This window comes from Heteronotia binoei, chromosome 2 (genome assembly GCF_032191835.1).
Source record: "Heteronotia binoei isolate CCM8104 ecotype False Entrance Well chromosome 2, APGP_CSIRO_Hbin_v1, whole genome shotgun sequence".
Taxonomy (NCBI): domain Eukaryota; kingdom Metazoa; phylum Chordata; class Lepidosauria; order Squamata; family Gekkonidae; genus Heteronotia; species Heteronotia binoei.
In genome coordinates, this window is record NC_083224.1 from 190085745 (window position 1) to 190146692 (window position 60948).

General features: G+C 47.1%; 1 protein-coding gene across 1 annotated transcript; it reads left to right on the forward strand.

Moving 5' to 3' along the window:
• Positions 1 to 12282: 12282 nt before the first annotated feature.
• PLPP2 (phospholipid phosphatase 2) lies at positions 12283 to 49156 on the forward strand. The gene is made up of 6 exons (XM_060232721.1): positions 12283 to 12449; positions 31489 to 31640; positions 39285 to 39562; positions 42227 to 42284; positions 42436 to 42612; positions 48242 to 49156. Exons 1-6 carry the CDS (start codon positions 12395 to 12397, stop codon positions 48383 to 48385), a joined length of 864 nt encoding a protein of 287 aa, XP_060088704.1. The 5' UTR covers positions 12283 to 12394; the 3' UTR covers positions 48386 to 49156.
• Positions 49157 to 60948: the final 11792 nt, after the last annotated feature.

Genomic DNA, 60948 nt, shown 5'->3' on the forward strand with positions numbered 1-60948 from the left:
ACTTTCTGATGCCACCGAATTGCAAAACTATCCAAGGCAGATATTGTAATGGTCTTATCTTTGACTGCAAAACATCTTGCTCACTAGACAGAAGCCACCAAATTAGAACAATGGAATCATAGAGTTGAAAGGGACCTCCAGGGTCATCTAGTCCAACCCCCTGCACAATGCAGGAAACTCACAAACACCTCCAAACAGGATCTTCATTGCTGTCAGATGGCCATCTAGCCTCTGTTTAAACACCTCCAAGGAAGGAGAGCCCACCACCTCCCGAGGAGGAAGCCTGTTCCACTGAGAAATCGCTAACAGTCAGGAAATTCTTCCTGATGTTGAGCCGAAACCACTTTTGATTCAATCTCAACCAGTTCTGGTTCTGGTCCTACCTTCCGGGGCCACAGAAAACAATTCCACACCATCTTCCATATGACAGCCTTTCAAGTACTTGAAGATGGTGATCATATCACCTCTCAGCCACCTCCTCTCCAGGCTAAACATGCCCAGCTCCTTCAACCTTTCTTCATAGGACTTTTCATTAATAATTATTTTCATTAATAATGAAAAGCTGTCATCTGTCTTACATTAATTCAACTGTAAATGGTTTAAGGGGGACAGTTTGTCGTTTAGGGGTGAGTTTGTCTTGTACTCATTAACGTAGGTGCAATCACAACTGTTTATGGTCAACAGATTTTTTTAATGTTGTTCAGCCGCACAGTCGAGTCCGACTCTTTGCGACCGACCTCATGGACAAAGTCAATCCAGGCCCTCCAGTCTTCCACCATCTTCCGAAGTCTGCTCAAATTCGTGTTTGTTACATCAGTAACACTGTCCAGCCATCTCATCTTTTGCCATCCCCTTCTTCTTTGGCCTTCTGTCTTTCCCAGCATCAGGGTCTTCTCCAGGGAGTGCTCCCTTCTCATTTGGTGGCCAAAGGATTTGAGTTTCAGCTTCAGCATCTGACCTTCCAGGGAACAGTCTGGGTTGATTTCCCTTAGGACTGACTGACTGGATCTTCTTGTAGTCCAAGGGACTCTCAAGAGTCTTCCTTAATACAGCCTTCTAAAGCAGGAGTCTCCAAACTAGTGATGCCTATAGGTGCCATGGTGCCCAGGAGCACCTTTCCTGGTAACAGTGGAGTGTTTTTTTTTTTTAATCAGGTGGCAAACTGTGCCCAGCTTGGCTTCTGATTGGTTGTTGTACATTTGATTGACTGTGTGGATTTTGCTAGATGTCGCTTTGGCAGCAGCTGCCTCCAACAGTACAAGGATATTCTCTGTGCAACTGAAGGTAAAACGTGGCATCCATTCTTTTGCTGGCTTTGCCCATGCAGCAGTTGTTTTGTGGCAGCAGTTTTATTGGTTGCAGCCACCATGCTGTGTCATGATGCCAAAGATACAGAAAGGCTTAGGGAAGTCGCACACCCTTGTTCTACATGCTGTACTCTTGGCTCGCCAGGCCATGCAAACCAGTATGGTGTAGTGGTTGGAATATTACATTAGGATCTAGTAAACCTAGGTTCAAATCCTGACTGCCATGGAGGCTTGCTGTGTGACCTCAGGACAGTCATGCACTCTCCGCCTAACCCACCTTGCAGGGTTTCTGTGAGCATAAAAGTGGAGGACAGGAGAATGATGTCAGCCCCTTTGCTTTCATTGGGGAGAAAAGTGATACATACACGAAGCCAGCAAACAAAGGTAGTTTTGGAGACTAATGGAATGAGATGCAAAAGGAGAATCCATCCATGAGTCCTCCCATATACATGTGGAATGTGGGGTGTGGCTGGGCCTTTTCCCTCATCAAATTGGAGAGCATATGACAGAGGACAGAAGTGTTGTCATACATATGTTATATGTGTCTTGATGGGACACCTTGAGAGTGAAACAGGGTCAGTGGCAAAGGGTTGACTTTTTTCCATACATCACTTACCTGCTCAGAATTAAAACTTATTGGGTGTTTTCGCACTCACGTTTTACTGGCGCCACGACCCTCCTGACGCCGGCGAATCTGCATGGATTTCGCAACAGAAGCGCCGGCGCTCCCAGAAGCGCCGGCGCTTTCCGTCGCTAAGCCAGCGCAAACGTTTTCCTGCATCTTTGCGATTTCCGTTTGCGCTGGCTTAGCGACGGAAGTAGCCGGCGCTTCTGGGAGCGCCGGAGCTTCTGGTGCGAAAGCCATGCAGATTCGCCGGCGTCAGGATGGTCGTGGCGCCAGTAAAACGTGAGTGCGAAAACGGCCATTGAGTCTTCTTTTAATTACAATAAAAACATAGCGACTTTGCATAATCTGTGGTTTTCCCATGAAAGAGCAAGCTGTGCACTCTGCCTTCTATGCCTGAGGGCAAAAGAGCTTCATAGGTTGGTTTCTGAAACGAGACTAGGGATTTCAAGGCCTGCTCTGTTGTGTGATATTCTGATGAATCCATCTCTCTCCCATTAGCTGAACCAGGATTGGATGATGTTACCGAATCACCATACTTTTCCTTACAGATATTCAGACTGGAGTACAGCTACCTATTCTTTGATTTAGTGCTTTTCGGAAGTGTGCAGAAATGACAGCTGCTCTTGCATGAGCTCTCTGGATGTAAGTGGGGGCAGAAAATAAGGATCATGCTAAAGTTACATAAAAACAGTTTTGTGGATGGCTGGCCTATTTATAGTTCCTATTTACAGTTCTGGGTTTTATTTTTGAAGTCTCAAACAACTGCAGGATTTTTTTCTGAACCTAGTTGCATATTCATTATAGCATGGGGGAGACTTATCTTTGCAGTACTATGTATGAAACCAATCTAGGGGGCTTTGTGGACCACACACTGAACATGTCAGCTGTGTGATGTGGCGGCCAAAAAGGCAAACACAATTTTGGGCTGTATCACCAAAAATCAAGTGTCCACATCATGTTCAGTGATTGTGTCACTTTACTCAGCTGTGGTTAGGACCCTACTAGACTGCTGCATTCAGTTTGGGGCACCACAGGTTAATAAGGAAATATGGCCAGAGGAGGGCAATGGAGATTGTGGAGAAATGCCATCTTAGTTAATGTTGGTGCTTCATTGGAAGGGAACATTAAACTACTAAAGCAGGCTTTGGCCTAGCCTCACTTCATCCCCTCCTGCCTTCCAGAGTTAAACCAGCACCTCTAAGGGGAAAGCCTCCTAGAGGGGCAGGAAGTTCTTTAGTCTTCCCCTCATTGCCTCCCCCCTTCTGGAGTTAAACCAGCAACTCAGAGAGGCCTGAGAGGAACAGAACAGAGCAGAGCAGCTCTGATAAGCTGAGACAGCTGGAGAAGTTGCTAAGAATTTCTGCGTTTTGAAAGACTTCATTCTGAGGCTTGGGTGACTGCTGAAAAGGCTGAGTTGTGATAGCTGGGGAACTGCTGTACGTTTGGGTGAGTGGGCTAAAGGTGAAAGTGATTGATTGATTGATTGAGAGTAATTGTTGATGATTGCTTAGGAGTGGTCTGCTCCACCCTCTTTGCATTTTAAGCTGCGCCTTGCCAAAGGCTGAGCACATCTCAGAGAGGCCTGAGAGGAACAGAACAGAGCAGAGCAGCTCTGATAAGCTGAGACAGCTGGAGAAGTTGCTAAGAATTTCTGCGTTTTGAAAGACTTCATTCTGAGGCTTGGGTGACTGCTGAAAAGGCTGAGTTGTGATAGCTGGGGAACTGCTGTACGTTTGGGTGAGTGGGCTAAAGGTGAAAGTGATTGATTGATTGATTGAGAGTAATTGTTGATGATTGCTTAGGAGTGGTCTGCTCCACCCTCTTTGCATTTTAAGCTGCGCCTTGCCAAAGGCGCGAGCCGAAGGGCGAGAGCTAAAGGGCTCTTGGCCTGTGGCTCTTTGCCTGGGGGCTTCCTAAGGACCAGGAACCCAGATCCCTGATTTCCTTGTTCTCCCAATAAGGTAAGTTGACCTTCCAGAAGGGGAGCCACGTAAACAACAGCATTTAAAGAGGACTGTATATTTAATATATATATCATGAAGGTAGAATGCCAGCAGGGGGGTGGGGGCTTTCCAGTGTTTTGCACTGAGTGTCACATGTATGACTATCTGCCCACAGGACAGAAGTCTTGGGTGTGTGCTCGATGCAAGGAGCTCCTGGTCCTCAGGGAACGAGTTCGTACCCTTGAGGCCGAGGTGACTGCCCTGGAGAAGCAGAGACGGTCAGTTAGGCAATTGGGGAAGACTCTTGGGGGCGTATTAGATGAGCCCCACTCTGAATGTGGCAGCCCCGTTGCTGCCAGAGAGCGTGAGGGTCTAGAGGGAACAGGGCACCTTGCTGAGGATAAGGGGAATGCGCCCTCAGAAGGGACCTCTTCTTCGGTTGGTGAGCGGGTATCCTTTCGCGCCAAGGAACCATCCCTGGGCAGGGGGAGAGGGGGGGTCTTGGTAGTTGGTGATTCGATCCTTAGGCAAGTAGACAGCTGGGTGGCGAAACCGCGTATTGACCGTATGGTGACTTGCCTGCCTGGTGCGAAGGTAGCAGACATTACGCGTGTAGTAGATAGGCTGATAGACAGTGCTGGGGAGGAGCCTGTGGTCATGGTGCATGTTGGCACCAACGATGTGGGGAAATGCAGTCGTGAGGTCCTGGAGGAGAAATTTAGGCTGCTAGGTGGGAGACTTAAGGCCAGGACCTCCAAGGTGGCCTTCTCGGAAGTGCTACCTGTTCCACGTGCAGGGCAGGAGAGACAGGCGCAAATTAGAAGTCTCAATGTGTGGATGAGACGATGGTGTAAGGAGGAAGGGTTTAAGTTTGTTAGGCACTGGGATGCTTTCTGGAACAAGCCGGAGCTGTACAAAAGAGACGGTCTCCACTTGTCTCCGGATGGAACCAGGCTGCTGGCGCTTAAAATCAAAAAGGTGGCAGAGCAGTTTTTAAACTAAATCTTGGGGGAAAGCCGACAGGAGATGGAATGTCTCTGGTTCGGGAGGACTCGTCTCAAAGAGATGAAGGGTTGGCTTCTATTTTTCTACCGAGTAACGGATCAGAGTTGTCCACTGTGATGGTGACAAACAGTATGGACTGTCTGCTAGAGTCTCGAGGCGGCAGGAGAGAGGTGGCGGGCCTAGCTTGCTTGGGAAATTATAAATGTTTGTATGCAAATGCTAGAAGTGTCCGAAGTAAAATTGGTGAATTGGAATGTTTAGTGTTGGGAGAAAACATAGACATTGTGGGAATTTCAGAAACTTGGTGGAATGAGGAGAATCAGTGGGACACGGTGATTCCTGGATATAAGTTATATCGGAAGGATAGGGAGGGAAGGGTTGGAGGTGGGGTGGCTCTGTATGTCAGAGAGGATATACGGTCCAGTAAGACTGAGGTCAGAGAATTAGATTCCCTTTTAGAAATGCTTTGGGTTGAAATAGAGGGCCCAAAAGGAAATTTAACTATGGGAGTTTGTTATCGCCCACCAAATCAAAAGAGAGAGGACGATTATAATATGATGGAGGGATTAAAGATAGCGGCTAAACGTAAAAACTGTGTCGTAATAGGTGATTTTAACTACCCGCAGATTGATTGGGTCAATATGTGTTCTGGTCGAGAGAAAGAGATTGAGTTTCTTGATGCTCTCAATGACTGTGCTATGGAGCAGATGGTCTCAGAACCTACCAGGGGTGGGGCGATCCTGGATCTGGTCCTAAGTAATGCCCAAGACTTGGTGAGAGACGTAAAAGTGATTGCGCCGCTTGGGAACAGTGACCATAATGTTATTGATTTCACCATTTGTATAAATAGGGAGTTGCCCAAAAAGACCGCCACAACCACATTTAACTTTAAAAGGGGTAAATTCTCTGAGATGAGGAGGCATGTGAGGAGGAAACTGAAAGGAAAGGTAAATACGGTCAAAACCCTTGGGGAAGCTTGGAGACTATTTAAAACTATAATCCTAGAAGCTCAGATAAAATACATACCACAAGTTAGGAAAGGCACAAACAGGTATAAGAAGAGGCCAGCATGGTTAACAAACAAAGTAATGGAAGCTGTAAAAGGTAAGAAGGACTCCTTTAAGCGGTGGAAAACCAGTCCAAGTGAGATTAATAAAAGGGAACACAGGCAGTGGCAAATCAAATGCAAGACTGTGATCAGGCAGGCAAAAAGGGACTATGAGGAGCATATTGCAAAAAACATAAAGACCAACAATAAAAATTTCTTCAAATATATTAGAAGTAGGAAACCAGCCAGGGAAGCAGTGGGGCCCTTGGATGACCATGGGGTAAAAGGATTACTGAAGGAGGATGGGGAAATGGCTGAGAAGCTGAATGCATTTTTTGCCTCCGTCTTCACCGTGGAAGATGAGAAGTGTTTGCCCGCCCCAGAACCACTAATATTGGAAGGGGTGTTGAAAGACCTGAGTCAGATTGAGGTGACAAAAGAGGAGGTCCTACAACTGATAGACAAATTAAAAACTAATAAGTCACCGGGTCCGGATGGCATACATCCGAGAGTTCTGAAAGAACTCAAAGTTGAACTTGTGGATCTTCTAACAAAAATCTGTAATCTTTCATTGAAATCTGCCTCCGTTCCTGAGGACTGGAAGGTAGCAAATGCCACCCCCATCTTTAAAAAGGGTTCCAGAGGAGATCCGGGAAATTACAGGCCAGTCAGTCTGACTTCAATACCGGGAAAGTTGGTAGAAACCATTATCAAGGACAGAATGAGTAGGCACATTGATGAACACGGGTTATTGAGGAAGACTCAGCATGGGTTCTGCAAGGGAAGATCTTGCCTCACTAACCTGTTACATTTCTTTGAGGGGGTGAACAAACATGTGGACAAAGGAGACCCGATAGATGTTGTTTACCTTGACTTCCAGAAAGCTTTTGATAAAGTTCCTCATCAAAGGCTCCTTAGAAAGCTTGAGAGTCATGGAGTAAAAGGACAGGTCCTCTTGTGGATCAAAAACTGGCTGAGTAATAGGAAGCAGAGAGTGAGTATAAATGGGCAGTCTTCGCAGTGGAGGACAGTAAGCAGTGGGGTGCCGCAGGGCTCGGTTCTGGGTCCCATCCTCTTTAACTTGTTCATAAATGATTTAGAGTTGGGAGTGAGCAGTGAAGTGGCCAAATTTGCGGATGACACTAAATTGTTCAGGGTGGTGAGAACCAGAGAGGATTGTGAGGAACTCCAAAGGGATCTGTTGAGGCTGGGTGAGTGGGCGTCAACGTGGCAGATGCGGTTCAATGTGGCCAAGTGCAAAGTAATGCACATTGGGGCCAAGAATCCCAGCTACAAATACAAGTTGATGGGGTGTGAACTGGCAGAGACAGACCAAGAGAGAGATCTTGGGGTCATGGTAGATAATTCACTGAAAATGTCAAGACAGTGTGCGTTTGCAATAAAAAAGGCCAACGCCATGCTGGGAATTATTAGGAAGGGAATTGAAAACAAATCAGCCAGTATCATAATGCCTCTGTATAAATCGATGGTGCGGTCTCATTTGGAGTATTGTGTGCAGTTCTGGTCGCCGCACCTCAAAAAGGATATTATAGCATTGGAGAAAGTTCAGAAAAGGGCAACTAAAATGATTAAAGGGCTGGAACACCTTCCCTATGAAGAAAGGTTGAAACGCTTAGGGCTCTTTAGCTTGGAGAAACGTCGACTGAGGGGTGACATGATAGAAGTTTACAAGATAATGCATGGGATGGAGAAAGTAGAGAAAGAAGTACTTTTCTCCCTTTCTCACAATACAAGAACTCGTGGGCATTCGATGAAATTGCTGAGCAGACAGGTTAAAACGGATAAAAGGAAGTACTTCTTCACCCAAAGGGTGATTAACATGTGGAATTCACTGCCACAGGAGGTGGTGGCGTCCACAAGCATAGCCACCTTCAAGAAGGGGTTAGATAAAAATATGGAGCAGAGGTCCATCAGTGGCTATTAGCCACAGTGTGTGTGTGTGTATATATATATATATATATATATATATATATATATATATATATATATATTTGGCCGCTGTGTGACACAGAATGTTGGACTGGATGGGCCATTGGCCTGATCTAACATGGCTTCTCTTATGTTCTTATGTTCTTAACTCTAGGGGGAAAGCCTTCTAGAGGGGCAGGAAGTTCTTTTGTTTTATTTATTTGAGTTAGGCGGGAAAATGCCAGTTTTTCAGCTGGCGCTGAAGGAGAGAGGTTGCTAGTCTGGGCTTCTGCCTGTGGGAGTGGCCCCAAGGCAGTCATTCACAAGGTAGGGCCAGTTTACACCAGGGATGAGAGGATGCGTTTAAATCCACCTTTATTTGTCCTCTGGTTGCTATTCAGGTGCTGTGCTAAACTTTTCCATGTAACTGTTTTTGTTTTTTTTATTTTCTTTCTCTTCTTATTAAACATTTTTTCTGTTTTGAATGCTGGCAGTCAAACTCTGTACCACATAGATCCCCAACCGCTTTAGATCACGCTGCTTTATGAAGGGGGCCCCGGGGAAGGGGGAAGGCATGCAGTTGGATAAGGTGCCAATCCTCCAGGGGTTCCCCGAAGAAGTGCTGTGGTCTCTGTGATACCCAAGTACAGGGTGGCAGAGGACCTTGAGGCCTGGCCTCAGAGCTGGAGAGGGGGATTGGGAGTCCTGTTCCTCTCAATCTGAACCCCTAGACTGAACAGGTGGTGGCAGCGAGCGCAAGTGGCCGGAGGAGAAATAGCTCCCTCCAGGAGTTGGTGACTCAATAGGGAGTTGACGGGACCGGGTCTGAAGGCAGAATCAGGCCGGTTTCGCCACAGAAATGATGAGGGACATGGAGACCAAGTCCTATGAGGAAAGATTGAAGGAGCTAGGTCTGTTTAGCTTGGAGAGGAGACAACTGAGAGGTGATTTGATCACCATCTTCAAGTACTTGAAGGGCTGTCATATAGCAGATGGTGTGGAATTGTTTTCTGTGGCCCCAGAAGGTGGGACCAGAACCAATGGGTTGAAATTAAATGAAAAGAGTTTCCAGCTCAACATGAGGAAGAACTTCCTGACCGTTAGAGTGGTTCCTCAGTGGAACAGGCTTCCTCGGGAGGTGGTGGGATCTCCTTCCCTGGAGGTTTTTCAACAGAGGCTAGATGGGCATATGACAGCAATGAAGATCCTGTGAATTTTGGGGAAGGTGTTTGTGAGTTTCCTGCATTGTGCAGGGAGTTGGACTAGATGACCCTGGAGGTCCCTTCCAACTCTATGATTCTATACAATTCTATGATTTTAGTGTAGAACAGGGGTGGCCAACAGTAGCTCTCCAGAAGTTTTTTGCCTACAACTCCCATCAGCCCAGCAAGCATGGCTGATGGCTGGGGCTGATGGGAGTTGTAGGCAAAAAACTTCTGGAGAGCTATCGTTGGCCACCCCTGGTGTAGAATGTCAATTTGGGGACACTGCTAAACCAGGAATAAAGGTCTACTGTGAAATTGTTTTCCAAGACTCCTATCTTCTCATAAGAGGACCCATGAGGATCCGTGCCTCAAAATCATGTTCTGGATCCATGGTGCTGCCATGAAGCCATGGATCCATTATATCTGTGGAGCAAGCTCTTTCCATGGACGCAACATGAGATTGGATGGTGAGCTTGGGATGAGCCAATACAGATATCATGAGGATCCATGAGGATATGTGCTTCAAAGCCATGTTTTCGCTCCATGATGTTGCCACAATGCCAAGGATCCATGATTTCCGGGGTGTAAACTCATGAGGATCCATGGTGGAAAACCAAGTTCTTCTTCCATGGTGCTGCCACGAAGCCCTGGATCCATGATTCTTGTGGTGGAAGCTCTGCCCATGGACATGATATGCGATTGGATGGTGAGGTTGGGGGGATCCAAGGCAAAATTCATGAGGATTCATGAGGATCCGTGGTCCAATACCAAGTGTTTGGTCTCTGGCGCTGCCACGAAGCTGTGTATCTATGATTTCTGTGGTGCAAGCTTTACCCATGGACATGATATGTGATTGGATAGTGAGCTTGGGGTGGCCCAAAGTAAAAATCATGAGGATTCATGAGGATCCGTGGTCCAAAAGCAAGTTTTTGGTCCCTGGCGCTGCCATGAAGGTGTGAATCCACAATTTCTGTGCTGCAAACTCTGTCCATGGACATGATATGTGACTGGATGGAGGGCTTGGGGGGATCCAAAGCAAAAATCATGTGGATCCATGAGGATCCGTGGTCCAAAACCAAGTTTTTGCTCTTTGGCGCTTCCACGAAGCCGTGGATCCACGATTTCTGGGGTGCAAACTCTGCCCATGGACATGATATGTGACTGGATGATCTTGGGGGGATCCAAGGCAAAAATCATGTGGATCCATGAGGATCTGTGGTCCAAAACCAGGTTTTTGGTCTTTGGCGCTGCCACGAAGCCGTGGATCCACGATTTTTGTGGTGCGGACTCTGCCCATGGACATGATATGTGATTGGATTGTGGACTTGGGGGGATCCGAAGCAGAAATCATGTGGATCCATGAGGATCCGTGGTCCAAAAGCAAGTTTTTGGTCCCTGGCACTGCCATGAAATAGTGGATCCATGATTTCTGTGGTGGAAACTCTGCCCATGGACATGACATGTGGCTGTATGGAGGGCTTGGGGGGATCCGAAGCAGAAATCATGTGGATCCATGAGGATCCGTGGTCCAAAATCAAGTTTTTGGTCCCTGGCGCTGCCATGAAGCTGTGGATCCACATTTTCTGTGGCGCAAACACTGCCTATGGACATGAAAAGTGACTGGATGGAGGGTTTGGGGGGATCTGAAGCAGAAATCATGTGGATCCATGAGGATCCGTGGTCCAAAAGCAAGTTTTTGGGCCCTGGCGCTGCCACGAAGCCGTGGATCCACGATTTCTATGGTGCAAACTCTGCCCATGGACATGATATGTGATTGGATGTAAAGCTTGGGGGGATCCGAAGCAGAAATCACGTGGATCCATGAGGATCCGTGGTTCATAACCAAGTTTTTGATTTCTGGCGCTGCCATGAAATCGTGGATCCATGATTTCTGTGGTGGAAACTCTGTCCATGGACATGATATGTGACTGGATGGAGGGCTTGGGGGGATCCGAAGCAAAAATCACATAGATCCATGAGGATCCGTGGTCCAAAAGCAAGTTTTTGGTCCCTGGCACTGCCACGAAGCTGTGGATCCACGATTTCTGTGGCGCAAACACTGCCCAAGGACATGATAAGTGACTGGATGGAGGGCTTGGAAGGATCCGAAGCAGAAATCATGTGGATCCATGAGGATCCGTGGTCCAAAATCAAGTTTTTGGTCCCTAGTGCTGCCACGAAACCGTGGATCCATGATTTCTGTGGTGTAAACTGTGCCCATGGACATTATATGTGACTGGAGGGATCCGAAGCAAAAATCACGTGGATCCATGAGGATCCGTGGTCCAAAAGCAAGTTTTTGGTCCCTGGCGCTGCCACGAAGCCATGGATCCACGATTTCTGTGGTGGAAATTCTGCCCATGGACATGATATGTGACTGGATGGAAGGCTTGGGGGGATCCAAGGCAATAATCATGTGTATCCATGAGGATCCATGGTCCAAAAGCAAGTTTTTGGTCCCTGGCGCTGCCACGAAGCCGTGGATCCACGATTTCTGTGGTGCAACATCTGCCCATGGACATGATATGTGATTGGCTGGTTATCGTGGGGTGGCCCAAAGCAAAAATCATGAGGATCCACGAGGATCCGTGGTTTGGAAACATGTTTTTTCAGTGCTGTGGCGCCACAAATTCGTGGAGGCATGATTTTCTGGTGCAGCCTATAGTCTAAGAGAGGATCTACAACATGATGGTGGTTTGATTTCATTTCACCATAAAAATCGTATGAATTCATGAGGATCCGTGCTTTGGAACCCAGTTTTTGCACTGCTGAGGTGCCACGAATTCGTGGAGGCATGATTTTTGTGGTCCTGGCCTATAGAATTACAGCTGTTTGATTTCATTTCAATGTAAAAAGCATATGAATTCATGAAGATCCGTGTAGATCCGACTTTTACCCAGACCCCTTTTTGTCCATCCATTGAAAGGAACGGAGTCCTCCTACTCGCGGAGCGCTCCTGCTTGGCTGGTTCCACAGGGCGCGGGTTCTCTGTGCATGCTCAGCAGCTCTTTGCCTCGGCTCTGCAATCTTCTTTGAAGGCTTTGCGGGCGGCTTTTCTCCCGCGGACCGCTGCCCTTTGGGCGGGACGCTTCCGGAGACGAGGCACTCTGCGTGCGCTCAGAGGCCCTTGGCGGCCGGTCTTTCCCCCTCTTCTGCGGGCGGCCACCGCCCTCTGCACATGCTCGAGGGCGTCTCCCGGGCCGGCCTCTCTCTCTCTCTCTCTCGCCGCGCTTCCCTCCCTTCCCAGCTCTGCGGCCCCGCCTTCCCGCTTCCTGCCCGGCCTTTAAGCGGCAGCTCGACGGCGCCGGGGGCTGAGATGAGCCGGCCCTATGGAGCGCGCCCCCCGCCTCTTCGTGGCCCTCGACGTCCTCTGCCTGCTGCTCGGTGAGCCGGGAGGGGAGGGGAAGGGAAGGGAGGAGGGTCTCGCTCCCTCGCACGGATCCCGGCTGCTGTCCCGGACTCCGCCCGCCCTGCTGGGGAAAGTTCTTGGGGCTGCCGGGGCCGCCGCCGCCTGGGTGTTTCGGGGGTGGGTCCTGGGGCACCTCTTCCCCGCCCGCCCGCCGCAGCCTGCGGTGCCCCGTCTGGATCCCAAGCGAGGAGCAGCAGCAGGGTGCCCTTCCCCCACTCACCCCCTCCAGCCTTGGGCTGGGCCCTCCCGGCCGGCCGCTGCAGGCGAGCCGTCCCAACCCAAGGGCTTCTGGCTCGGCTTGTGTCTCCCGCCTTCCAGGCTCTGCCCAGCCCGGATCAGGCAGGCTTGCGCATCACATCAGCTCCTCTGGTTTCCGTGGGGCAGGGCTCCGGAGAGCAGAGGGGGTAGGAACGGTTCCTTAACTTTCTCAGTAGGCAAAGCATTTGGCAGGCACTCATTTGGCCAACAGTCCTTTAGGGTAGGCTAGTTCTTCGCCCCCACTCCCGCCCCGTGTGCTGTTGGTGAGGGTCTGAGCCTGAGAGGAAAAGCAACTTTCCTAAAAGAGTTAGCAGCTGGGGTGGCCTTCAAACCAAGGGCTTCCTGCTGCTCATTCCAAGGCTGCAACAGTTAATTGGCATAGAAATAGAGGCTGTGAGCCTTGGAGAGGCAGGAAGGGTTTGTGGGATTTTTAAAGGAATGTGTGTTTATGGGCAAGGCCTCCATAGTCAGTCCCTAGAGCTGTCCAGAATCCCCCAGGAGACCTTGGTGGCCTGGAGGTTCCACTGGTCGCCACAGGCAATGTCCGGTACCTTCCACCCAAGGCCTGCTGTACCTCTGATAGGGTTGCTGGGACAGATTTGAGGCTGCAAACTCTTTGTTTTTTTTTCGTGTTATTATTGATATGTTTTCCACGAGAGGCTGGGGCACCATGGAGTTTCCATTTTGAATGCCAGAATGTCTTAAGCAGCTCCTGTCTTTTACCTCTGCCATAATTTCTATCTGTAGATGAATATAATTGTTATAGACTTTGAGAGGGAGGCAGGGACTTGCCCCTTGTGACTGCTGTGAGTGTTGAACCTGCCCCCCCTCCCTTATCATACAGACGATTTGGGATGCCGTCCGTATCACTCATTGCGGTATGGTGAAAGGGCTGTATGAGGTCAGTATTGTCATTTGGTCTCTTGGCAGCTGGATGGGATACCTCAGGATTATTCCCACTATACAGATGTTGAGGAGTCTGGAAGAAAGTGCCAAATGGTGCTAGCCGTGGCATCAGAGCACATGTACTGGACTGCTGGTTGTTGAAAGCCACGCTCTTGCCACAATGGGAGAGAGAAATCCAAAGGCATTTCTGCAAAATGGGATGTATGGCAGCTATTGGCAAAGCTTTTTTCGTAATAGTTTGGATTTCTCTGCAGAATTCTTGCGTTCACTTAAAGTGAGCTCTTAGCAGTATTAAAGCGTGTCTTCTTCCCTGTGTCCAAATTACTCTCCTGCCTCTCACAGGGGTCTAGCAAAGCTTCTGTGTGTTTTTTGCTTCTCCTTCCAAATGCGAATAGTCACTGAATGCACATAAACAGAAAATACTTGAGACTACACCCCCTTTGTTAATTCCCACCCACACATATGATGATCAAGGGCGCATAACTCTGAGAGCTGAGACAGCCACTGAGACACTGGACCACCAAGAATTTTGTCCAATCTTTAGAAATCTATCCGAGAGACTTTCTGCTGCATCTTGAGTTTCATAAGCGAATGAGGCACTGGGTTTTGGTCGAACACCAATGCAGAAAATTGGCTCTGGGAGGACCAAGTCCATGCCACAGACTTTGAGGCTAGCAAATAAGCTGTTTGTTGACCCAGCAAATTCTAAAGAATACAGGTGCAGGCTAGAAGGAGGAGAGCTGTTGCATGACTTTGCCCTCCAGAGAAGTGGCTGGCAACTGCCAGTCTCCCCACACCCTTACAATTCTTGCAGATCGCCCAAGTAGTATTTAAAAACCTGAGGACTTCCCTATGAATAAAGTGTAACGTGTTTGTGTTTATTCTGGCCTCCTTTCCCAAAATGTCTCCGGATACTCAGTTGTTGGTCTGCAGAACCACAACTGGGTGCCATAGGTATGGCACACTTGGTTTTAGAATGAGTAGAAGGGTTGCAGGGCAGGGGGAGTGGGTTGCACAGTTTTCTTCTTAGCTTCTAGTTTCAGGTGGATAGCTGTGTTGGTCTGAAGCAATAGAACAAAGTTTGAATCCTGGAGCACCTTTAAGATGAACAAAGTTTCCATCTTAAAGCTTTTGTGTGCTTGCGCACTTCTTCAGAAAGCTTATCCTCAGAATTAAACATTGTTGATCTTAAAGATGCCGCTGGAGTCAAACTTCATTCTTAGCTTCTAGATCAGGCAGATTTTGGGAAAAGATTAGACATATTCCTTGGTGGGGGCCAGGGTGTGGGTGTCAATGGAAGGGAAATAGCCACAGTAGCTCAGTGGAGCTTCCCTGTTCAGGAACAGTATGCCTTCTTCCTGTGTCAAACAGCAGGGAAATGCTTGGGCAGTGAGCTTCCCCAAATAATCTGGCTGGTTGCGTTGGGAAGCAGGAGGCCGGATTTGACGGACTCTTGGTCTGATCCTGCAGGGTGCTCCTTAGGCAAAATAAGATCTTATGCCAAATAAAGACTGCTGTGGGAGGAGATAGAAGTGTGTTTAGCGCTATAAATATGCAAGAGCTGCATGGGTTGGTGGTGCTTGGCTACCCAAAATAAAACTCCACCAATCAAAGAAGTGTCAATTGTTTTTGTTCTGTAGCAACCTGTGTGCTTTATCTGGAACCTGATAATTGAGGGGTTTTTTCTGGCTTGATGTGCCTGGCAGCAAAAGAGACTAATTTACAGAGTGAGACTTAAGGCATGAAATTCTCTTTCAGTTGTACAGATTTTTCATAATTTTTTTTTTTGCACAACTTATTCTGTCATCTCTCCCTTCTTGTAATTTGCATGGAATCATTCTTACCTTCCCATGAGGAGTGGAAGTCGGCCTTGTAGTTTAATTTTAAAGCCATTTTGTAAATGAGAACTGAGATGCTTGGTATGTGAAATGTTGTGTGCTGCCAGGATGTGTCCTCCACAAACACCAGCACAAAAGCTACCATCAGCTGTTTGTCCTGTGTCAAAAAGAGCTAAAGCACAATGTAGAAATGTATTCAATACTCATACACTGTATTTATGAAATTGTTAACAAGAAATTGAGTGGTGTATTTCTCAATGCTGTGACATAAATGAGAAGGAAAATATACAGAAACCTAACAAATAGACTAAAAAAATTATTTAAACAGATTAGCACAACATGAGCTCTATATATTTTCTATGAACTCAGTGCAGGAACATAAATTCACAACTCAAGTGTAAATGAGAAAGAAAATACACAAAAAGGCTAGGAAAAAGTGTATCATACAAAGTTTCATAGAACTCTGGGACAAACTGAGGCTTGAAAAGCTACGGGGACCATTAAGAAATCCTGTTTCACAAAAGTCTTCTTCAGGTCTTAGAGCAGGGGTCCTCAAACTTTTTAAATAGGGGGCCAGTTCACTGTCCCTCAGACTGTTGGAGGGCCAGACTGCCGTTACTGTACAAGGCCGTGGGCTGTCAGTTCTCCGTCTTCTGCATCTCTCTCCCTTCCCCACACCACACACCCCAGCCTGGGAACTCACCTCACCTCGGTATCACCTCACACTCTGTCTCCGCCGCCTCAGCTCAGTGCCGGAAGTGTGCGTTGCTAACACAAGTTTAGGTCGAACGTCACTTCCGGTCTGATTTTGCCATAATCCGGCGGGCCGCATAAACGTCCTCAGCGGGCTGCATCTGGCCCGCGGGCCGTAGTTTGAGGACCCCTGTCTTAGAGTAACATACATTTTTTATTTCAATTATGGAAGTTTACCATAATCATAACCCATAAATTCAAAATCAAGGTTAACTGTGAGGCAGTTGTAGATTCTATACATTGCCTGTGTACTTACCTGCTCCTTTTGCTGGTTATAGAATGATGCAGAACATTGAAAATTGCTAGCTCCAAATTGTAACACGAAATTTACATCTGTAATATATAAAAACAATTCACAGTAGAGAAGGAAAAACTAGATCCTGAAACCAAGAACCATCCTCTCTATATGATCTAGTAATACGTACTGTTTCAATAGTGAGGAAATCACCAATCAAAAACCGTATACATGGTACTCAATTTCTTAGAATTTCTTTATTCTTCATTGTTAACAATTTCATAAATATATAGTGTATTATCACTGAACGCATTTATACACAGTGCTTTAGCTCTTTTTGTTATTCACTTACGCTGTGGTCCTTTGGTATTATTTGTTCTATGTCAGCCTGACCTACCTTACAAGGTTGAACTTAACTGTGGAGGAAAGTGTTTGCTTTTTGAGTTTTTGAGAAGACCCTCAATACGATTAATAGCAATGATGATGGAATTTTTATTGTTTGTGTATTTTATTTAAGTTACTTATAGTCTGCCTTTCCCACAAAGACTCAGGAGGGCTACATAGAATGAGTCGATATAATCGACAGGACATTTGATAACCAGTGCATTAGGATTGTCGAAGTGGTGCAAAAAGAACTGGAGCAGAGCATCAGTATTCACATGACCCATTAAGTGGTACAGAAATTAAATAGACAGGATCCCACTTAAAGTATGCTTTACACAGACAGTCCCAATCACTTATCCAAGTAGGTCTGTGAACTGTTTTGTCCAGGGCAATCTTGTTATCTGCCTACTATCTGCCAGTTTGGTGTAGTGGTTAAGTGTGCAGACTCTTATCTGGGAGAACCGGGTTTGATTCCCCACGCCTCCACTTGCACCTGCTGGAATGACCTTGGGTCAGCCATAGCTTCTTGCAAGAGTTCTCCTTGAAAGGGCAGCTTCTGTGAGAGCCCTCTCAGCCCCACCCACCTCACAGGGTGTCTGTTGTGGGGGGAGAAGATATAGGAGATTGTAAGCCACTCTGAGTCTCAGATTCAGAGATAAGGGTGGGGTATAAATCTGCAGTCGTCTTCTTCTACATGGCAGCCATTTTGATGGTCGGTTGGAGGTGTTTTGTAATTGTATTCCACACACAAACAAACCCCTTTTCCCATCCATGAGGGCAGGTAGCAGGGAACGGTATCCCATCCCATCCTGACCCTCTGGACCTGTCATTTATATTAAGATTCAGATAGGAAAAACAAATTATCCAATTTAAGCTGTGTGCTGAAAAGAAACCATTGTTGGCTTGGGCTGGCCTGGAATGAAGCGTGTCCACCTGGACTGGGCAACAGGTCTTTCTAGCTCCTTCCCTTGATCTGTTGTGTGACTGAAAGAATGAGGGGGTGGAGGGGACTGGCATGGCTTCCTCAGATAATCTTACCCAGTCTGTGTGCAAGAATTTGGTATCTCTGAGCTCCTGGTTGAGCCAGGCTACCTGGCAGGGGCTTGCCTCTTTCGCTCTTTGCTCTTACCTCTGGAAAACATCATGGCCTCCAAGAAAATGGACTTTGGCATACTTATTTTCTGCACACTAACTAAACAGTTGTTAGAATTGCTAGTCTAATTTTTTTTTTAAATCTACCCTCAGTGCCACCTGTGAGAGGGAGTAGCCGCATTCCCATTTTATGGATCAGCTGAGTCTGACAGGCCCAAGTAGGCAGCCATGTTGGTCTGAGGTAGCAGACCAACATGGTCTGACAAAATAGGAGTCGATTGCACCTTTAAGACCAACTTAGTTTTATTCAGAATGTAAGCTTTTGTGTGCTCTCTTCAGGTCCAGTTCTCCATCTTGTTTTGTCGGAGCAGATTCATTATCTTGGAGCTAGGCTCATTTAGAGACAAAGTTGCATCCCTTTGGGCAACATCCCAGGAGAAGAAGATGATGAAGAAGAGGATTTATATCCCGCCCTCCACTCCAAATCTCAGAGACTCAGAGTGGGTCACAATCTCATTTATCTTCCTCCCTCACAACAGACACCCTGTGAGGTGGGTGGGGCTGAGAGGACTCTCACGGCAGCTGCCCTTTCAAGGACAACTCCTGCAACAGCTATTGCTGACCCAAGGCCATTCCAGCAGCTGTAAGTGAAGGAGTGGGGAATCAAACCCGGTTCTCCCAGATAAGAGTCTGCGCCTGCGCGCTTAACCACTACACTAAACTGGCTCTGAGCAAGCAAGTGATGTCAAAATGGAGCCTCCTTGTAAAGAGGCTGTCTATGTCAGAGGCCAGCAACAGGGGGAAGACATTGCCTTCATGCCCAGCTGGGGGGGTGGTGGTCCCCAACTGTTGGAAATTGATGCTTGAGTCCTTCTGGAGAAAGGCAGGCTAGAAATATCATAGGCAATAAGATGCTGGAGCTTGGCATCATCCTACAAAGGCAAAGCTTATGATCTTTCTCCATAGCATAAGTGTCAAGCATCGGTATTTCAAATAAACAAGCAGTTGTTTGATACAAAGACTCGTTTTATTGATAATCCATTGTTGTCTCAAGGTAGGATACCTTGAGAGTGATACAGAGTTTCACACAGCATAGTGTTTTAAGGGATACTTCAACGGCAATAGAAAAGATAGCTTCAAGTCATAACATACCTATGTGAATTGCTACAGATATTCAAAAATACTACCAGCTGCTACCATGAGGTTACAACTTCCCTGGTTCTCATACATTCCTGCCTCTCTTGATAAGCGGTCTGAATGGGAACGATTCGGGAGAGGCGCCTCCTTTCTTTCTATCATCAACGTTACTTGCATTCCTACATTTTCTACCCAAAAGTATGAAAGGAAAAGAGAGGCGAGAAAAAGTGAGGGGGTGGGGAAATTGCTCTGAAATGCAACTCTGGGAAATAAGAGATTTTAGAATAGAGAAAGAGGAATTGGATCCCAATTACGGTATTGATTTAATACACAGAAATAGCATGCTTGACAATAAGATTGAGATGTGAATGCAGCTGCAGAGCTGATACCGAGTGGGAGACGAGTGCAGCATCATCAGCAAACAGTAGCTCTCGAATAAGTTTTTCCATTGTCTTGGAGTGGGCCTTTAGTCGCCTCAGGTTGAACAGGCTGCTATCGGTGCGATAGCGGATGTAGTCACCATCGTCATCATCTAAATCTACTGTGGCTCTTTGAAGCATCATGCTAAAGAAGATCGTAAAGAGAGTTGGCGCGAGAACACAGCCTTGCTTTACACCTGTGCCATTTGGGAAGGGCTCCAAGAGATCGTTGCAGTGTCTGACTTGGCCTCGCTGGTCTTCATGTAGCTGGATGATCATGCTGAGGAACCTTGGGGGACATCCTAAACGTTCCAAGATTTGCCACAGGCCTTTCCTGCTAACGGTAACGAAAGCTTTGGTAAGCTCGACAAAAGTCACATATAGACCCTTGTTCTGTTCCCTGCATTTCTCTTGGAGCTGCCTGAGAACAAATACCATGTCGGTGGTGCTCCTGTTAGCTCTGAAGCCACACTGGCTCTCTGGGAGGAGTTCTTCTGCAATGGTGGGCACCAGTCTGTTCAGGAGTATTCTAGCAAGGATTTTGCCTGCGATGGAGAGCAGGGTTATCCCCCGGTAGTTGGAGCAGTCTGACTTTTCCCCTTTGTTCTTGTGTAGAGTAATGATGATTGCATCGCGAAAGTCCTGTGGTAGTTTGCCTTGTTCCCAGCAGGTGACACGTACTTTGTGAAGTGTGCTATGTAGTACTATGCCCCCATGCTTCCAGATCTCTGGTGGGATTCCATCAACTCCCGCTGCCTTGCCACTTTTCAGTTGCTTGATGGCTTTAACAGTCTCTTCTAGGGTGGGGATCTCATCCAACTCTGTTTTCACTGGTTGAAGTGGGGTGAGGTGAATTGCTGAATCTTGAACTACGCGATTGGCACTGAAGAGAACCTGAAAATACTCCAACCACCGGTTCAGTATGGATGCCTTGTCTGTGAGGAGCACTTGGCTGTCTGCACTACGCAAGGGACCCTGAGCCTGATATGATGGACCATATACTGCCTTCAGGGCTTCGTAGAACCCTCTTAAATCACCAGTGTCTGCACACAGCTGGGTTCTCTCTGCAAGCTTGGTCCACCACTCGTTCTGAATGTCTCGAAGCTTGCGCTGGAGGTTGCTACATGCAGCGCGAAAGGTTGCTTTTTTCCCGGGACAGGAGGGCTGAGCAAGATGTGCTTGGTAGGCAGATCTCTTTTTCGCCAGTAATTCTTGGATCTCTTGATTGTTCTCGTCAAACCAGTCCTTGTTCTTCCTTGTGGAGAACCCGAGGACTTCTTCAGAGGTCAACAGGATGGTAGTTTTTAGGTGTTCCCAGATTGCTTCTGGAGAAGGGTCTGTGGGGCAACAGGGGTCCTCAATTCTTGTCTGGAGTTTTGCCTGGAAGGCAGCTTTAACTTCGGCTGACTGAAGGCTGCCAACCTGAAACTTTCTCCAGGGGATACCGCCTCTCCTGGGTGTAGATTTAAAGTGAAGACAGAGATTGCAGCGTACAAGACGATGATCCATATGACATTCTGCACTGGGCATTCTGCACTCGGGTGTGTAAGACATCTCGAAGGTCTCTCTGGCACACCAGAATGTAGTCAATAAGGTGCCAATGCTTGGACCGTGGGTGCATCCAGGTTGTCTTCAGACTGTTCTTCTGCTGGAAGATAGTGTTTGTGATGGTGAGCTGATGCTCCGTGCAGAATTCTAGCAGGAGGCGCCCGTTATCATTGCAGTTGCCAATGCTGTGTTTGCCAAGTACGCAGTTTTGCCAAGTACACAGCATATGCAGCTCTGCAACATGTGACGTCCTGCTTTGCAGAGGCTGCCAAGCTATTCGGCCTAGAAGTTAGTCTGAAGAAGACAGAAGTTCTCCACCAGCCTGCACCCCAGGAAGATTATCACCCTCCTTGCATCACTGTGGGTGAATCAGTTTTGAAGACAGTCCAGCAGTTCAGCTACCTGGGGTGCATCATCTCCTCAGATGCCAAGATCGACAAGGAGATTGACAATAGGCTGGCAAAGGCAAACCGTGCATTTGGCCGACTGCATAAAAGAGTGTAGAGCAACAAGCATCTGAAAAAAGGCACAAAGATCAATGTTTACAAAGCGGTTGTGATGACAACCCTCATCTACGGCTCCGAATTGTGGGTTTTATACCGTCATCACCTGCGACTCCTTGAGCGCTTTCATCAGCGCTGCCTTCGCACCATCCTCAACATCCACTGGAGTGACTTTGTGACCAACACTGAAGTCCTCAAGCGGGCGGAGGTTACAAGCATCGAGGCACTGCTGTTGAAGACGCAGCTGCGCTGGACAGGGCATATTTCCAGGATGGAAAACCACCGCCTTCCCAAGATTGCCCTGTATGGCGAACTTTCCACCGGCCATCGAAATAGAGGGGCACCAAAGAAGAGGTACAAGGACTCTTTGAAGAAATCCCTTGGTACTTGTTGCATCAACCATCACCAGTGGTCTGACCTAGCCTCAGATCGCAAAGCATGGAGGCACACCATCCACCAGGCTGTCTCTTCCTTTGAGAACGCACGCATAGCTGGTCTTGAGGACAAAAGGAGATTGAGGAAGAATCGCACTGCTACAGCACCAACCCCAAATCAGACTTTTCCCTGCAGTCAATGTGGCCGGACCTGCCTGTCCCGCATTGGTCTTGTCAGCCACCAGTGAGCCTGCAGCAGACGTGGACTACTGCATCTTTCTTAAATCTTCTTTCGCAAAGTCAAGCCGAGAGAATGCAGCTACTGGGTGGCTCCACTACAGCTCAACGGCAGGGTCTCTGCTTGGCATGCAGAAGGTCTCAGGTTGAATCCCTGCTAAAAGGATCAGGTGGTAGGTGGTGGGGAACACCTCTGCCCAGGACCTTGAAGAGAGGCTGCCAGTCTGAGTAGGCCATGCTGACCCTGAGGAATGGAGTGGGGGAGGGCTCTGGTTCAGCGTAAGGTGGCTTCCGTGAGTTTTCCTGTGTTTCCAGTTCAGATTGCTCTTGGAAACTGGAGGCTTTTTATGCGTATGCTTCTCTCCACCGCCACCTTCCATCATAGTGGATCTTTTTATATTTTTAAAAAGCTACTCAGATAATTGAAATGACCCATTTGGCCTCATCCCATGGGAAACAGAAAGGGCAGGTCTTTTCCAAAATAGCAGTCAACAACGCCATAATTTAAAAAATGCTTTAAAAAGGAACTCAAGAGGTTTAATTTTCAGCATTTGCCTCCTCTGTTGCTGGGACTGCTTCCTCTTCTCATCTCCCCACCCCCACTCCAAACACCTAAATCCGTTGTGACCACAGGTGGATGATGATGGCTTAGTTCCTGGTTTTGGTTTGGCCCAGTTTGGTTGTCTGTATTTTTAGTTGAGGAAGACAGCAGGACTAAAATAACAGCCTAAAACCATCTGCAAATTAGGGTCTTTCTCTTTTGGTCGCATATACAAAAGACAACTTTGCATTTAGAGATTCACCTGAATTTTATAAAGCTGTATAGTTTCTCTGTATGAGAGAAGGGACTATAAATACCTCGGTCAGACAAAAAGGGAGTACACGACATATAATTAGCGTGCGGAACTCATTGCCACAAAGTGGTTCTCATGTGTGACAGAATTAAGTTATCCTTAAATGTGGCCTTAGAAGTCTTTAAAAAACAAAAACAATCCCCAACACGGGTAGGAAGTTCAGGCTGGCTATTAGCTGTGATAGCTAAATAGAACTCCCTTGTTTAAAGGCAGTCTACCTTGGAATTCCAAGCACTAGAATTAAACAAGAGGAAGGATGGCCTTCTGTCAGAAACAGAACATGTTGGACTGTAGATTTTTGGTCTGCTTCTGTAAAAGCAGTTCTGATTTGGGGTTTTCTCTTGCAAAGAAAGTGAGAAAGGAGCTAGTGATTTGACATGTGCGATGGTTCTGTTTTTTCACCCTGCTTTGAGCCGGTTTGGTGAGTTTCAGCAGTAAAAGGAGGGTTAGGCAGACTTTATTAGAAGTGGGCGGAAGGTTCCCGAGGTTTGTTGATAGCAGAGCATTTGGCAGACAGGGCGCTCAGTTGCTAAGCATCGCTCCAGAAGTGTGGAGGGCGGGGAGTTATGCAATCACCTGGCTGGCGGAGCAGCTTTATCTGGGTTCAAAGCAAACCTGTGGGCTAACAGCCTGAGGCAAATCTCTTTTTCTCTCTAGCTCACTTTCCAGAACTGACCGATTAGGTTTCTTTCTTTTTAAAGAAGTCTCCTTGCGCTCTGTTGATAACCTTGATCATTCCAGAAGCCAGGGAGAGAACAGGTGGACACACAGTTCTGGGGGAACTCCAAGCTTTGGAGAGGGTTAGAGATTTAGGGCTGACTTAGAGCCGGTAAACAAAAACGCAAAGGTGACTGGCCAGATATTACCAAATAATTGAAAGGGATTGCATGTATTGCTGTAGCAGAAGAGTGACACACCACTCTTACACCACTAGGTGGCAAGCTAGATGTTTTTAAGGCAAGAGACTTTTCAGAATTGGTTTGCACATTGGTTGGCACATCATCAAACAAGCTGCCTGGGATGTGGATTTGTGGCCTTTATGAATGGATCAAATAATGAGGGGTTTTTTTTTGTCCTGGAGTTGGAAAGTTCATTGCAAGCGTGAAAGGCTAAAAGTTGTCCACTCTTTTTATTTTTATGAGCGTACATCACGGAAGGTGTATCCACTTGTAAATGAGATGGACTTACAGGCTCCAGCAAAGCTGGGCCACTCTCCCTTCCATGTTGACTCTGACTCTGGAAAGTATGCAAAGAGAGATGTGTCAAAAGCACATACTCTGGTTAACTGACATAGGAACTTGCTGGATCGGGCTCATGGGGCTGCTTAGTTCTGAATCGTGTTAGCCGCAATGGCCTGCCAGGGGACTTCAGAAGCCATGGCAGTCTAAATGGAATTTCCATGTGCAGAGGCAATTGTGAAGTGCTGGGGACAATGGCCATTATGAGGACATGAAGCCACTGGGTGGCCCTTGTTCCCAGCATTTGGTACTGTGGGGAAGACTGCCTCTGTATACAGAGGTTCCATTCGGACAGTCATTTACTGCAGTCCTTGGCAAGCTGTTTATGTTGATGGATATTTATTTACCGAAAACATTTATGAGCTGCTTTTCTTCCTTATGGAGCTCCAAGCAGCTTACAATATAAATAAAATGCATAAAATAGAGTACATAAAAGTATGGAGAACCAAATTTAAAAAAATCACAGTTTAGGACTGCTTTAATCAAATGTAGTCCTAAATAAAACCAGTTGCCTCCTAAAGATTGACAAGTGCTCAGGCAGATGTGGGGAGGGGCCGTGGCTCAGTGGCAGAGCATTTGCTTGTCGTGCCAAAGGTCCCACGTTCAATCCCTGGCATCTCTAGTCAAAAAGGATCTGGCAGTTTGTGATGAGAAAGATCTTTGTCTGCCTGAGACCTTGGAGAGCCGTTGCCAATCTGAGTAGACAACTGAATATGATAGACCAAGAGTTCTAACTCTGTTAGCATTATTCAGAACGTCAACTTTCGTGTGCATGCCCACTTCTTCAGACGAGGAATGAGGTACAGTAAGCAGAGCCACATATAGCTGGTGGGGTTTGAAATGCCAAGTGGTACAAAGTTAAAAACCAATCGCAGAACAGTAAAATTAACAAATTCAGAAAATCTTTGATCTGGGTTGAATTAGCGTGGGAAACCATAAAACAGGAACATGTCAGAATGTGAGAATGTCTGTTAATCTATTGCTAATAAACCTGGGTCAAAAAGAAGGCATTTCTTTCACAGAAGTTTTTCCTGTCCGACTAAATTTACCTTTTGTCATGTACGTAAATATATACAACATTCTAGTTTGCCATTAGGAAAAAAAAATACATTAAAATATAGTAGCGGATGGGTTTAATATATGTAGTGAGATAAACAGCCGATATCCCTCGCTGGAGTATTTATGCTACATGTTAAAAGGTAAGTTCGTTTCCCACGCTAATTCAACCCAGAGCAAAGGTTTTCTGAATTTGTTAATTTTACTATTCTGCGATTGGTTTTTAACTTTGTACCGCTTGGCATTCCAAACCCCACCAACTATGTGTGGCTCTGCTTACTGTACCTCATTCCTCGTCTGAAGAAGTGGGCATGCACACGAAAGCTTACGTTCTGAATAAAACTAGGTTGGTCTTAAAGGTGCAATCGACTCCTATTTCGTTCAACTACTTCAGACCAACGGGGCTGCCTATTTGGATCTGTTAGCATTACACACCGCTAGGTGGCAAACTAGACTTGTTTTTAAGGCAAGAGATGTTTCCGTATTGCTTCGCACATCAAGCAGGCTGCCTGGGATGTGGGTTTGTGGCCCTTATGAATGGATCAAATAATGAGGGGGGGGGGTTTGTCCTGGAGTCGGAAAGTTCATTGCAAGCGTGAAAGGCTAAAAGTTGTCCACTCTTTTTATTTTTTTATGAGTGTACATCATGGAAGGTGCGTCCAGTTGTAAATGAGAATGGACTGACAGGCTCCGGCAAAGCTGGGCCACTCTCCCTTCCGTGTTGACTCTGACACTGTGATGGATTTCTTACACAAAGGCATTCTTGGTTTAATGGCCTATTTGACTGCCATAAAACAATTGTCAAATAATAGGTGGGTCATCAGGGCCTATCCCATCCATAAAGCAAACTTGGCAACCAGGCTGGGATGCCAAAGTTCCAGCGGCTCCTGCCTCAGCTGTGTAAATAAATCTCAGAGAGAGAGAGAGAGAGAGCCAATGCCTGGCTGTGTTCTTGTCTGTGCTGTTCATTGCCCTAAGGAGCCTGAGGGAGATTTAATCCTGGCTGACAAACGTTGGACAGGGTGGTACGATGGTTAGAAGAGGAAGCAAAACAATTCATGGCTGGTACAGTGTTCACTCACTGCATGTCCTAATGTGGCAGTGTGTGGCCTAGAATGAGACACTTGTGTTTGTGTGGGTTTTTTTTTTTTGAGGGGGGGGCGGACTTCTCTCTGGTTGAAAAATGCTAGGTCTGGCTTTGCTGTTGTTTGAAAAGAGGGCCACAAGCCTCTTAAAATCAGTCTTATGGAAAGCTACAACACAGCCATGCATCTGGACGTTTGAACAATGGTTTCTGCACATTTGCCATGGTCAACCTGAAGAAATCACACCTCATACCATCCACTCGAGTGCAATTCATAGGGGCAATTCTGGATTCATCTCACTGCAGGGCTTTCCTGCCGCAGGACAGGATCACAGCAATCCAAACCCTCATCCAGACTTCAGACAGTCGCCACATTCGCCATGCATCTGGATGTTTGAACAATGGTTTCTGCACATTTGCCTTGTTTGCTGCTGCATGACACTGCAGGCTTGGAGTATTCTCTTGGCTACCCAGAGTCTCTAGACTTTTTTCATCCTCTGCTAGCTCTGTCCTCTGCTTCCACATCTGCAAGCACATCTGTTGGAGGAAGTACAAAATCTCATTACCAAAGCAGCAATAGAAACTGTCACCTCACCTGCCCACAGTCGTGGCTTCTATTCCCGATATTTCACAGTCCCCAAGAAAGATGGTGGCCTCTGCCCCATTATGAACCTGAGAACACTCAACACCTTCATAGTCTACAAAAAATTCCAGATGGTATCCCTGCAGAACATCCTGCCCCTCCTTTGGGAGAACGCCTGGATGGCCGCCATAGACCCCAAGGACACGTACTTCCATCTGTCCATTCATCCCTCATCCCATCCTTACCTCCGCTTTGCCTTTGGAAATCAGCATTTCCAATAGACTGCCCTTCCCTTTGGTATTTCTACAGCACCCAGAGTGTTTACAAAGACTATGGTGATCATCACAGCACACTTACATCTGCAGGGGATACTAATCTTTCCATACATCGATGACTGGTGGTCACAAAATCTCCACTGCAACTTCAAGAGCATTTGCATATCACCATGATGCTCCTACAGGACCTGGGGCTCTAGGTCAACCTGAAGAAATCACACCTCATACCATCCACTCGAGTGCAATTCATAGGGGCAATTCCGGACATCTCACTGCAAGGCTTTCCTGCCACCGGACAGGATCACAGCAATCCAAACCGTCATCCAGACCATCTGACTTCAGACAGTCGCCGCAGCGCTCCAGATGCAACGACTTCTCAGGCTCATGGCATCCACACCAGTCTTGCTCCATGTGCATCTGTGCATGTGCCCTCTTCAAGTATGGTTCATACGAGTATTCAACCCATCCAGACACCTACAATCCTTCAGGCTCACTATACCGCAATGTGTCCTGCATTCCCCGACCTGGTGAGAGTCAAACCACAATTTGGGACAGGGAGCTCCCTTCAAACTTCCAGCTCCATCCAAAATCATCATGACGGATGCTTCCCTATGGGGATGGGGGGCCCATCTAGCGGGGATTTGCATAGGGGGCCCTTGGGAACCGCACCTGTTACGGTGCCATATAAACTTTCTAGAACTCCTAGCCATACGATACACACTCCATTCCTTCCAGCATCTTATCTGAGGCCAGGTAGTCTCTGTGCTAATGGACAACACCACGGCCCTCTACTACCTGAACAAACAAAGGGGGTACAGTCTTCCTCCGGTTGTGCAAACTGACCACGGACATATGGGAGGACTGCCTAAAGCGGTGAGTACACCCAATTACCTCTCATCTCCCAGGCATACAGAATGTGACAGCGGACTCCCTCAGCAGGGGGGGAGCATCCTTTCACAAATGGGAGTTAAACTGGCTGTACCTCCAACCCCTATTCCAGGAATGGGGCTACCAAGACATAGACGTGTTCACCACCAGAGAGAACAAGAAATGTCCGGCATTTTTGCTGCAGAGGGGGGTCTGGCATTCTACTATCCCTCATGGACAAAGGGCTGAGCCACTCATCCCTGAGAGTGTATCTTGCGGCTATCTCAGCAGCACATGCAGAAGTGGATGTTCACACACCCATCCACTAAAAAGTTCCTCAAAGGGCTCATCTGCCTTTTCCCACCATCATGTTCCACCCATCATCTGCATGGGACCTAACCCTTGTATTATCCAAGCTGACAATGAAGCCATTTGAACCCATGGCTACATGTTCACACCAACTCCTGGCATGGAAAACGGCCTTCCTGATAGCAGTTACGTCTTCACGCAGAGTGGGGGAGCTTCGGGCATTGCGTTGTGATCCTCCTTATCTTACTTTCACCCCGGATGGGGTAACCCTGGCTCCTGACCCGAACTTTTTGCCAAAAGTAATTTCAGAGTTCCACTTATTGGCATATCATTCTGTGCAACTTTGTTCCCTGCCCCTTCCTTGGACGAGGAGAGGAGGTTACATACCTTGGGTGTCCAGCAGGCCTTATGCTTCTACCTTTACAGAACGAGGGAGTTTCGCTGCTCTTCCTCCCTCTTCATCTCACATGCAACCAGAACTAGAGGGGGCAGGATATCCGCACAACGTTTATCTAAATGAATTGTGGAGACCATTAAACTCTGCTACTAAGCAAAGAAACCTCTCCTGTATCCTATTCGCACGTACTCCACGAGGGCACGGGCCTCATCCATGGCTCTCCTCAGAGGGGTCCCACTGGTGGACATCTGCAGGGCTGCCACCTGGACTACGCCACACACATTCGCGAGACATGCCCTAGACGTCCGTCGCTCTCAAGGAGCTCCGGTGGGATGGGCAGTCTTGGAAGCAGTCCGCTTATGAGGACCTTCAGCACCCTCCTCCAGGTAGGCCTTATACGGTACATCGGTGTAAAGCACAGGGACCACGAAGAAGATAAACAGGTTGCTTACCTGTAACTGATGATTTTCGAGTGGTCATCTGTGCATTCACACCACCCGCCCTCCTTCCCCACTGCTGTCGGTCCTTCAAGGGTCACAACGGTCAGAGGGAACTGCCAGGATCCTCGTGCCTGTCCCAATGGGCATGCGCAGTGGAGCCCGCATGCATGACCATTGGGAGGGTGCAAGAATTCTTCTATATAGGCTTTGAAGTACTGATCGGAACTGGTGGAGGCGTACTATATCCCATTGGTGTGAAGCACAGATGACCACTCGAAGATCATCAGTTACAAGTAAGCAACCTGGCAACCTGTTTTTCCCTCTAAGCTGTGGAGTCTTGTGAGCAAAAATTCTGCTTTGTGAGCTACTGGCATTAAAGTTGTGAGCTACTGCATAAATTTATTTGCTCTAGGGCCATTTTTCCTGCGCTAAGACAAAAATGCGTGAGCTGGAAACTAAAAAAATTGTGAGCTAGTACGCACTAACTCAACTTTGAGGGAACACTGGTCCTAATAGCAGTTGGACATATTTTTATTTATTTACATTATTACTTGTGAGAAAGGCAGACTATAAATAATGTAAGTCAATACAGTTGATGGATGGGTCATTCAGGGGACAGTAGAATTAGGGTTGTGGATGCAACCAGAAGTCTCAAAAGAACTGAAGCATTAGTATTAATGTGACACATGAAATGAATGCAGAATCCCATAGTGTCATTTGAGCAGGCTATGCGCAGTAGTATAGACTACAGTCCCTAAAGACTTATCAAACTTTGTACAGTGGAACTCTTATTGCCTGTGCAGAAAAGCCCTCTTTAGCTGAAGGCAAAATCCTGCCTCCCTGCAGTCCTAATCTTCTGATAGGAATCTCATAGGGGAGGGGAGTGTGAGCTGTGTAGCTCCCCCCCCCCTTTACTGGACCAAAAAGCTCTTCGTGCACATCTGGCTTTCAGCTAATATCCAGTATTGATTTTAAGCTCTTGGTAAAATGGCTTCCGAGGCAGCTTCCAGTTCCCCCACATGATCTGTAGCGTTCTCCTCTTGCTGGTCTTTTACTACTGAAAGTTGCACCATTAAAATAATATTGGAAACCCAACAGAGGGTGAAAAATAGTTATCAACAATAGATTTTAACACTCACGGGAGGAGTGAGAAGATAAAATGTCCTGGCAGCAATAAATGGTTTTCATTTATGCCAAAACTATAGGTGAGTAGGGAAGTTCCACAAGTGCCTCCCCAAAAGGTGTAGTGGTGGTGTGAATGTCTTTAAGCCTCGGAAGGTGGAACACCCCCCTCCCCAATGTGTGAGGGCGTGGTTAGCGTTAGACCAGGATCTGAGAGATGTGGGTTTGAATCCCCACTCTGCCACAGAAGGTCACCTTGGGCCAGCCATGTGCTCTCAGCATTACCTACTTCACATAGTTGTTGTGGAGATAAAATGAAGGAGAAAAGAATAATGTGAGCTGTCTTGGGTCCTTGTTGGGGAGAAAGGAAGAGTATTAATAAAATCTACCTGTAGAAGACCTTACCTGTGTTGCATAAGTTTTGACATTCCAACTACATTTTTTGTTTTCACTTTCCACCACATGTTCCATAGAGAAAGAAATTGAACAGGGGTTCCCCAATGATGAGCCTCTGGGCACCACTGGAGTTCTGACACGATATGGTGCGTGCAGCCACAAAATGGCTGCTCCCAAATGGCTGCTGAAAGGAGGTGAAGCCAGCCACAAAATGGCTGCCACATCTTACCTTCAATTACATAGTGAAGATCTTGTGCTGTGGTTACGCCTGCTGCCAAAGCAAAAAAGTCTACAAAGGCAAACAAATCACCAATAACCAATTAAAAGCCTTGCTGGGAACAGCACCATGTAGCCCTTGGCAAATGCAAGGAAAAGTGTCTAGTGCCCCAAGGCACCACGTTGGGGACCCCTAGAATTATGGAATCACAGTGTTGGAAGGGACCTCCAGGATTGTCTAGTCCAACCCTGCACAATGTGGGAAATTCACAAATACCACCACCCCCCCTTGCAAAGTAAAGCTTAACAGCAAATATGTCACTTTTTAATTTTATTGTTTTGGGTTTTTTAGTCAGTGGTTTTGTTTGCAGTGTTGTTTGCTGTATTCACAGGAAAGTTAGTCAAAGTGATTTGGGCAGGGTTTGAGCTCTAGGGGCTCTCAACAAGTGGTGGGAGGAGGGGACACCTTCCTAATTTTTGTTCTTTCTTGCAGCATCTCTGCCCTTTGCCATTCTGAGCCTTGTGAACTCCCCCTACAAGCGTGGATTTTATTGCGATGACAACTCCATCCGGTACCCCTACAAGGCGGACACTATAACTCATGGACTGATGGCGGGCGTGACCATCACTTCCACCACATTCATTGTAAGGAAATGAGCCAGGAGAGCTTAAATGGAATTTTCACACTTCTGAGAGCTGGTGTGGTATAGTGGTTAGAATGTCAGATTAGGATCTGTGAGAACCAAGTTTGAATCCCCACTCATGTCTTGGAAACTCACTGGTAGACCCCCAGACCAGTCACACCCTCTCAGCCTCACCTACGTCACAGGGTGTCTGTTGTGGGGGAGGAAGGTAAAGGAGATTGTGAGCCGCTCTGAGACTCTTCGGAGTGGAGGGCGGGATATAAATCCAATATCTTCTACTTCTTCTTCTTCTACCTCACAGGGTTGTTGTGGGGATAAAAATGGAGGAGAGGAGAACCACGTAAGCTGCCTTGAGTCTCCACTGGGGAGAAGAAGGGTAGAGGATAAATGAATTAGATAAATCTGCATTGTGTCTGGGCCCAAAAACTGGATAGTATTTTTTATAAGCAGTACAAACATTGAAAAAAGTAAGGTAAGATAGAAATACCACACATTTTCTCTTTTACATAAGCAGTCATATTTTGGTTGCCTAAGGCATAAAAATCAGAGAAAAGCCATCATTTATAATCATCAATATTATCTAATAAATTGTAACTAACAACATTTTTCTATCTATAAAGTTGTTGGACAGATCTTTGTTATGTGCAAAGTTCTTATTAACTTTTGTATTGGTCTGGTCTACATACAGTTACATTTTAATTCCTAACAATTCTAACATTTTTGACCTTGGGTCATCGTAAAGCATTTTAAACATATGTTGCTCAATTCTGTCTCTTGATCCTTCTGGACTTTGTCATTTTATTCTTATTTTGATCTTTAAAGCTTTCCAACCTAATTTTGATCGATATATGTTAAAAATGCATTCAATTTTTCTTGAAATTTGGATTCTGGTCTGTTCAAGTAAGATGTTAGCTTTGCCAGTGTCATATAATCAGTTAATTTACTTTTTCTAGTCAGCCAATTCTGGGCGTATTTCAGTTTTCCATTTAGATGCATCTTTGCTTTCAGGTGTGTCCCCACTGATGAAATAACTTAAGCTGGTGGCATACCAGAAACCTTTCCACTTTGTTGTAGCTATTTTTTAAAAAAATGAGGTGTGGAGTTCCTTAGGAGGAGGAGATGGCCCGCGGCCATGCCTACTGGCTTAGCTACAAGGCACAACAGTGATGGAGTTGAGTTTGAAGGCATTCTTTGGAGTGGCACTAAGCCCTCAAGATGGAACCACTAGAACGGAGGGGTCAAAGTCATTTGTTACGTGGGATGGATCTGACAGAAATGTCATGTTGCCAGGGCTGGGCCATGCATACCATAAAATGTAATGCCAGGTACCAGAGATAGAAACTTTATAAAAGACACAGGGAAACCCAATTAATGATATTTTTTTATTCAAAATACAAACATGCTTAAAACATTAACAATCTCTTACGGTATTTCCTAACAATATCTCCCTGATGCCTCCCTCCCTCCCACCCATGACTCATTAGCACAGGGACAGTCATAGAATTATAGAGTTAGAAGGGCCCATACAGGCCATGTAGTCCAACACCCTGCTCAGTGCAGGATCAGCTTAGAGCAGGGGTGCCAAACATGCGGCCTGAGGGCCACATCAGGTCCCCTGAGGGTTCGTATCAGGCCCATGAGCTAGTCTGCTTCTCCCTTCCTCTTTCTTCCTTCCGTATAACAGCTTGTTTGTCAGCCTTGCTCAATCACACAAAAGATACAGAGAAAAGCCTCTGTTTTCTCCATTGTCTAAGGCTCCTTCCTTGGGAGGAAGGGGGGAGAGAGAGCTTGTTTTGCCAGACTCAATCAGAGCTACTCTCAAGCAGAGCTACTGAGCCAAGCCTCTTTTCTTTCTACTGACTGAGGCTCCACCCCCTTTTTATCCCCTGGAGAGGGAGGGAAAGAGCCAGAGCTTCATTTGCCCAGTTCCCTCAATCATACAGGAGAGAGACAAAATCTTTAATTGTTTTTGTCCTTTATATAGTGGCCCCATGGCGCAGAGTGGTAAAGCAGCAGTACTATGCTCTGAACTCTCTGCTCATGACCTGAGTTCGATTCTGGTGGAAGCTGGATTCAGGTAGCTGACTCAAGGTTGACTCAGCCTTCCATCCTTCCGAGGTCGGTAAAATGAGTACCCAGCTTGCTGAGGGAAAGTGTAAAAGACTGGGGAAGGAAATGGAAACCACCCCGTAAAAAGTCTGTCATGAAAAAGTTGCGAAAGCAACGTCACCCCAGAGTCGGAAACGACTGGTGCTTGCACAGGGGACCTTTCCTTTCCTTGTCCTTTATAAAGTTTATATTTTCGCTACATGGCATTACATTTTATGACACACATGGCCTGGTTTGACAAGGACTCATTTATGTTCGATCCGGCCCCCATAACAAATGAGTTTGACAGCCCTGGCCTAGAGCATCCCTGAGAGACAGCTTGGTATAGTGGTTAAGTGCGCAGACTCTTATCTGGGAAAAGGGGGTTTGACGCCCCACTCCTCCACTTGCAGCTGCTGTAATGGCCTTGGGTCAGCCTTAGCTCTTGCAGGAGTTGTCCTTGAAAGGGCAGCTGCTGTAAGAGTTCTCTCAGCCCACCTCTTATAGACCATCAAGAAGGGCACCCTCTGCGTCGGCCTCGAAGCCGCCCAATGTCGAGCTGATTCGACCCCGTCGGGACCCTGCTTTACAGATTTCTCCAATTACACCGCCTGTATGGGTCGCTATCAATATGCTCTCTAGGAACAGGTTTCCAACATCTTGCCCAGCCTCCCGGAACAGAGCAGGATTGCTCTGCGGAAGATTCAAAAGGAGGGAATGATCCTAGCCAAGCAGCAACTAAACTCGGCCAAGCACTCAGGTGACACCTGTGCCAAGACCCTGACAACGACCATCACTCTACGACGCCATTCCTGGTTACGCTCCACGGCCTTACAACCAGACACCCATTGAGGATCTACCCTTTGATGGCAATGGCCTCTTCAGTTCTAATACCGATTCGGTTCTGCAGGAGATGGATAAGAGTATCCGAACCTCCAGGAACCTGGGAGTCTCCACGCAACGTTCCCAAACTAAACGACCTTGGCCCAAACCGTGGAATAAGAAACCTTATTCGAAATCTCCATCAGAGCAATCTTGGCTGGACTTACAAGACACGTACTTCCATATCTCCATTCACCCTTCTCACAGGCAGTACCTCAGATTCACCATTGGAGCAGCCCATTTCCAGTACTGGGCGTTGCCCTTCGGTCTTTCTACAGCCCCCAGGGTTTTCACCAAGACTATGGTGGTTATCGCAGCCCATCTGAGATTGCAGGGGATAACCCTAGTCCCGTACATAGACGATTGGCTCCTCGTGGCAGAATCCAGGGTCCATCTTCTACAGCACATTGCCATTTCTCTCACTCTTCTTCGGGAGCTGGGTCTGCAAGTCAACCAAAAGAAGTCCCACCTACAACCCTCTCAGAGGGTGCAATTTATAGGAGCCATAATAGAAACCAATGCTTGCAAGGCCTTCCTGCCTCCAAATTGAGCGGAGGACATAATCAATCTTGTTCAGGCCGTTCGGTTCAGACCTACGGTCACAGCGCGTCAGATTCAGCATCTTTTGGGCCTCATGGCAGCCACTATTTCGGTTCTGGTCCTCGCCAGGCTGCATATGAGGATTCTGCAACTATGGTTCCTCAAACACTTCAAATGCAATCTCGATTCTCCATCTCATCTGATGACCATCCCTCCAGAAGTTCTATCCTCTCTCACCTGGTGGCAACAGCAGCAGCTCCTGATGGAGGGGGCTCCCTTCCACCGACCATCCCCATCAGTCACAATAACGTCAGATACGTCCCTATGGGGTTGGGGAGCACATATGAACGGCTTATGCGTGGGGGACAGGTGGCCCAATCACCATGCACATCACCATATAAATTTCTTGGAACTGTTGGCGATCTTCCATGCTATCCAGTCCTTTCAGTCGCTTCTCAAGGACAAAACGGTAGTCATTCTGACAGACAATACGACGGCTATGTCTTATATAAACAGGCAGGGGGGTACGGTGTCCCGCAGACTCTGTGTACTTGCTCTGAACATATGGGAGATGTGCATATCAATGGGTGTGTCCTTGGTGGCGACACATCTTCTGGGGGACTTGAATGTGTGTGCAGACTTCCTCAGTAGAGGGGGAGCTTCGCTTCATGAATGGGAGCTCAACTGGGACTTCCTTCATCCAATTTTTCTGAGTTGGGGAACGTCGGAGATAGACATTTTTGCCACGCACAGCAACAGGAAATGCAAACTATTCTTCTGCAGGAGGGGACAGATCCCCTGTCCTTGGGGGATGGCCTCCTCTTTCCGTGGGATTAGCAGCATGTGTACCTATTTCCTCCCATTCCTCTGATCAACAAGGTGGTGTAGAAGATTTCGGGGGAAAGACCTGTGGGCATCTTCGTGACACCCTGGTGGCCCAGACAGCATTGGTTCTCCCTGGTCCTTCATCTAGCCAAGGGAAACTTTCACCATTTTCCTCAGGCCTCAAATCTTCTTCTCACACACCAGGGCCATGTGTTGCACCACGATGTACCGCATCTGAAATTAACAGTGTGGCGTCTACAGTGACTTTACTGTCAGACAGAGCTCAATTTGTTATATTGAACAGCAGGAAGCCTTCTGCACGCAAGTCCTATGCCTATAAATGGTCACATTTTGTTCAGTTTTCTTCTAATCTTTCCTTAGACCCGTCAACAGTGGGCCTACCTGGCATTTTTTATTTTCTCCTTTCCCTTTTGGATAAGGGATTGGCAGTCTCATCGTTGCGTGTTTATTTGGCTGCCATATCTGCTAATCATTCCCAGATAGATGGACATTCTGTTTTCTCACATTTTGATACTAAGAGGTTCCTCAAGGGGCTCTCTAGACTGTATCCTTCTGTGAGACAGCCTACTCCAACTTGGGACCTCTCCTTGGTCTTACGTGCTCTAGCGGGGAAACGCTTTGAGCCGATGGCCACCTGTTCTCTGCAATTATTGGCATGGAAAATGGCCTTTTTGGTGGCAATTACTTCTGTAAGAAGAGTGGGTGAGCTGGCAGCGCTCAGATGCGACGCCCCCTACCTGTGTTTCACCAATGAAGGCGTAGTGCTTCGCCCGGATGTCACCTTCCTTCCCAAGGTGATCTCTTCCTTTCATTTAAACTTTGAAATCTCCCTGCCAGTGTTTTTTCCTAATCTGGCCAATGATGCTGAAAGGAAACTTCACGCTTTGGATGTGAAACGAGCGTTATCATTCTATCTCCATCGTGTAAATCCTTCAAGGAAAGACACCAGGCTTTTTGTTTCCTATGCCACTGCGTCTTTAGGGCAGCGGATCTCATCCCAAAGACTTTCTAAATGGATAACTGAGACCATAAAACTCTGTTATCTATTGAGCAAGAAACCCCTGCCAGGGCCCATAACAGCCCATTCCACTCGAGCTATGGCGACTTCGGTGGCTTTCCTGAGCAGTGTTTCGATCCAGGACATTTGTAAGGCTGCCACCTGGTCCTCACCGCATACCTTTGTGAGTCACTATGCGCTGGACCTACATCTTCACCAGGACGCATCGGTGGGCTGTGCTGTTCTGCAGTCTCTTTCCTGCTGATGGACCGTCGCACCCTCCTCCAGGTTGGAAGTTGGCTTGCTAATCTCCCATCAGTGTGATGCACAGAGACCATGAAGAAGATAAACAGATTGCTTACCCGTAACTGATGCTCTTCGAGTGGTCATCTGTGCAGTCACACTACCTGCCCTCTTTCCCCTCTGCTGCTGGTCCATCTTGGGCTTATGCAGCGGTCAGAAGGAACTGGCGGGATGTCCGCTCCCATCTCAGTGGGCATGCGCAGTGGGGCTTCTGGGCATGCGCACTGGGATGTCAGCGTGGAAATCTGCAGCTTTTAAGTTTACCGATCGAGATCGGCGCTGGCGCCTAATCCCATCAGTGTGATTGCACGCCTAATCCCATCAGTGTGATTGCACAGATGACCACTCGAAGATCATCAGTTACAGGTAAGCAACCTGTTTTTCTTTCTAGCAGGCTATTGCGATCAGGGAGGAGTTTGCTGTGTTTGGCTTGGCTCCAGGTAGTTACCGCCACACCTAGTTGTGCTGACGTGAACATGGTGTCAATAATCTCCTGCTTGCTTTTGTGTTGGAGAAGGCAGGATAGAGCATCAACCAGGAAGTTTCACTTTCTGGGAAGGTGCTTAAATGTGAATTTGAACTTGGAGAAAAACTCTGCCTACCTAACCTGTTTGGTGCCTAATTTGCATGGCGTTTTTAGCACCTCTAAATTTACGTGATCTGTCCAGATTTCAAATGGCGCCTTCATGCCCTCAAACTATTGGGACCAAGTTGCCAAGGCGAGTTTGATTGCTGACACTTTTTTATCCCACACTGACCAGTTGCATTCCGTGGCATTGAACTTTCTTGATACAAATGCATGTGGATGGAGTAATGTGTCCTCCCCCTATATTCCTTGGGGATCATTTTTATCATTAATGGCAAAATAGGACTTTTGACATTGACTGCAATAGTTGGGAAGCACTTTTTGTGGAAGGATATTTATTTAAAACATTTCTCAGCTGCCTTTCTTTCTTCTGGAGCTCAAGTTTAGTTTATAAATGAAATGTGTAAAATAGAGTACATAAAAATACGGAAAACCAAAATTTAAAACCAGAATTTAAGACTGTTTTAATCAAATCCAGTTCAGAATAAAACCATCTTCTGCTGTCTTCTAAAAATCACAAGTGAGGGATCCACTCATGTCCTGGCCCGTAGCCAGAAAATTCCGGTTGAGGGGGCCCATGGGAAAAAAAATTGGATGGAGGGTCCTCTCCCCCTCTGGCGGCCCCAGCGGCCCCTCTCCGCGTGGCACCTTCCCCTCCCTTCCTCCCGCCCACTCATCCACCAGGCAAAACTATAAAAAGCGGGCTCCTGGGGCTCTTGCAAGGTTCCCCCCACCCCACCAATCATATGATCAGCTGGAAAAGCTGCTCTGAAGCCGGCGGTATCTATGCCAGCTTTCCGGCACAATCCGCAAGTTCAGCGCTGGGGCAGCCAGTGCTGAAGTTGCTGATCGGGCCGGGAAGCTGGCATAGGAACCGCCAGTTTTGACGTGGCTTTTCCAGCTGATCACATGATTGGTGGGGGCGGGAGCACCTTGCAAGAGCCCCAGGAGCCCGCTCTTTACAGTTTCGCCTGGTGGATGAGTGGGTGGGAGGAAGGAAGGAAGGGAGGGGAAGGTGCCATGCGGAGGGCGGCCGCCAGAGCTGCGGGGAGAAAAGTGGCGGCGGAGAGAGGAGGGGCCAGGGAAAGAAGGGGCCATAAAGGTCCAAGGGGTGGTTGAGTGGAGGAGCCAGGCTCCCCCCACCCCCCATGTCTACAGGCCTGGGCATGCCTCTCTGGGAAAATTGTTCCTTAATTGTGGGGCCGCATCCAAAAAGTCCCCGTCTCATGCGCCCATCAAAAGAGCTGCTGTGATTAATAGGGCAGTCAGAAGGGCCTCTCCCTGTGATCTTAATTCCTGGGCAGGAACAAGCTACACCCTATTGATGCCTTTCCCCCAAAGAGTGACCCATCTGGGGTTTACTGACTACTCTCACTAATCACATTCTTTCATTTTGTTTTTAGGTCTCCTTGGGTGAAGCATACCTTGTTTATAGGAAGCGCCTGTACTCAAAGTCCGAGTTCAACAATTACGTGGCTGCCCTCTACAAGGTGTTGGGGACTTTCCTTTTTGGCGCAGCTGTCAGCCAGTCACTGACGGACCTGGCCAAGTATATGATTGGGCGCCTGCGGCCAAACTTCCTGGCTGTCTGCAATCCCATTTGGTCGAAAATAAACTGTTCGGAGTATGTGCACCTGGAAGCTGTGTGCCAGGGAAACATCAAGAACATCACAGAGTCCAGGTCAGTATGGCAGGAATGCTGCCTTGCATGTCACCTCTCAGGGCTGTTATGATAGGGTGGGAGCCTCTGGCTGCCATTGGCTTAGCTGCAGTGATGTCACAGAGCCATGAAACAGCTAACTACCAAGGAGGTCTTTAGAAGGAGAGTTCTGGTATCCATGAGCAACTTTCTTTGGGTATTGCTGAAACCCCTTGAATGTTCCAAAGACTGTCCCATCAATCAGGGCCTCGTAATGCTGAGTTCCTGGCCAGAGACTGACAGTATGGTCTCCTGACAATGGCCCTCATTAATGCTTATTAATCATATTCTTGGCTGTATTTTGTTTGGTGTAGTGGATAAGTGCTCAGGCTCTTATCTGGGAGAACTGGGTTTCATTCCCCACTCCTTCACTTGCAGCTGCTGGAATGGCCTTGGGTCAGCCATAGCTCTTGCAGAGCTGTCCTTGAAAGGGCAGCTTCTGGGAGAGCTCTCTTGGCCCCACCTATCTCACAGGGTGTCTGTTGTGGGGGAGGAAGGGAAAGGAGATTGTAGGCTGCTCTGAGACTTTGTCCTTGAAAGGGCAGCTTCTGGGAGAGCTCTCTTGGCCCCACCTATCTCACAGGGTGTCTGTTGTGGGGGAGGAAGGGAAAGGAGATTGTAGGCTGCTCTGAGACTTTGTCCTTGAAAGGGCAGCTTCTGGGAGAGCTCTCTTGGCCCCACCTATCTCACAGGGTGTCTGTTGTGGGGGAGGAAGGGAAAGGAGATTGTGAGCCACTCTGAGATTCAGAGTGAAGGGCGGGGTATAAATCCAATATCATCATCATTTTCTTCTTCTATTTTCTTATGAAATATCCATACATTCTTGTATTGTTTATATAGTGGCAAAATCTGAGGTGCATCATGAACAACTGATATATCTATTCAACCAACTGTTACGTTGTATACCTAATCCTTCTGAGTAAATTAGAGACTGTTTAAAGTAAGAGGCCCCAAAGAGGGAAGTGTGACCATGAGAGAATTGCCTGTTATCACCGTCTCCTGGGAAACAGAAGACGGAAACATAGGAGGATAGCTATGGACTGGAATGTGCAACCTTGACTTATCCAAAACATTATAGACCTGAAAACTTTTTAAAATATATATTTGGCACTGAATCTGCTCACCCAGAATACTGGTGCGTAAGTCTAGGACCACTAGGTCCTCTGTCTATAAATAATAGTTAGGTTTCAATGCACATCTCAACGCACAGCAGCCAAGAAGGTCTGAGCGCCTGCTCCGGCTGCAACGCCACTGAGGATGTTCTCCGCAGCTGAGAACAAAATGTCTGGAAGGAAAACTTTCTCCAGTAGAACATGGCATTTGAGCCCAAAAGATTCTACAAACCCCAATGATGTTACCAGCTGTGAAAACCTGAAATCTTTGATAATAGTTAGGTTTCATTTTACTTTAGTTCTAGCAAGGGAACTTCCTCGCCATGAGTGTTCGCTTTGCTGATTTATCTCAATAAACACTTCTTCTGCATTCACCTGAGAAGTCCACTTGAGTAATGCTCAGAGCAAAACCTTAGAAAGACGGACAACGCAACCCTTGTTGCTTATCAGTCTCATGGACATAAGAAGCTGCCTTCCACTGAGTCCAGGAGACTGGTGCCCCTCTTGCTTGCTTCCTCTGGTAGCGGGTCTGCTGGGACTTAGCAGGGTCTCACTGGACATACCACAGGTTGTACCCAGAGTCGCAGACGTGCATGGGATAGAGAAGGTAGAGAAAGAAGTACTTTTCTCCGTGTCTCACAATACAAGAACTTGGTGGACATTCAATGAAATTGCTGAGCAGTCAGGTTAAAACAGAAGTCCTTCTTCACCCAAAGGGTGATTAACGCGTGGAATTCACTGCCAAAGGAGGTGGTGGCAGCTACAAGCATAGCCAGCTTCAAGAGGGGATTGGATAAGCATATGGAGCAGAGGTCCATCGGTGGCTATTAGCCACAGGGAATTGATGGAACTCTCTGTCTGGGGTAGTGATGCTCTGTATTCTTGGTGTTTGGGGGGGGGCGCAGTGGAAGGACCTCTAGCCCCACTTGTGGACCTCCTGATGGCACTTGGTTGTTGTTGTTTTTTTGTGGCAACTGTGTGACACAAAGTGTTGGATTGGAAGGCCTAACCCAACATGGCTTCTCATGTTCTTTTGTTCTTACATGCAAAGCAAGGGCTGTCACTGAGCCACAGCCCTTGCTGATCCTGCAAAGCTGTTTGCTTTCTTATGTTTGCACCTTGCTTTCCTTGGGAAGAGCCATTTCTCAGACAGCCTGGCATCCTGGTAGCTTGCGAAGTAAGAGCTTCTTTGTGCCAGTAGAAGAAGAGGCAGCATGGTGCAGTAGGTAAAGGGTTGGACTACAATGTGGGAGACCCAGGTCCACATCTTCCCTTCGCTGTGGAAGCTGGCCAGGGGACCCTTTGGGGGCCAGTCGCGCCCTCTCCACCTCCCCTGCCCCTGCCCAGGGTTGCTGTGAAGATAAACTGGAGGAAAGGAGAGTTATGGCAGCCACATTGGGACTCCATTTGGGAGAAAAGGAGGCTAGAAATAAGGAAAGACTTAAATAAAATAGAATTGCCTCCTGTGGCTCCATACTGCTGGAGAGAGCGTCGAAGAACAGACATAACTGTTTGCTCGCTCTGCCCCTTCTAGGTTATCGTTCTATTCTGGACATTCCTCGTTTGGGATGTACTGCATGATGTTTCTGGCGGTGAGTAGTCCACTGGCTCACATGGCCAGATGTGCCCCCCCCCTCAGTGTCCTGTCGCTTTGGGGAGTGGTCACCCAAGAGGATGCATGGGTCCTGATCCTGGCTGTCCACTGACCTGTCTTCTGTCTCTCCTCCCCGGCCCTGGTTCCAGCTGTATGTCCAGGCCCGCCTGGTGGGGCGATGGGCCCGGTTGGTGCGCCCGACGGTCCAGTTCTTCCTCATCTCCTTTGCCATCTACGTGGGCTGTACCAGAGTCTCGGACTACAAACACCACTGGAGCGACGTATTGGTGGGCCTCCTCCAGGGGGCATTCATTGCCATTCTTGTGGTATGTGTGGGCTGAAGTAGAGGGCAGATGTGGGGCTGAGGGAGGAGGCAAGCATGGTAGAGGGCAGTCCTGTGACCCACTGATTTCTTACGCCGTCAATCTTGGGAAGCTTCGGTTCAAATCCTCCTTTGGTCAGGTGCTCCTGGGGTGGCACTGGGGAAATACCATTTCTGCCTCTGCTGCATTGGCTTGAACTGCTGTGCCTCTCTGCTCCTTGCCTTTGAGATACCCAGAATTCATCTTGTCTTCCCATAATGCCTGCCTCATCCTAAAGAATGGCAGAGATACCTCTGGCTGGTTTTTCCTCATAGTAAAGGCGGGTTTTATGGAGACCAGTGACTGCCCAAAAGACCAATAAGTGGGATTCTCGATAAAATAAAGCCTGAACCCTCCTGAGAAGCTAAAATGACTAAATTGAGGCTGGTGTACTTTGGTCCCATTATGAGAAGACAAGAGTCACTGGGGAAGACAGCCATGCTAGGAAAAGTTGGAGGGGGCAGGAAAAGAGGAAGAGCCAACAGGAGAAGGACGGACTCCACCAAGGAAGCCACCAGGGCCCTCAGTTTGCAAGAGCTGAGAGGATTTTGGGGAGGACATTAATTTGTAGGGTCCCCATGGGTTACAAGCAGATTGATGGTACTTAACACAAAAACCCATTGGGGAGTTGGGGTGTTTGTGAATATTCCATGGCTCCTCAGCATCCCAGAGCTTCATATTCCTCAAGGGTAGCCTAAATATAGGAGGAAACAGAACAACAATAAATACACAAGTTTTGTGTGTGGTTATGGACAGAGGAGGGGAATATCACTTTCTCACACCCACCTAGTGAGCAAACCAAAATCTTCTGTTGGTCTCTGAGTATTGCTATTTTGGAAATAGTAGAGGGACACTTGGTTGGTATATTTTGCTTTTAGATTGTTTGTGAGAAGCAATGCTATGTGGTGGCTAGAGTGTCACCAGTCCCCACTCTGGCAAGGAAGCTCGCTGGCTGATCTTGGGCCAGTCATGCGCTCTCAGCCGAACCTGCCTTACAGGGTTGTCGTGAGGATTAAAAGCAAAGGAGGAAGAGCACGGCTCTGAGCTCCGTAGAGGAAGGACAGGTTAAAAATGCACTACTAAATAGATGTGTTTAAACTGCCTCAAGTCCTGCAGATTGGGAGGAATGGGGGATTTAAATATTTATAAAATATATTGGAAACCATGCAATGTAATTTTTTTTTTTGTATGAGTCCAGTGGCACCTTTTTTTTTCTGTGACACATATTTTATTTTTTATGTAGCAAAAATAACAATAGACAAAAAGACGACACAAGAATAATAATAAACTAACACAACATATAACAAAAAAAAAAGGAGCTTAAGGTTTGCGTCAATATATGTCATTTTCCATCATTTCCGTTATCATACACTTTTGCCCAATCCTATAACGGTTTCCAAGTTTCTTTACATTTCTCTATATTCCCTTCTCTCAGTTTAGTCGTTAAAAAGTCCATTTCTGCTACTTCATATAACTTTGGCAGAAATTCCTCTTTCCCTGGTACGTGCTGAATTTTCCAATATCTAGCATATATTAATCTAGCCACAGTTACTATATACAATAAAAGTTTTCTAGTTAATTTTGGGATAGAGTTCTTACATCTATTTAACAAATATAGTTCAGGTGTATGCTGTATGGTTATTTTCAATATTTTTGGGGCCCCTGCATGGATCTGGGCCCAGTATTTTTTGGCTTTTTCATATTGCCACCAACAATGGTACAGAGTTCCCCTTGTCCTATTACATTTCCAGCATTTGTTAGAAGAGTTAGGATAAATTTTAGCTAGTTTCTCAGGCGTGAAGTACCAACGATATACCATCTTGTAGATGTTTTCTTTAAATGTGACAGATTTAGTTAATTTGAGATTCTCTTTCCAAATTTTTTCCCATTCCACTAATTCTATGTTATAACCAAAATCCTGCATCCATCTTACCCAGGTTTCTTTAACTACTTCATCCTGCATTCTTACCTCTAAAAGCCAATTATAGACTTTAGAAATCAACTTCTGATCAGTACTTAAAATTAAAGTATCAAATTCATTGAATTTCTTAAGAAAAGCTATTTCTTTGTCTGTTTTGTATCTTGATCTAATCTGTAGTTTAATCCACCAATCTAGGGATTTTTCATCAAGTTGTAAATCGCCTTTATCATCTAATAAGATCCCATAATTAAGATTGTGCTCCCACTGGTAAAGGTTAGGGTGAGTTGATGCTTCTACTGGAGATAGCCATACAGGCGTGTAGCTGTAAAATTGGGCTTTTACTCCTATCCAAATTTTATAGATTGACTTTCTTATTTCGTGTCTAAAAAATACACTATTCTTTTTTTTTGGGGGGGGGGGGGTTGGGGTTGGTACCAAATATAGGAATGCCACCCCCTTATTAGATCTGCCCCTTCTAATATCAGCAATCTCTTATTCTTCAATAAAAGCCAATCCTTTGCCCAAGTTAAAAAACACGCCTTGTAATATGTTTGTCAGTCTGGTAATGCAAACCCCCCTCTTAGTTTACTATCTTGTAGTATCTTCAGTTTTATTCTGGGCCTCTTATTTTGCCATATAAACTTACTTATTATCTTGTTCAATTGTTGAAAATTAGCTGTTGGGATTACAATCGGAATCGTTTGAACTAGGAAGAGAATTCGAGGTAGCACATTCATTTTAATCGACACGATCCTTCCTAGTAGGGAAATTTGCAGATCATTCCATCTTTCTAAATCAAATTTTATTTCCATCATAATCTTATCAAAATTGTCCTGTTTCAAGTTTTTCAATTCTGTTGTCAAGTAAATACCTAAGTATTTTACTCTTTTTCCATGTCCAATACCCGATTTCTCTTCCAATTCACTAATTTGCTTTTGTGACATATTTTTCGCAAGGAACTTAGTCTTTTGATAATTTATTTTAAGGCCCGCTACATCCCCATATTGTTCCAACCTCATTTTAAATTTTCCAATTGAGTGTATGGGATCTTCTAGGATGAATAGCATGTCATCTTCAAAAGCTTGGATTTTAAAGCTTTCCCCCTTTATTCTCACACCTCTGATCTCCTGGTCCTCACGTATCGTGTTGATCAGAAACTCCAATGCTAGAACAAAAAGAAGAGGTGAAAGCGGGCAACCTTGTCTAGTACCTTGCTCAATATGTATAGGTTCTGAAAGGTTTCCATTAATATTTATTCTAGCCTTTTGAGTGGAGTAAATAGCCTTTACAAATTTACTAAAATTTTCTCTACATCCTATAGCATTTAGGGATTTTAAGATAAAGTTCCAGTTCAAGTTATCAAAAGCTTTCTCAGCATCTAATAAAATACATGCCATTTGCTTTCCAGGATGTTCTCTATAGTATTCCAATATGCTTAAAATATATCTTATGTTCTGGCTCATTTGTCGCTTTGGTATAAAACCAGTTTGGTCTTCGTGAACAACATCTGATATAATTTTCTTCAATCTATTCGACAAGATGGTCGTAAAAATTTTATAATCTGTATTTAGGAGGGAAATTGGTCTGTAATTTTTAATCTCTGTAGGTTCTGACCCTTCTTTGTGTATTAATGAAATTAAAGCATCATTCCAAGAGTCTGGAACTTTAGATGTTTCTTTTATCACTTCTGTCACTCTCTTGTATGGATCCAATAAGATGTCTTCAAAGCATTTGTAGAATTCCGCCGGTATACCATCTGGTCCTGGTGTTTTCTCACTCTTCTGAGTTCTTATTCCATCTACAATTTCTTGCATTGTTATTGGACCATCTAGAATTTTTTGTTGTTCCCTTAAAATTTGCTTTATATTGGCATATTTAATATACTCATCTTGTTGTGCTTCCGATTTCACTTGTTTCTTATACAGCTTTTGATAAAACTGTCTAATAATTCCCTCAATTTGTGATCTTTGGGTAACTTCCTCTTGATTTTCATTCTTTAAGGATCTAATTATTTTTCTTTCTCTTTCTTTTCTTAATTTGAACGCCAGCCATCTACTAGTCTTATTTGCATTTTCAAAGTAATTTTGCTTTGTCCACTTCAGTTTTTTTCTCTATTTCTTCATTCAATAATAGGTTTATCTGATGTTAAGTATTTTTAACTTTCATTCAAACTTCCTTTGTATCTTTCACTTTTAATATATTCTCTTGTTTACTTAGTTTTTCTATCAGTTGGTTATACATTTCTGTTCTTTCTCTTTTCCTTCTTGAGGAATATCTTATCGCAATACCTCTAAGAACAGCTTTAAAAGCATCCCAGATTGTTTGCATGGGCGTATCTTTTTCCAAATTATACTTAAAAAAACATTTTTATCTCTTTTTTTGCCTCTTCTATAAATGCTTCTTCTTTCAAAATCTGCAAATTTAAAGTCCATCGAGGCCTATTTATCCTACTCTGTAATACAATTTGTATTGGACCATGATCAGCAAACGTTCTTGGTAGTATGCTTGCTTCTTCCAATGACGGCGCTAGTGATGCAGAAATCCATGCCATATCAATCCTAGACCAGGATTTATGCATATTTGAATAAAAGGTAAAATCTTTGGTTTGGGGATTTTTCATCCTCCAAGCATCAATTAGTCCAGTGGCACCTTTTGTGTGCGTGCGCCTTGAAGCAAAGTTTGTTGGTCTTAGGAGAGCCAGTTTGGTGTAGTGGTTAAGTGTGCGGACTCTTATCTGGGAGAACCGGGTTTGATTCCCCACTCCTTCACTTGCACCTGCTAGCATGGCCTTGGGTCAGCCATAGCTCTGACAGAGGTGGTCCTTGAAAGGGCAGCTGCTGTGAGAGCCTTCTCAGCCCCACCCACCTCACAGGGTGGCTGTTGTGGGGGAGGAAGGGAAAGGAGATTGTGAGCCGCTCTGAGACTCTTCGGAGTGGAGGGCGGGATATAAATCCAATATCATCATCTTCTTCTTCTTCTTAAAGGTGCCCCTGACTCAAATGTTCTTCTGTTGCTTCAGACCAATATGGCTGCCCACCAGAGTTCCCTCTAAGCTGAGTTAGCGTGAGCTAGCTCACAGATTGTTAACCTCCAACTCACACATTTTTGTCTTAGCTCAGGAAAAAGGGCCCCAGAGCACAATAATGTATGCAGTAGCTCAAAACTGTAATGTCCGTAGCTCACAACTTCATTACCAGTAGCTCACAGAGTAGGATTTTTGCTCACAAAACTCTGCAGCTTAGAGGGAACACTGCTGCCCACCTGAATTTTTTTTTTGCATGTTTGCTTTCCTATATAGTGTGACTGAAGCAGCTTTCCAGCATGCTGAAAACAAACACACACACGCACAGCAGAGACTCCAATGGAAATGCAGTCCTTAGACAGAATGATAGTGTCCAAGATGAACCAGGCCAACCGTGCCAACCAGGGCCAGAGCAGATGAACAAAAACCCCAGGGCAAATACACTTGAATTTGGTTGGTGCCAAAGGGGAGCAGGTGAGGCACCAGGTGAGACGGTCATGCCACAGATACATGAGATGTGGGGCCTACAAGGCCTGAAGTGCCCATCTGAGATGGCAGGAGGTCGGCAGGTGAGAAGAAGAGGATTCTTGGTGCCCCTCCCAGCCAGGCTGCCTCCAATCATCCTTCTCTTTCTCCCTCTCCCACTCCAGGTCCGCTATGTGTCCGACTTCTTCAAGCAGCGCTTGCCGCAGCAGCCCTGTGATGAGAAAGATGCTGCCAGGACGAAACCCAGCATCGCCCTGGTGCCGAGCAATCCGGAGCACAATCATTACAGCTATGGGGTGTCTGCCTGATCTGTGGGATAGCGGGGCAAATTCTGCTGGCTACCCAAAATCTTATTTGGGTGCTCCCCTAGGTGGGAATTCTTTCTGGACTTGCCTGTCCTTTTCCCCCCCTTCTTCCCCACCCCCTTTTACAGTTTGCTCTGAGGCTAAAATGCCCTTTTATTATTGCAGTGATGCCTTTTGTGCACCCCAGAATTATTGCATGTGCCCCCCCCAATAGCTTAGCTTGCCACAAAATGTTCTGTGTGTGTGTGTATATGTAAACGTTTGAGCATTTTGCAGCCTCGCAAAAAAACCCTCTTCCTGAGGATTGGGTGGAGTTTGTATTGCCAATCTTTTTTTTTTTTTTTAAAAATCTGGCTCCTACTTTTTTAATAGGGGTGCCTGCTCTTCTGCAGATGCTAAAGCCTTCACTGTGTGCTGTGGGGAACCTCACCTGCTGGTATTTGAAGAGCCTCCTGCTGTTCTAAAGGCTGGGATGCAGGCTGGGCGGGATTTTATTGGCCATATGGCAACCCTGAGTGCGTGTGGTCTTTCTCAGTGAAGCAACTCTGCCCCACCCAGGAGAAGTGGGCACTTGCTTTCCTGGCTTGCACTCTAGTGTGAAATACCCCCCCTGGGATGCTCAAGGGGTACCCACACTGTTCTGGTTCATGAGATTCTGTGCTCTGAATAGAAACAGGAGACAACACGTGAATCGGGCCATGTAGGCCTTGGCTGAGCGAAAGGAAGTGTAGTTTTGTTTGACATTTTGAAATAAAATTCTGTCACCAATTTTCAGATGTGGCTTCTGAATAACGAGTTCTTGAGATGAAATTGATGAGAGCTAAAATGAAGGGGGGATCTTAAAACTGGGCAAATGATTTCTTTATCTTTCAGCAGCAGTGAAGATTCCTACTATGTGAATAGTTCAGCAGTGTCAGGATATGGAAGGGTTGGGGTCTCTGGATGTGCCAGACCCCCACTTGTCTCCTCCCCCCAATTTTGATCCATTAACAGCTGAGGTGGGAATCCTTTGGGTAGCTTTGCTGACAGATGCCCATCTAGCCTCTGCTTAAAAACCTTCAAGGAAGGACAGCCCACTACCTCCTGAGGAAGCCTGTTCCACTGAGGAACTGTTCTGTGAGGAAGTTCTTCCTAATGTTTAGCTGGAAAGTCTTTTGATTTAATTTCCACCAGTTGGTTCTGGTCTGACCTTCTGGGGCAACAGAAAACAATTCCGCACCATCCTCTATATGACCTCCCTTCAAACACTTGGAAGATGGTGATCATATCACCACTCAGATGTCTCCTCTCCAGGTTAAACATGTCCAACTCCTTCAGCCTTTCCTCCTAGGACTTGGTCTCCAAACCCCTCACCATCTTTGTTGCCCTCCTCTGGACATGTTCCAGCTTATCCATATCCTTCTAAAATTGTGGTGCCCAAAACTGACCACAATACTCCTGGTGAGGTCTTACCAGAACAGAGTAAAGCAATACCATCACTTCATGTGATCTGGACACTATACTTCTGTTGATACAGCCCTAAATTGCATTTGCCTTTTTAGTCACGGCATCATACTGCTGACTCATGTTCAGTGTATGGTCCACTAAGACCCATAGCTCCTTTTCACACATACTACTGTCAAGACAAGTCTCTCCTGTCTTATAATTATGCATTGGATTTTTCCTACCTAAATGAAGAACTTTGCATTTATCCCCATTAAAATAAATTTTGTTTTAGCCCAGTTTTCCAGCCTGTCAAGATGATCCTGTTTTTGTCTTCTACCATATTTGTGACCCCTCCCAATTTAGTATCGTCTGCAAATTTAACAAGCAGTTCCCTCTATTCCTTCATCCAAATTATTTATGAAGATGCTGAACAAAAGAGGTCCCAGGACAGATCCTTGAGGCGTTCCACTTGTCACTCCTCTCCAAGAGGGTGAGGAACCATTCACAAGCACTCTTTGGGTGCAGTCTGTCAACTAGTTACAGATCCACCTAACAGTATTATGATCCAAACCGCATCTTACCAATTTGTCAACAAGAATAGCATGTGGAACCCTAACAAAAGCTTACTGAAATAAAGATAAATAATGTCTACAGCTTTCCCCTGATGCAGCAAGGTGGTGACTTAAAAAAAAAAGAGAGAGAGATAAGGTTAGTCTGACATGACCTTGAGAAACACATGCTGGCTCTTAGTGATCAGAGCTGTCCTTTTTAAATGTTCCAAGACTGACTGACTGATGATTTGTTCTAAAGCTTTTCCAGGTCTAGATGTCAAGCTGACAGGTCAGTAGTTAGTTACCCGGATCCTCCTTTTTCCCCTTCTTGAAGATGGGGGCAACATTTTTCCACCTCCAATCTTCTGGCACTTCATCTGTTCTCCAAGAATTCTCAAAAATAATGGCCAGTGGCTCAGAAATTACATCTGCGTATTCTTTTAGTACCCTTGGATGTATAATTTTCACCTTTTCTTAGATTTTTAAATCCACGTCAACCTTAAAGAATGGCTCCAATAGGTTATTCCTTTTTCCTTAATTGCAATGTGCCATAAAGGATATCATAGCATTTTTTTCTGTATGGTTTTACAAAGCCTTCAGTCAAATAGAAATGTTTTGCTAGTGATATTTTCTTAAACAAGGAAAGAAAACTACATTGATGGTGCTTTCTTGGAGGCAACTATGAGATATTGAAATGGTGGGGGCGGGGGGGAGATGTTCCAGCCAGCCATGGAGCCTGGAGCAAAACCTTACTGAGAACTGCTTTCCCAAAGCACCTTTTAAAATCTTATTCTGATGTGTATTTTTTTTTAAAAAAAAAAAATCTAAAACCCATCTTGGGAATATATAGATCCAAGTGGGCAGCCATGTTGGTCTTAAGCAACAGAATAAACTTAAGAGTCCACTGGCACATTTAAGGACCCACAAAGTTTTATTCATGGTATCAGCATTTGTGCACCTTGAATAAAACTTTGTTCGTCTTAAAGATGCCACTGGACTCTAATTTTATTCTATGGGATCGTATATATGTTTGCCTGAGCCAGAGTGGTGTAGTGGTTAGAGTTTCGGACAAGGATCTGGGAGACCCAGGCTTGAATCCTGCTTTGCCATGGATATTTGCCAGATGAGCTTGGGCCAGTGGGACACTCTCAGCCTAGCCTACCTCACAAGTTTGTTGTGAGGAAAAAATGGAGATGAGGAGAATGACGCAAGCCACTTTGGGGAGAGAGCTGGTATATAAATTGTTAATAAATAAGGCAGGGTTAAAATACAGTAAATAGCTGATTCCTCCGGTTGTTTGTGAATCTGTGAAGTGAACACTTGAGTTTGGTCTTTGACACTGGAAGCGGCCGGTGTTTGAAAGCAGGGATCTGGAACACTTCTTCACTGCAAATGGGAATCCAGTTGTTTTCCTCCAATGGCCTTTGTGAAATTCTTTTTCCAAAGGTTGAGAATCCCGGAAGACCTCTTCCTGCCTTCTTGAAGAGCTACAGTTCCTAAGTTCCCTTGACTGGCAAGATGGTGCCAGTTTGGTGTAGTGGTTAAGCGTGTGGACTCTTCTCTGGGAGAACCAGGTTTGAATCCCCACTCCTCCACTTGCAGCTGCTGGAATGGCCTTGGGTCTGCCATAGCTCTCGCAGAGCTGTCCTTGAAAGGGCAGCTTCTGGGAGAGCTCTCAGCCCCACTCACCTCACAGAGTGTCTGTTGTGGGGGAAGAAGATGAAGGCGATTGTAAGCCGCTCTGAGACTCTGATTCAGAGAGAAGGGCAGAGTATAAATCTATGGTCTCCTAAATGTTTAGAAGAGAGTTCAAATTTGGCAATAATGATACTAGATAGAGGTCAGCTACTGAGCCCAGTCCATCCTGGGTCCTACACAACTGTAAATTAACAGTAGAAAAGAGCAAGAGTCCAGTAACACAATTTGTGGCAGGGTTATGAGCTTTCATCAGTCGCCACAGATTGTGTCTTGATGGTGCTGCTGGACTCTTGCATTTTTCTACTGCTCCAGCCAGACTAGTGTGGCTTTCCAGCTTGATCTAGCTGTAAAATAGAACAGTGTTAACAGGGCTGTCAGAGAGCCATTGCTTGGAAAGATTCCTGGTAACAGTCAAGGAATTGTCTGATGGGCATAGGATGTGCTCATGGGAGCATGTTGTAGGAGAAGTTTTCTTTTGCTGAATTGGAGCCCATTGTGCCTCGGATTATTCTGTATTTTTAAAAGCCTGTTAGCTCCCTCGGTGGCCCTGATGATGGTGGAAAGGTAAGGTATAAATTTTGCAAATAAATCATAACGTCATAGGATCTCTAAGTGGAAAAATTGGCGGCAGCCGTGTTATTGTATATATGCAATTTCCTTCTGTTGAGTAAATCTGGTTCTGTAGGATATAATATATCTTCACTCAAATGTGAATGTGTTTTGTTTTGATTTTACATTTTAACTAACATGATGCCTGTGGTGATCTGACCATGAATGTATGACCTGCATACATAACATGACCCCCAAAACTTGAAGCAAAAGAAAAATTTCAAGTGAATGGAGAAATACATGCTGCCCTGAGGTGTGTTGTCTAGCGGTTAGGGGTCCTCAAATTTTTTAAATAGGGGGCCAGTTCACTGTCCCTCAGACTGTTGGAGGGCCGGACCGCCGTTACTGTACAAGGCCGCGGGCCGTCAGTTCTCCGTCTTCTGCATCTCTCTCCCTTCCCCACACCACACACCCCGGCCTGGGAACTCACCTCACCTCGGTATCACCTCACACTCTGTCTCCGCCGCCTCAGCCCAGGGCCAGAAGTGTGCGTTGCTAACGCGAGTTTAGGTCGAACGTCACTTCCGGTCTGATTTTGCCATAACCCGGCGGGCCGCATAAACGTCCTCAGCGGGCCGCATCTGGCCCGCGGGCCGTAGTTTGAGGACCCCTAGGTTAGAGCTTTGGACCTAGGGTCTGAAAGGCCTGAGTTCAAATCTCCACTCTTCCATGAAGCTTGCTGCTTGACTTTGGGCTGCTCAATGTCTCAGACTTGCCTACTTCACCGGTTGTTGTGAGGATACATGGGGAAGAGAGAACTTCATACACTGCTCCAAAGGGTGGGATTACTGTTGCCAAGAGACCTGGAGAAAAATGTCTGGGCCCTTTGATAGAGGCTTAATGTTTGGAAATGGGCAGCTGAAGCTTTTCATAGCATGGAGACTTTTAAAAAATCATTTGGTAGATAACTTCCGTTTAACCCTCTATGAAAAAGAGGAGACACTTCCCCCCCCCCCCCCCCCCCGCCAGACAAATGGCAGCCCTGGCCAGGACAGAAATGTTTTAGGTAGCTGAGGGGCAAACTGCAAAAAAAAAAAAAAATGACCATGGACTCTAGTAGCCCTCTTGGTTAGGCAATTACTCCCATATTGTCACTGCCAACTTATTAGGGCTTTTGCCAAGGAGTTCCGGGAACTGTAGGTGCTGGCTGGAGATAGTACATTAGAGATTCCTGTGCCTGGAGTTCTAAACCAGTAAGGTAAGTATGCCCTAAGATGTGATACAGTATCCAAGGTGATACAGGATCAGGTATGTATTTTCCTCTTCTGCAGAGCTGGTTCATTTGTGGTAACAGAGGTTTAAGGTTGCCACGTTCTCCCCTGGCTGCTGGCAGAGGGTGGAGCTGGGGGTAGGGCTGCCAACTCCATGCTGAGAAACTCCTGGACATTTGGGGATGTAGCCTGGAGAGGACAGACGTCAGTGGAGTACCATGTCCATAGAGCCCGGCACCCTCCAAAGCTTCCATTTTCTCCAGGGAAATGGATCTCTGTAGTCTGGAAATGAGCTACAATTCTGGGGCCTCCCCAGGTCCCACCTGGAGGCCGGCATCCTCTCCCTAAATTGTCAATCCTTCTCCTCCTACTCCAAGGAACCCCTCTAGAAAACCAAATCTTGCGTGTGAATGGTGCCACATGTACAACCACATGTGTAATGGGGGGGGAAGGGATGTGTACTAATAACTAGCACTGCTAAAAGTCATGTCTGGTTTGCTTCTGGCTGTGAGCTAGGGTGGTTTTGGAACAAAAAAAGAAATGCAGGGCTGGAGTGGTGGTGTCACATGTCAGCATTTTGGAAAGCATTCTGGCTGCCATCTTGCATTCCAGACTCTTGGCAGGGAGAGTTCTGAATGTGTGCAGACAGAGCAAAGGTGGTGGTGGGGGGGAGAGATTATTCCTGGAATCACTTAAGTCAGGATGGAGAGAAACAGTCTGACCTACTGACCAAGAGGCAGCCCAACTGTTTGTTTTGCAAGAACAACCTGGGAAGGAGAGTGGGGCGGAACAGCATGGTTTCAATGGTGATTCTTGGAGCCCCCCCCCACCCTGCTTCCTTTGGTGTTTTGCCCAAAGATGTTCTCATCGGCTTTAGACAGCAAGAGTTTCCAGTCCATAGGCAACCTTCCTCTTCCTTTTGCCTCTCTGGATAGTACAGAAACAGCACGCACATTCACAAAACACACAAAATGGACACTGGCCTATTTTTTCCAGGTTGCCAACCCCCCTCAGTTTTCTGCCTTCTCCGCCCTGTTTCTTGTATATTACAAATTTTCTAGGCCTTCTTTCTTCCTGTAGAAGAGAGATTGGTCAACAGTTCCTAACCAGGGTGACTGAGGGAAACCTCCACATTCAGAGTTGCTAATCCTCTGAAACTAAGAACTAGGAGGCCTCCTCTATGCCCTATTGTTGGCCTTCCCAGGGCTGGCCCTTCCATTAGGCAAATTAGGCATTTGCCTAGGACGCCTGGCTGCTGGGTGCCAAATTGGGCACTCCCTGCTCCTAGTGCCCTAGGCAAATGCCCTGGTTGCACAGCAGCTGCATGGCTTTGCTTCACCTCCCTTCTGATTGGAAGGGAGGCAGAGAGACGTCAGCCGGCAGACCGGCCTCTGCGCCTTCCCTTCCCAGGTACCCTCCCTGCCCTACTTTTCTGCGCAGGTGGCAAGGTGCGGTGCCACGGAGGAAGGGGTGGGGGGTGAGCCTGCCTAGAGTGCTGTGCACCCTAGGGACAGCCCTGGGCCTTCCAGAGAAACTGGTTGGCCACTTAGGATGCTGGGCTAGATGGACCATGGTCTGATCCAGCAGGGCTCTTCTGATGTCCTTAATTAGGCCTCGGCCAGGAGAGCGTGGAGAGGAGGTGGCTGAGAGGTGATATGATCACCATCTTCAAGTACTTGAAGGGCTGTCATCTAGAGGATGGTGTGGAATTGTTTTCTGTGGCCCCAGAAGGTAGGACCAGAACCAATGGGTTAAAATTAAATCAAAAGAGTTTCCAGCTCAACATTAGGAAGAACTTCCTGACGGATTCCTCAGTGGAACAGGCTTCCTCGGGAGGTGGTGGGCTCTCCCTCCTTGGAGGTTTTTAAACAGAGGCTAGATGGCCATCTGACAGTGATGAAGATCCTGTGAATTTGGCGTAGGTATTTGTGAGTTTCCCGCATTGTGCAGGGGGTTGGACTAGATGATCCTGGAGGTCCCTTCTCACTCTACGACCTCTCTGCCCTGTTGTTGATCCTCCAAAGGAATTCATTGGCCACTGTTTGAGAAAGGATGCTGGACTAGATGGACCTTCACTTGTCTGATCCAGCAGGGCCCTTCTGATGAAAGCCTCAGTCTCTGTGCCCTGTTGTTGGCCTTCCAGAGGGCCTGGCTGGCCACTGTGTGAGACAGGAGGCTGGACTGGATGGACCTTCATTGGTCTGATCCAGCAGGGCTGTTCAGCTTAAGGAAAGGTCCCCTGTGCAAGCACCAGTTGTTTCCGACTCTGGGGTGACGTTGCTTTCATGTTTCCACGGCAGACTTTTTACGGGGTGGTTTGCCATTGCCTTCCCCAGTCATCTACACTTTCCCCCCAGCAAACTGGGTACTCATTTTACCGACCTTGGAAGGATGGAAGGCTGAGTCAACCTCGAGCCAGCTACCTGAAAACCCAGCTTCCGCCGGGGATCGAACTCAGGTCATGAGCAGAGCTTAGGACTTCAGTACTGCAGCTTTAACACTCTGCGCCGCAGGGCTCTATTCCTGTTCAGTTTACAGCAATACAAAACAGCTATGGCATTTCAATAGTCCTAAAGTTTGAGATTTCGATTACACCAATAGAATTTCCAAGTCTAGGTTGGGAACTGCCTAGATATTTGGGGAGTGGCCTGGGAAGAGTGGGATTTGGGTGGGGGGAAGACCCCCATGAGGTACAATGCCACAGAGTTCCTACTCCAAAGCAACCATTTTCTCTCGGGGAGCTGATGTCTATTGAGTGGAAATAAGCTGCAATCCCAGAAGATGTCCAGTGGCTAAAAAGGCAAATGCAATTTTGGGCTTTATCAACAGAAGCAGGCCTCGGATTCAGTGGGAGCTCACAGGAGCACAGCTCCTGAACCTTTCTGACAGTTCCACCTCCTTCTTCCCACCTTATCTATAGTATGTGCAGCTACATAACAATCCCTGGATGAGCTCCACCACCTTTTTTCCCTACAAAACGACCCCTGAACATAAGTATAGTGTCCAGATCACATGATGTGATGGTATCGCTTTACTCTGCTCTGGAAAGACCTCACCTAGAGTATTGTGTTCAGTTTGGGGCACCATATTTTAAGAAGGATATAGACAAGCTGGAACGGGTCCAGAGGAGGGTGACGAAGATGGTGAGAGGTCTGGGGACCAAGTCCTATGAAGAAAGGTTGAAGGAGCTGGGTATGTTTAGTTTGGAGAGGAGGCGGCTGAGAGGTGATATGATCACCATCTTCAAGTACTTCATGAGGATGGTGTGGAATTTTTTCTGTGGCCCCAGAAGGTAGGACCAGAACCAATGGGTTGAACTTACATCCAAAGAGTTTCCGATTCAACATTAGGAAGAACTTCCTGACAGAGCAGTTCCTCAGTGGGACAGGCTACCTCAGGAGGTGGCGGGCTCTCCTTCCTTGGAGGTTTTCAAACAGAGGCTAGATGGCCATCTGACAGCAGTGTGAATCCTGTGTGTGTGTGTGGGGTGGTATTTGTGAAGTTCCTGCATTGTGCAGGGGGTTGGACTAGATTACCCTGGAGGTCCCTTCCAACTCTATGATCACCTGGAGGTTGGCAACACTATGCCTGAACCCCATTAGACTGACCAATTGGTTTAGATGAAAATGTCCCTGGGGCAAGATAGTGTTATGTAAGTGGCAGAAAGGGGGGGGGTTGCATCCTGTCCTATTGGTCGTCTGTCTTTCCCCACCCCCTGGGCTTCCACAGCTAGCTCCAAACCTGGGTGGCCACGCCCCCCCTCGCTTGCCTGCAGGCAGTTGGCACTCACCACTTGGGCAGGGAGCAGCAAGGCTTCCTTTCTCTTCCATGCGCTCTGCCTGGGGGGCAGCCAAAAGCCCTTGCCACTGATGTGCCACTTGGACAAAGGAGGGTGAGGAAAAGACTTGAGGGAGAGTTTGAATTTTTTGACTCTCAACAAAAGGCGCAAGGCTTGTGCATGAACCAATCTTTTAAGGAAGCCAAATGGAAATGAAGCCAGTTGTCTGTTGATTTAGGTACCTTTTGTCAGAGGACATTGACTGGAAAGAGGGGAAGTAAGAATGGCAAATCATACTGAGATACCCTGGGCAGCCTCTTATGTTTTGTCACTACATACAATTTGACTCAATTAATGCATATCTTTCTCATGGCTCAGCAGCCACTCTCTGATGTGGTTCTGGGCACACCACTTGGAAACTGTTGTTGTCCTGGAATGCGTAGCAGCTGCGATGCTTGCCTTTTGACTGTATGGGGGGGGGGGGGCTTTACTCAGGTATGCTACTTATCTGCTTTTTTGTAGAAAAAGCCCAGCAGGAGCTCATTTGCATAATAGGACACACTGCCTGGCCTGGAAGCACATGGCTGTCACATGGCGGGTCAGGCCAGCCAGAGCACTGCTCCTGTGGGTTCCAACTGGGTGGGGGGGGAGGAAATCCTGCTGCTTATTGTTTATCATAAGAACGTAAGAGAAGCCATGTTGTGTCAGGCCAATGGCCTATCAGGTAAATGGTACAACACCGTGTCACACAGTGGCCAAATCCCAGGTGCCATCAGGAGGTCCACCAATGGGCCCAGAACTCCAGAAGGCCTCCCACTGTGCCCCCCGCCTCAGCACCAAGAATATGGGGCATCATTGCCCCAGATAGAGGGTAGCCAGAGAATGTGCAAACTGTCACGATCCTGACTTTGGTGTGCCATCTGAGCAGGCCACCTTTTATTTGCAACAGTTCTAGTACTGGTGTCCCGGAGCATAGTGAGAGGTTTTTTCCTGTGGGAGAATTTTTTTTAAGAGGACCTAAGGGTAAAATAGGCCTTTGACTGTGCAGAGTCCCTTCCTTTGTGAATTCTGGTATAGCTCGAGACTGTTTATGTACTTCATTGATACCTTGCTTATCTTCTTCGTGGTCTCTGTGCATCACACTGATGGGAGTAAGGCGCCTGCGCCGATCTCGATCGGTAAACTAAAAAGCTGCGGATTTCCGCGCCGACGTCCCAGTGCGCATGCCCAGGAGCCCCCACCACGCATGCTCACTGAGACGGGCACGGACATCCCGCCAGTTCTCTTCTGACCGCCGCGCTGATCAGTCGATCTACTTGCTTCGGTCGGTGAACTTTTTTCCCTTTCTTTGGATTTAGTATAGCTAGCTGTAGCTTAGTTTTATAGTGTTAGTTTTAGGTTTTTAGTTAGTGTTAGTGTTTTTTTCGGGGGCGTTCGGGCGGAGCGCGTTAATTTTGCTCCTTTCCCCCCCCCCTCTTCCCCGTCTTCCCGCCTTCTGGCGCATGGAAAGGCGGTGGGGATTTTTTCGGCGGTGCTCCAAGTGCGGGAGCAAGATAGCTCCACCTGACGGGCACTCACTCTGCCTCCTGTGCTTGGGAGAACGGCATCGCCCAGACTCTTGCACACACTGTGCAAAATTCTCGAGACAAACCCGGAAGAACCGAGCAGCGAGACTTGCGGCGGCCCTCATGGAACAAACTCTGTCTCCGGTTTGTTCATCGGCGGAGAGGGCAGACCAGCCCGTCGTTACCGACCCACCATCGACGTCGACATCGTCGGTGGTCGACGTCGAACGCCCGCTTTCCGACGCCGAACGGCACGCCAAACGCGGTGCCTCGGCCCCTCTGTCGGACTCCTCTATGCCAGCTAAGCGGCCTAAAGAGGATATGGGCGTAGCGAGCGAGAAGAAGAAGAAGAAGGCAAAAAGGCTGGATAAGCCAAAGCCTAAATCCTCGTCCTTCATCGCTCCCACCTCTCCGCAGGACCCGACGGCTCCGATCATACCGCCGCTTAAGCTGCTTGCCTCGCCGATTCGACCAATCACCTCGATGTCGACGGAGCTCGTCATTTCCTCCGACTCCGACCAGGAGATCGAGCCCGGCCAGCGTCCCGACATCGAACCACCGTTTCGGCCTCGCCCTCGAGCTCCCCGCAGTCCACCCCCTCGGGACCGAGAGGAGAACATTAAGGACCGTTCGCCTAGGAGCCGATCCCCTCGACGCCGAGACCCTGCCCAGGTCCCATGGGACCAGAGACAGTGGCAATATTTATATGGGGCCTACCCCATGCAGCCTTCCTTCCCGTGGCTCCTTCCTCGTCAACCTGATTGGGACCAATCTTCCGAGGCTTCCTACCGGTCTCGGACGTCGTACCGTCCCCCGCGTCGCACAGCCTCCGCGTCGGTGTCGAAGGCTCCCGACGTCGAGGACACCTCATCACCAGTTCGGCACCGAGCCCCAACAGAAAAGCCAAAACCAAAGACCCCGGTGTCTCCACCCGACCCGCATCTCTCGGATCGTTCGGAGTCACCTGCGCGATCACCTAGGTCGCATGATTCATCGGCTGATGAACAGGATACCTCTTCGCCGAGACAACCCTCCCCTTCACCGAAGACCTTCGAGGAGCAGCCCATCTCCCCCTCGGAGGACTTAAAATCATACGGGGACTTGGTAAAGCACATGGCGCAGTCACTGTCGCTCACCACTGTGCAACCCGAACCGATCGTTACCGACACTGTCTTCGATATCGTTCAGAGGGATACTTCCACCGCAGTGGCGCTACCTTTGACTAACGTCATGATGCACACTGCCAAAGCCTCATGGGACAAACCCATTTCGACACCTGTGTCGTCTAGACGCCTGGATCATATGTACCGGATCCAGGAAGCTGGTGCAGAGTTCTTGCACAACCACCCTCGTCCTAACTCCATTGTCGTTTCTTCATCTTCACGCGCCAAGAAGACGCATTCCACTCCTCCCGATAAGGAGGGGAAGAAATTAGACTCCATAGGCAGAAGGCTGTATTCTACAGGTTCGCTGGGCTTCAAAATCGCCAACTACGCGGCCTGTATGAGCCGTTACCAGTATGGTCTCTGGGACCAGGTGTCCACACTTCTTCCTAGCCTCCCGGAACAGACTAAAACTGCCCTCCGGAGACTGCAGAAAGAGGGTATGTTGCTAGCAAAGCAACAACTGAACTCTTCCAAACACTCGGGCGACACTTGCGCGAAAACACTTACAACTGCTATTGCCCTTCGTCGCCACTCCTGGCTTAGGTCCACGGCCCTCCAACATG

What these genes read in the sequence shown, in the direction of transcription:
- PLPP2 (XM_060232721.1), top strand. Translation starts at nt 12,395, where the DNA reads ATGGAGCGCGCCCCCCGCCTCTTCGTGGCCCTCGACGTCCTCTGCCTG. An exon ending in TCACTTCCACCACATTCATT is followed by an intron (nt 31,641 to 39,284) that starts GTAAGGAAATGA and finishes TTTTGTTTTTAG; the next exon opens with GTCTCCTTGGGTGAAGCATA. An exon ending in CATTCATTGCCATTCTTGTG is followed by an intron (nt 42,613 to 48,241) that starts GTATGTGTGGGC and finishes CTCCCACTCCAG; the next exon opens with GTCCGCTATGTGTCCGACTT.